This window comes from Panthera uncia, chromosome B4, assembly GCF_023721935.1.
Source record: "Panthera uncia isolate 11264 chromosome B4, Puncia_PCG_1.0, whole genome shotgun sequence".
Taxonomy (NCBI): domain Eukaryota; kingdom Metazoa; phylum Chordata; class Mammalia; order Carnivora; family Felidae; genus Panthera; species Panthera uncia.
In genome coordinates, this window is record NC_064809.1 from 22622533 (window position 1) to 22694621 (window position 72089).

Below are 72089 nucleotides of genomic sequence, written 5' to 3' on the forward strand. Positions count from 1 at the left end.
TACTTAGAAGAAACGGAGTCTTTTAGGCTTTACTACTGTATTTTAATTCTCCAAAGGGTGTGTCAAAGTGATAAAAAAAAAACAAAAAAAAACTTTAGATGCGTTACAAAAGAACTACAGCAGTTTAATGCTATAGTAAGATGGTGATCCAAATTCTAAGATAATGTTATAATTTCAGGCTTAACTCACCCATCTCACTTGTTTATACTACCCATACCCTAGAAGGCCCTCAGGTTAGTGCTGGACACCGTCTTACTACGTGGGTGGCACTTGCCTGTCATCTCTACAACTCTGAAGAAAAGCCAGGGAATTTGTTTTAAAGTATTTGTCCAGATGAAGCCACATGTGGCCTCCAGGGTGCTCTGGGCCTGACGCCTAAGCCTGCTGGCTATGCAGAGCCACAGAGCTCATCCAGAAGAAAATTTGATGTCTCCTCAAAGCCAGGAAAGATAAAAGAAACCTGCATTAGTCCAAACCAGCACAGTTCATGTGTGGGAATTGCACAAGATTAGGGTTTGTCCTCTGTATTGGCCTCACAAAAGCCAGGGAATAGAAAGGAGACAGCTGCTAAGTGCCTCTGTTTTGTTGGTTTCCTTGCTTATGAGAAGCTTTGGACAGTTACCTTTGTCTTGATTAACTCTATTGGTGAACAGGGGTCCTTGAGCATGTGATAGCAAACTCTGGTGCTTATGGGCACTTAGGTGATACAGCCACATCATTGGAACAGAATTCTATGAAAGATAAGACTTGACAGGCTTTCTGTACCTTACAAAGGTCTGATTCCTCTTAATAGTGATTGAACTTTATGATATACAGATGATAGGCAAGATTCTTGGGCAGACTGGAAAGCTGTTGACCTTGTTATTCCATGGCTAAAGTATTTGGTAAAATTGTCACTTGATCTGTCATAGAGAAGAAATCATCTGCTTATCTACCCCCTCGAAGGGAACTGTTTGGATAAACTGAGAATATTACAGTGGGTTGACTGCTCTTTGTTGCTTTTAGCAAGATATAATGGGAGAAAAGAGCTCTGGCAAGGGCCATGCAGTTTGCACAGAGAGATGGAAGTGAACAGAGTTGTGTTAAAGAGAGATTCTTCGAATGCAGCTTGCAATTTAAAATCCAAATGTGTAGCCTTCTAGTGTTTAAAAAAAAACCCAGTAAAGAAAGAGAAAAACACAAAACAAAGGGAGCAGTAGACCCATCACAGCCTCTACCACTGGGAAGATGAAAGATCTCAGATGTTTGCAGCGAATACAGATTAGAAAATTCAACCCTTATCCATGGGCCCTCTTCCATCCAGAATGTACATATAGGCATAGTAAAGGTCAGTAGAACCATAGCTTTCCTGATGGAATCCACAATGTTGTTGGTGTGTGGGCTGATAAAGAATGACAAGACAACAAAAAACTTATTCCTGGAGCACCTGGGTGGCTCAGTCCATTAAGCATCGACTCTTGATCTCGGCTCAGGTGATTTAATGCTTACTGAGTTCAAGCCCCAGGTCGGGCTCTGTGCTGATAGCATGGAGCCTGCTTGGGATTCACTGTGCACCCCCCCCTTCTCTAAAATGAATAAATAAACGTTAAACAAACAAACAAACAGGAACCTAAAGAGTGGGAAGGGCCTAGGGTGGTGTGCCCCTCGAAAGGGAAGGAGGCTCCAGGAGGCCCAAGCTCCCGCAGGGCCAAGACCAGCGTCACAGGAAGTGGGGTGTCTCCGCCCCCTTAATGTCTGAAGCCAGAAGCAAGGGTAGCTGGGGCGCCAGTGGGCGGAGAAAGCGACTGTGAGGAGAACGCGTCTCCACGGAGGAAGAAAAACAATTGTTTTATGGATACCTCAGCTGTGTTAAGTGTTTAACCGGTTGCTTTAGGAGATACATCCAGCCCCCAAACTTGACTGCTTCATGTAATTTGTCCATTTCATCGCGGTCTAGTTCTAGGGAAAAGCACTTGGATTTCGCTCCTTCATTTCCAACATGGAAGAAACTTACATCGATTCCCTGGACCCTGAAAAGCTATTACAATGTCCCTATGACAAAAACCACCAGATCAGGGCCTGCAGGTTTCCTTATCATCTTATCAAGTGCAGAAAGAAATAACCTGATGTCGCAAACAAATTGGCCACTTCTCCCTTCAATGCTTGTTGCTCAGGCTGAAATTGGCCACCATATCTCAAACTGTGATGATAAAAGTTGTATTGAACAGGAGGATGTTGTCAACCAAACCAGAAACCTTGGACAAGAGACTCTGGCTGAGAACACATGGCAGTGCCCTCCTTACCATGAGGAGTAGGATAACAATCTGTGGGAACAGACCAGCACCCCATTTTTCGTGGGCACAGCCAACTACTGTGGCAACAACAGCCCTGCAAGCAACATAGTTAGGGAGTGTAACAGTAACCTGGTTTCAGGCATGCATGTTCCCAAATCTCTGCCATATGTTCTGCCATGTAAAATCAACGGAAATGCACAATAACTGATATCTATCTCATCAAATGCCAGACCCTAGAAGGCTCTTGCTTCCTACTGCTACCAGTGGGTTCTTCATTTTTTTTCCCTCCTAATCTCATTGTAGAAAGATTAACTGTCTGTGACTTTAAAAAACAAAAACAAAAACAAAAACCTCTCTTGGCAAGAGTCTTCTGATCCCCACAAACTAACAGAAGAAAAGTGCATATCTGTCAAATTGTCATAATTCTCCTATAGATACATATATGATTGTTTTTATATTATAGATGCATATCTGCATAGAATATTATTTGGAAACTTACACAAGACACTGGTCACAATGGTTTCTTCTGGGGGATTCAGTGGGGGATTCAGTGACTGTGAGAAATAGGTATGTGGGAGACTTACTTTCCCCAACTTCCATTTGGGTAAATCATTGGTCCTTGTATATACATCACTTATTCACACACACACACACACACACACACACACACACAGCAAAGTGGAAAATAGTTCGTAATAAAATTACAAGTGCACATACCTTTTGACCTCCTTATTTCTCTCCTGGGAATGATTCCCTGCAAATATAGCCAAATGTGTGAAATGATATATGTTCAAAGTCATTCACTGCAGCGCTGCTTTTAATAGCAAATATTGAAAACAACTTAAGTGAAATATTAAATGTCTGTCAATAGAGCCCTGATAAAACAAATTATACAGACCCATACAATTTAATACCACACATCCACAAAAAAGAAATGAAAAACATTATGTATTGATAAAAAATGAGCTCTACAATATTACTAACTGAAGAGGGTAAGTATTTCATCCTCTCCTTTGAGGTAACAAAATGAAAGGAATATATATATATATATATATATATATATATATATTTATACATATATACACATATGTCTATATGTATGTACAGTTATGTCTTATGTATACATATACATACATATATTCACTTCTCTTTATAAAATATTTCTGAAAGGTACATAAAAATTGATAACATTGGCTGTTTCAGGAAAAGAGAATTTGGTGGCAGAGGTTCATGGGTGGGATAGATAGTTTTTACTCCAAAAGAATTCCATAGAGGGGCGCCTGGGTGTGTCAGTCAGTTGGGTGTCCGACTTTGGCTCAGGTCATGAGCTCATGGTTCGTGAGTTCAAACCCCACATCGGGCCCTGTGCTGACACCTCAGAGCCTGGATCCTGCTTCAGATTCTGTGTCTCTTTCTCTCTCTGCCCCTCACCCACTCACACTCTTTCTCTGTCTTTCAAAAATAAATAAACATTGGAAAAATAAAAAAAAAGAATTCCATAGATAGTAACATTTCCATATCAATAACAACATTTAGGTAAGTGTATATGCTTGCTTCATAGACTACATTTGAGTGCCTAAATTTAAGGCATTTAAAAAGTCTATGTGTGTGTGTGTGTTTGCATATGTGTGAATATATATCACATATATATATGAAATATATGTATCATATATATATCACCCATCCATCCTCATTTCTTTATATAGGCAGCATCCTGTGGAATAATAAGTCTGATTCTAAAGGCCATATCTGCATATGCAACTTAAAAAAATTAATATGCTCATGGCTTTTTTACACCAATCTTGTTAAAAGTATGCTCAGTTTCTAGGGATAATTAGCATTAACTTAGTCTGTTGCTAATTTCAGTTATTTCTCATCAAGTACATTATGAAGAAAAAATGCTGCCACCTTTGATGTCACTCACCAATGAATGAATCAATCAATCTTTTATCATGAAGACAAAATTCCTCTTTTTAAAATTCTTTTGCCACATTGTTCTAAGAGCACAGAGTCGGTGATACAGTCAAAGAGAATGTTCTTTTCTAATGGGAACCACTCTTTCTAGTTAATAGGACCTACTCCATTTCTTTTAAAAATTTTCTCCTTCTGTCCCTGTTCCCCTCCCTCCTTCTTTTTGTTCTCCCCTCCTTTCCTTCTTTCTTGCTGCACTAGTGTCCTAGAGAGACCATCTATTTAAAATCCTTAGAGGAATGAACACCCTGTGGTTGAAAACCTCAAATGACTATTATTAAGAAAGCTTACATCTAAAAAGACCAAAAAACTAGTGAGAGTTTTGCTTTACTTAACACTCTTTCCAGTATGGCAAATGGCAGATTGGGCTGATAAGTGTTGTTGCAAATCATTGGCTCTGGGTCTTCTAGTGCTTTTTTGTGTCCTGACAAACTTAGAGACCAAACTTCTGCTTAAGCTAAATTGAAAACGGTCATTTACTTTTTTTTTAATCGTCATGTATTTTTAGAATGACAGACCATTAGAACCAGAGGGAGGGTTGAACAAAATCTACTTCAGTTTCATTGCTTTACAGATGAGAAGACTAAGGTTGAGGGACACTAAGTGATTTCCCAAAGATTGCATAACTTACTGTCAGAGCCAAACTTGCTGATTTTTTTTTTCACCATAACACATCTCAGTCAGGAAGAAACAAACCTTCCAGAAAAATTATCTTGCCCTTTTTTTGTCCCTTCTATGCTTGTCTTCTGCTTGGAATCACCAGTGTTTATGAACAAATCATATTCTATGGGTTCCTAGGAATGTGGAAATGAGAGAAGTTAGATTGCCCTCTTGAGAGTTGATTATGATATTAACTAGCATTGGCCTTCTTACCTACTGAAAAATTTCCTTGAGCTGTTGGAAAGTATCCTTTGCTTTGGTGGTCAAACTATTAATGTGGGCTGTATTAATAGACATGTAAGTCACCTGCTAATGTTGTGACATTGGCCAATGACATTAACATATCTAGAGAGATAAAAGGATTTCAGCATAAGAGCTTGAACTGCAAATATTAAAGAGGAAGAGAGGAGCCAATGTAGGAGTTGACCAGTATCCTGCTCAGAGCAGAGGAGAGGGAAGCCTCTCAGCTGGGATGTTGAGAATTTCATTACCATTGTCAAGGCTCTCCCTTACTAAAAGGGTGCTCCTTTTTTGAATTTTCTTGGCTTCCTGGTTTTCTTCTAACCTCACAGGCCACTCATTCTGTCTTCTACTTGCTCCTTCCTGCTCTCCCATCTGACTTCTACATGGTAGAGTCATTGACATGTATTTGTCTTCTCACTCAATACTTTGTCCCAGGGTGATTTCATTCATGCTGATGAATCCCCAGATTTATAGTTCTGTCCCAGATCTCTTTTCTGACTCAAATTATCTATCTATCTATCTATCTATCTATCTACCTATCTATCTATCTCATCTATCTCCAACTAGATGTCACAGGATTGTCACAAATACATGTGTAAAATTCTGTCTATCATCACCATTGTCATCATTTATCTCCAACTAGAAATCACAAGATTGTCATAAATACAAGAGGTCTAAAATTGTATTCATGATCTCTTTACCTATCCTCCCCAATCCGGTTCACCTTTGCATTTCCCCAATTCAGAAAATGGCACCTCCACTGACTGGCTGCTAAAACCATAAATTTGGTGGTCGTCCTTGAAATCTCCCTCTTCCACCTCTTTCAACCCATCACAAAGTTATATTTTTATTTGTTATATATTTCTTTGAAGCCAACAGCTACGCTTTGTCTTCACTACCACAGCACTGATTTTATACCACAATTTTCTTTACCTGCAGGATTAGGATAATCTCCTAGTCTCCCTCATTCATTCCTTCCTTCATTCATTCATTCTACTTTAATCCATGTAGCAAGTGATCATTTAAAAATGGACTGGATCATGCCACTTCCCTGCTTAGAACACACTAATGCCCATCACTTCCCTCTTCATCTTCAGCTTGAATCTTTCTCCCTTCTCTGTACACTCCAGCTCCAATGGCTGCCTTCCTCCTAAGGGTTGAGGGTTTCCTGCCCCAGATTCTTTACACATTTTATTCTCTCTGCTTGGAATTCTTTTCTTCCCACAACCTTTCTCTTCCCCACCTCTCCCAACTTCTATTAATTCTTCAGACTATTTTTAAGTGTCATAGAGACAGAAAGTAGAATGGCAGTTGTCAGGGGGTGGGGGGAAGGGACTGAATGGGGAGTTCTTCTTTAATGGCTATAGAGTTTGTTTCATAAGATGACAATATTAATGGAGAAGGATGCTGGTGATGGTTGTACAACATAATGAAGGTACTTAATACAACTGAACTGTATGCTTCAAAATGGTTAAGATGATGAATTTTGTTATGTGTTTGATTACAGTAAAAAAAATGATTTTCAGATGACAACTCAGACTCATGTACCTTTTCATTCATGTGTATCAGTCTCTGAGGTCCTGAGAACAGTGAACCTGTGGGCCCTCAGACTTGGGGTCAGGCCCTGGGTCACATTAATTCACTAATAAATATAACCCATGAGGCTTTGTTAGAGATAGCCTTGCAAACCTTTTTCCTTAGTGATGCTTGGCAGCCTTATGATTTAAGCTTATCTTTTTGAGGGGGAATATCTGTGCTGAGTAATTCAGGAAGTATTGCCAAATTTTTGCCAGTTATTAAAGATAGCAGTTTCCAAATACAGTTATCATCTGCATGAGCCACTAAAGAGATTAGCCAGACTAGGCTAATTTCAGGACTTCTAAAATGTTCAGTTAGGTCCTTCCCAGCAACTGGATTTTATAAGCTTGGGAAGTGCTATTGACAGTATACTAATGGACCCAGAACCAATTGGACAGAAGTACTACAGAATTGAAGGATTCTTAATAATAAATCTTAGCAATAAATGTATTATCCTTCTACATGCCAGGGACTATGTTTTTATACACGTATTGTTTCATTCTGTTCTCATCACAACTCCGCAAAGCATGGCTATGGGTTATCGACCCCATCGTAGAGATTAGGAAAATGTATCTTTTTCTTTAAGTTTATTTATTTATTTTGAGAGAGAAGGGGAGATGGGAAGAGAGAGGAGGAGAGAGAGAATCCCATGCAGGCTCCACATTGTCAGTGCGAAGCCCAGCACAGGGCCCCATCTCATGAACTGTGAGATCATGACCTGAGCTGAGATCAAGAGTTGGGTGCTCAACTCTCTGAGCCACCCAGGTGCCCCAGGAAAACATAGCTTAAAAAGATTTTAGCACAGTTAGTAAGCGTTGAGCTGGGATGTGAACCTGAATCCACCCAACTCCAATGCTTAAGTTCATAAGCACTACATGAAATTGCCTTCCCCTGACTTGATCATGCAGCAAGCTGCTGTTGTATTAACTGCTTTGTTTAGTAATCCCTATCTTCTAAGTCTGATTTTTGTCATGATAATTAATAATACCAAAGGGTCATTAATATATATGCTTGGGCATCATTAATTTATTCAACAAAGACTTTTCTGAGCACCTTCTATCTACCAGTTATTATGTAGATTCTAAGGAATGCAGATGATGAGATACAGTCCCTTCTCCCCCAGAAGCTTGCCGTTTTGTGGGAAGCAGCAGATAACCACATATGCACAATACGATATGAGCAATGCTAGAATAGGAGGACAGAGTCTGAGGCATCAAAAAGGGATGTCACAGAAATGTAATGTGATCCAACTCTTGAAGAGCAGAGATCTTCCAGGCAGATAGGCAGGAGGAGAAACAAAAGGGTAGAGAAAAACACTGTGCAAAATTTTGGGAGGCTTCTATACTTCAATATTAAAGGAACGCCTGTCACAGTGGGGTGGGGGTAGCATTTCAAGGAGCCAATTGGAAGAAATCACAGGCAAGGGGCCAGACCATATCAGATGTTTATTCTATTCAGAGCTCTTTTGAATAGGAATAGAAACCAAGTCAAACTAGCTGCAGGCATGAAGTTTGACCTTTTAGGCTCCAGTGCCTTCTCCCAAATGCCTGTGGTCTTGTGTCTCTTAATTCACGTTCTCAAGAAAGAGAATCTGATCAGTCACTGACCAAACGCCTGAGTCAGGTGTCTGTCCCTCCCCTGCCTGGTAGGATGACCCAGGTGTGTGTGTGTGTGTGTGTGTGTGTGTGTGTGTGTGTGTGTGTTTGGATGTGGATATGGGAAGCTTGCACTGGAGGTTTTCAAGTTTGGGATCCCATGGTAGGGTGGTTTAGGATAATGTCTCAGGAACAACGGATAGGAAGTTTTCCCTAGGAAGCCTGTGAGTGAGAAAGGCAATAAAGTCAATCTACCACAACATTGTGGGCCTGGGGAAAAGTCTGTATTCTTTAGTAGAAATTTACAGAAATCGAGAGAAAAATCATCCATTAGAACCACAGGGATATCACTTAAGGCAACTCTCATTCATGGCCCCAAAACATAACCATGATAAGGCTGAAATAATTCGGGTTTTTTTGCATTGCTACTGACTTTGAATTATTTAAAATTTAGTATGTATAGGGATCATCTCACAAATAAAATTCTACATCTTATCCTTAAGTGTCACGGAGAAGGATGGCTGTACTGAGCAGAGCCACTAGACAAAAGGAGACTTGAGTCCCTAACTGACTGCATGAAAACAGAGGACATACCCTCCTCATTAACATAGGACAATAATGTAAATGAGAAATTTTTATCAGGCAAATAAGATTTGGAGGTAGTTGGTGCAATTAGTGTAACTGGCTTAGAAAATGCAAACAGAAATGGTGTGTATCTTTTCTAGGCTTGGCCTGTCCATGAGTCTCCCAACTCTGGATAGAACAGAGCCTACCCGGGGCGCCTGGGTGGCGCAGTCGGTTAAGCGTCCGACTCCAGCCAGGTCACGATCTCGCGGTCCGTGAGTTCGAGCCCCGCATCGGGCTCTGGGCTGATGGCCCGGAGCCTGGAGCCTGTTTCCGATTCTGTGTCTCCCTCTCTCTCTGCCCCTCCCCCGTTCATGCTCTGTCTCTCTCTGTCCCAAAAATAAATAAAAAATGTTGAAAAAAAAAAAAAAAAAAGAACAGAGCCTACCCACTCGCTAGGTCTGGGTTCTTGAGCAACTGTGTGCAAAAGAGTTTCTGCTCATTTATTCACAGCACAGTACTGTTATGTGAGCAAGAAATGAGTTTCTATTATGTTATTATTATACATTTGGGGGTTTATTGTTATAGCTATTAGCTTACCCTAAGAGGCAACCACCCATTCTGGATAATTGCTATCTTTAATTTTAGATCTGCTTGAAGGTGAAGAAATAAAGAAATGATGTTCATAAAAAGATATGAAAAAAGTCTAAAGTGAGTTTTCAAAAACATTTGTGTATAACCATTTTATTTGAAGTAAGCTTTTGTACCATGCTCTCAAATTCTGTTTGGGAAAAGTCTCAAAAGGCTGCCATATTTTTTTCTATTTTCCATAAGATTAAAATCAGTGTTAGTAGCAGATGTTGTTATTCTCTGATATTTTCTATTTCATATGTATTACTGAATTTCTCTAAAGTTTCATAAAAAAAATCTTTTCCTTTTAGACTTTCCTTAAAGCCATAGAGTTGAAGACGGCTCTACTCACATAAATTTATTGCTTAATAAATTAATCTTACAAATAGAAACATTATAATTCAAAAAAATAGATACATAGGACCAAAAAGAAAAAGCAACATCCCATTTCAGTGCAACACATATAATGAATTATGGAGTAAAGCACTTACAGTGAATAGCAAAGTTTTTAAAAGTTGGTATGCTTGGAAGAGTTATTCTCTTTGATTATCCTCAGTGATGCATTTTGTAAATTGTGTTCTTGATTTTATGCTGCCTTCTTCATTTTTCTTCCTTGAAATATAAGCCCTTCGGCATATATAGCATTATAGACATTGAAAATATTTGCAGTTGGGAATGGTTGGAAATGACATAGGCTATCTGAGAATATACACTGCTAAACGTGGGCGGTTCTGAAAAAATATGCCAAGAACACCGGAGAAGCAAGAAAGCATATGCCACTATTTCCACTTCAAAATACTTAAGTTTTTAATGTTGTGTTCTTTGTATCGTGCAGTGTAGAAAAAATCGGAAGTTCCTAGTGCTGGCTTTATTCTTTGGGGCCCAGAAATTAATATTTATGTGAAACAAGTACATAATAATAATGGATTATACTACAAGTTGGAACACGCAACATCAAACTTCATGCTTAGAAAACCTAACGCTGGTAAAAACAGAATTTTCCCTCATGTAAGTAGAATAATTCAATTATCCTTTAAACATTGCCTAAGCATTTCGGTAAAAACTATTTTTATTCTCTTTCAGAGTATTTTCCTCTTTGAAAAGCAAAGTTTCATGTTTATGTTTTCCAGCGGGCTTTTTCCTATGTGAAAATGACTCTATTTTAGAAATCCGTTATTACTTATTGGCAATGTAAATAATTCTGTGCTTTTCAATGACACCGATGTCATGTTCCAGCTGCTTCATTTTTTCTTCCAGCTTCTGCTTGCGAATCTTCTTCGGTATGGAATCGATGAACACAGAGAGGGACTGGAACTCCTTATGTACCTCTTCCCAGTTCTTCTTCAGCCCCTGAAAATGTGACGAACACCGTAAATACTAAAGTAGCTGCAAAAGTAATGTCGATGGTAAAAAAAAAAAAAAAGTATACTAGTGAAGAAAAATGCAAATTGGTAAAGAAAACAGAGGAAGATAACGTTACAGGATGATAAGTATTTATCAAGCACTTGGCTAAGTAACAAAACATATTATACAGAGGCCAAGTCCTGTCCTCGATTGTGTGTTCAATTCCCAGAGGGAGTATTTATTTGCTCTGTTTTTAATGTTACTGTACTTGTTTTTACCATCAACTATGAATGTGCAGAGTTACAAGTAGTATGAAACTAAACTCATAGCAAATGTTTTGGTAAAAACAATTTAAAAGTGATATCCACCCCCACCCCCACACCTCCTCACCAGGCAAAACATATTTTTGAATAGGAAATTGTTTATTGTAAAAATTTTAGGTTTTTTTTCTTTAACTTTTTTTTTAAGCCATTATCTTCATTCATGAAAAGGCTTGATTTGGGCTTGCATGGCATGTTTGCTTATATGGGATTAAATGGAATTGCATAAATGCCAAAACTCAATTTAACAAGAGATGATCTTTTATGTATTTTTTCCATGTATTATAAAGAACTCTTCATATAGTCAAAGGATCTATACTTCCCATTAATGTATACTAGAAATGACTGAGATGTCATTAAATGTAACACACATGCTAATTCAATAATGTAGTTAATGAGTTAATGCTTTATATTCTCAGTAATCTATGAATTCAAAATTAGGGATCTTTTAGGAGCAATAAAGGTAATTTCATCTCTGCATAGTCCCTTATGACAGTGCACCAGAGATCTCATTGACAAAATGGGCCAAAACCTCTAATCGGATTCGTGCTCTGAAATTTGAAAAATTAACACTTTCTATTATTTACTATTGATGCACAAATCATTTTATTTACACAAAAACAGTCAAACTGAACATAGAATTTAAGGTATTGTCTTGAAAATACAGTCCTTGAAATCCATGGCTATATATTTAGGTTTTGGAAAAGATTAGAAGTGCCTTATAATCACACCTGCATAATAAGCCCTCATAGTACAAATTTAATCTTGTAAAAACTTTTGGGGGATAATAAAATGTCAATGGCTTATTTCTATGCTTAGGTTAAAATGATGATGAGAACTAGAATAGGTTGGCTGGGGGAAAGGGCAACGGATTTTGAACCTCATTGAGTGAGTCTAGATAAAGGGTTTAAAGAAAAGATACAGGGAAGATATCCAGGTTAAATTTTAAAAAGAGGGGGATGGGTTAGTGTATAGTCCTTAATAGTGTATGAGATGTATTCCAAAAAGATGACCTCAGAATTCTTTTTTCATAGTCTTTTATTATGAAATGAAAAATATGTTTCCACAGTGCTCCACAGGGGTGTCTACTGCAGAGAGGAAATCCATGCATTTATACACTTTCAAATATCAAAGGTTTTTCTAGCTACTTGAGTGATATTTCCACATTACTTGTGGTCACAGCAGCTACACTTTTTCTCTGTAGCCTTTATCTTTTAAAGGATAGTTTGCTTTATCTTCCAGTGTGTACAAAAATGTTTGGATCAAAGTCAACAGCCAGAGATGGGAACTAGATGTAACTCATATTTCATATTATATTGAAATAGCCTCTTTGCTGTTTTTAAAACTTACTTTTGTTACTGCATCTAAAACATCTTTTATTCATTGCAGCAATAGTGATTTTTTTTACTAATTTTTCTTTCTTCCATTTTTTTTTATCATTAATTTGGGGAAAACTTCAACTAGGAAGAAGCAGTCATAAAATAAATAAGTGGCTCTGGTTCCATGTTTCTTTTGTGCCCACAACACCCCCATCCATTCTCCACCTTCTTGTCCTGCTCTGTGATGAGCGCCATGGTGTTGTGGGGTGGGAGTCAGGGTTCATTCTTGTGGGCAGGCTCCCCACAATACCTCCAGCTCTTTTGCCCTCCAGCCTCTGGAATCAGCACTGGTGGGAGGAGAGAGAGGTTGGGGCATTTCTTCTTCCTCTCCCTTGACTATCTGGACGCTAGTTCTGGCTCATCTGTCTGTAATTGCAATCCTGATAGGTGGCCCCTCTTCCAGGCTCCAGATCTCATCATGCTCTGGTAACACTTTCTTGCCTTTGCTGTTAAGCCTAGGGTGGTGATGGATTCCCACTGTCCTCAGTCCTGAGGTGCTTCGGTGTTTTTTGTTTGCTCCCTTAGCCCTGCTTCACTTCTGTAAATAGTTCCTTCATAAATTCAGAATCCTGAATCCTGAAGGTCCCTTGTATTTCCTGTTGGATCTCCGACTGACAGAGCTTCCTTTTGTTACTTCCTATGCATGTGTGTATGACGTAGTGGGGAAACACTGACCTATGAAGTGGTTGATGTAGGTTTTAGTCCCTTTTTAGCTACTCGATAATTTTGTGACCAAGGGCAAATGTAAACCAAACTCTAAGTTCACTGTCAGTAAAGATTGCAGTTGCCTTGCTCACAATAGTACCCCCTGGCCTGGATACAGTGCCTGGAACGTGGTAGGTGTTCAAATGAATGAATAGATAACAAAACTCAATATATTTGCATTTTATATCCTCATCTGTAAAATGAGAGGTGTGGAATCATTAGACTAGATGACCCCTTGCAGGTATAGTGAGACTATTATTTTATGAAGAATGAGCAGAATGTGGCTGACTCAAGAACATACAACTATATGAGTCTAGCTACCCTGTCACTGTAGAAAGTTACAAAATATGTTTTCTTGTGCTGAAGACTTTTAACATTTACTCTTTTAGCAACTTTCAAACGTGTTACACAATATTACTGACTATAGTCATCATGCTGTACATTACATCCTCATACTTATTTATTTTATAACTGGAAATTTGTATCTCTTGATTCCCGTCACCCATTTCACCCACCCCCAACCGCATTACCTTCTGGCAACCACCACTCTTATGAGTTTTGTTTTGTTTTGTTTTTTAGATTCCACATGTAAGTGAAATCATATAGTATGTCTTTTTCTGTGTGATTTATTTCACTTAGCATAACACACACACATATGGACAATTAGATTGCTTTTATATCTTGGCTATTGTAAATAATACTGCAGTGAATATAGGGGGGTATATATCTTTTCTACTTAGTGTTTTCAGTTTCTTTGGATAAATACCCAGAAGTGGAATCACTGAATCATTTGATAGTCTTATTTTTAAATTTTGAATAACCTCTGTAATGTTTTCTATAGTAACTGCACCAATTTACATTCCCTCCAACATGGCATGAGGTTTCCCTTTTCTCTACATCATCATCAACACTTTTCATTGTCTTTTTGGTAATAGTCATTCTGACAGATGTGAGGCAATATTTAATTGTGGTTTTTACTTTGCATTTCCCTGATGATTAGTGATGTCGGGCATCTTTTCATGTACCAGTTGGCCATTTGCATGTCTTCTTTGGGAACGTATCTATTCAGATCCTCTGCCCATTTTTTAATTGGATTGTTTGGGTTTTAGTTGTTGTTGTTACTGTTGTTGTTGAGTTCTATGAGTTCTTTATATATTCTGGATATTGACCTCTTACCAGATATACGATTTGCAAATATCTTCTCCCATTCAGGAGGTTGCCTTTTCATTTTGTTGATGATTTCCCTCCCTGTGCAGAAGCTTTCTAGTTTGATGTAGTCCCAGCTGCTCATTTCTGCTTTTGTTGCCCTTGCCTTTAGAGTCAGATCCAAAAAAATCATTGACAAGACTGATATCAAGGAAATTACTACCTATATTTTCTTCTAGGAGTTTTATGGCTTCAGGTCTTATGTTCAAATCTTTAATCTTTGTTGAGTTAATTTTTCCATATGGTGAAAGATAATGGTCTAGTTTCATTCTTTTGCATGTGGCTGTCCAGTTTTCCCAACACTCTTTTAAGAGAGATTGTCCTTTTTTCATTGTATATCCTTGCCCCCTTTGTCATAAATTAATTGACCATATATGCATGGACTTATTTCTGGGCTCTCTATTCTGTTCCATTGATCTATGTGTCTGTTTTCATGCCCATACCATACTGTTTTGACTATATCCTAATAATACGGTTTGAAATCAGGGAGTGTGATTCTTCCAACTTTGTTCTTTGAAATTTTGATAGGGATTGCATTGAATCTCTAGATTGCTTTGAGTAATATAGACATTTTAACAATATTAATTCTTTCAATCCATGAGCATGAAATACCTTTCAATTTATTTTGTCTTCTTCAATTTCTTTCATCAGTGTCTTACAAGTTCTCAGTGCAAAGATCTTTCATTTCCTTGGTTAAATTTATTCCTAGGTATTGTATTCTTTTTATTGTGATTGTAAATGGAATTATTTTCTTAATTTCTGTTTCTGAAAGTTTGTTGTTAGTATATAAAAACAAAACAGATCTTGATTTTGTGCTGTGCAACTTTACTAAATTCATTTATTAGTTCTAACAGATTTTTGGAGGAAAAATCATGTCGTCCATAATTAGTGGGTTTTACTTCTTTTCCAGTTTGGATGGCTTTTATTTCTTTTCCCTGCCTAATCGCTCTGTCTAGGACTTCCAATGCTCTGTTGAATGAAAGTGGTGAGAGTGAGCATCCTTGTCTTTTCACTGTTCAGCATGTGGTCTTGTCATACATGGCCTTTATTATGCTGAAGTACATTCCATCTATACCTACTTCATTGAGAATTTTTATAATTAAATTGATGGTGAATTTTGTCAAATACTTTTTATGCATCTATTGAAATAATCATATGGTTTTTATCCTTCATTTTATTAATATGGTCTATCATGTTGATTGATTTGCAGGTATTGAACCAACTTTTCATCCCTGAAATAAATCTCACTTGATCATGGTAAATGATACTTTTGATATATTATTGAAATTGATTTGCTAATATTTTGTTGAGGTTTCTTGCATCTATGTTCAACAGGGATATTGGTCTATGATTTGTGACTGTGTGTGGTGTTCTTGTCTGGTTTTGGTATCAGGGTAATCCTGGCCTTATAAAATGAATTTGGAAGCATTCCTTCATCTTTGATGTTTTGGAAGAGTTTGAGGAGGATAGATGTTAAATCTTTGAATGTTTGGTAGAATTCACCAGTGAAGCCATCTGGCCCTGGACTTTTATTTGTTGGGAGTTTTCTGATTACTGATTAAATCTACTTACTAGCACTTGGTCTATGCAGATTGTCTACTTCTTCATGATTCAGTCTTTGAAGACTGTATGTTTTTAGCAATTCATCCATTTCTTCTAGGTTGCCCAAAATGTTGGCATAGAACTGTTCATAGTAGTCTTTTATGATCATTTGTACTTCTGTGGCATCAGTTGTAACTTTTTCTCTTTCATTTCTGATTTTATTTATTTAAGTCCTCTTTTTTTCTTTTTTTTTTAAATTTTTTTTAACGTTTATTTATTTTTGAGACAGAGAGAGACAGAGCATGAACGGGGAGGGGCAGAGAGAGAGGGAGACACAGAATCAGAAGCAGGCTCCAGGCTCTGAGCCATCAGCCCAGAGCCCGACGCGGGGCTTGAACTCATAGACCGCTAGATTGTGACCTGAGCCGAAGTCGGATGCTTAACTGACTGAGCCACCCAGGCGCCCCAAGTCCTCTTTTTATCTTAGTGAATCTAACTAAAGGTTAATCTATCTTTTTAGAGAAACTGTTCTTAATTTAATTGACCTTTTCTAGTCTTTTTAGTTTCTATTTCATTTATTTCCACTCTGATCTTTATTATTTCCTTCCTTCTAGAACTTTGAGTTTATTTTGTTCTTCTTTTTCTAGTTCTTCTTTTTCTAGTTTGTTCTTTTCTAGCTTAGGTATAAAGTTAGATGGCTTATTTGAGATTTTTATTGTTATAAAGTTCCCTCTTAGACTGCCATCCCATATATTTTAGTTGTATTTCTATGTTCATTTGTCTGAAAGTATTTTTTATTTCTCCTTTGATTTCTTTATTGATCCATTAGTTGTTCATTAGCATATTATTCAATCTCCATAAGTGTGTTATTTTTCTAGTTTTCATCTTGTAATTGATTCTACTTTTATACCATTGTGGTTGGAAAAGATGCTTGATATGATTTCAATCTTCTTAAATTTACTGAAACTTGTTTTATGGCATAAGATATGGTCTATCCTGAAAAATGTTCCATGTGCACTTGAGAAGAATGTATATTCTGGTGCTTTTGGATGGAATGTTCTGTATATATCTGTTAAGTCCATCTGGTCTAATAAATGTTGTTTAAGGCTAAGGTTTTCTTATTGATTTTCTGTCCGGATGATCTATCTATTGGTGCCTTTTCCTATTTTCCAGCATTGGTTAGATATAAAAACCTGACTTTCACAAAAGCATGTACTTTCTAAAGATGATAGAATCTGAACTACGGAGAGATGGGGTTGGAGAAGGAGAAAGAGAAAGAGAGAAAAAGAAAGAGAGAGAGAGAATGGACCAAAAACCAGTAGTCTTTGTGAAAATGACATGCAAAGTCCCAGCTCCCTGTCTTCCAGTCTTCTTGCCTACCTTCTTCCTTTCTTCTTTCTAGCACACCTGTGTTAAACATCTGTGTTTATACTGGGTACTGAGTAAGGTACTCAACAAAGGCTGTCAACAAAGAGACACTGTCCTTGCCTTTAGACCGCTTCTGCTGTCTGGAATAGCCTCTTCTTGTGCAGTTGAAGGCCCAGATAAAGACATGTACCTACATATTTCAGTGGATAGATACTCTGTCGTGGAACCTAATAAAACTTATGATTTCTACACACACACACACACACACACACACACACACACACACAGCTACATATATACATATCACCTCTTATTATATTACAACATTACCTATAGTAGAATTTTATCTCATGCCCTTTTTATCATCCATGAGGCTTAGCATGATACTATATGCAAAGCAGGAATTTAGTAAATGTTTACTATTATGACATTGATAAAATGTTAAGAATTTATAACAGCATACAAATCCATTTTCAACAGAAGTTAATGTAGGAAAATTTTTTTTATGTTTTTAAAAGGTCATTAGAAATGTATTTGTAGAAATCTTTCAAAACTAACAAAACAAAGAATAAAGTACTATTTTTACCTCTAGAAGAGATAGCATGACTTTATTTATTTACTTATTTAGTTTAAATTTTTTTCCATGTTTATTTATTTTTGAGAGAGAGAGAGAGCGAGCATGAACAGGAGAGGAGCAGAGAGAGAGAGGGAGACACAGAATTCGAAGCAGGCTCCAGGCTCTGAGCTGTCATTACAGAGCCTGACGCGGGTCTCAAACTCACAAACCGCAAGATCATGACCTGAGCCGAAGTCAGACGCTTAACTGACTGACCTACCCAGGTGCCCCAAGATAGCATGACTTTAGAAGAGAACAATTAGGTGCTTAATAAATAATCTCCTAAGATATGGAGCAACCCTGCTCATATCTCTCAATATTTTAAATGCTTCAGTTAAAAGTCTTGCACTAAACACATAAGGTCATATATCTTTATGTCTACTGTATTCAAAATAAGGAAAATATATTAAAAACCTCACAGCTGGTTATTTTAAAATTTGGACATTTGGTTTACAGGAAAGAAAAAAAAATTTGGTCTAGGAACTGTTTCAATTATTCTAGAGCTCCATCTAGTGAAAAATATCTATTTTATGGATATTATTTTTGAAAAATTCAGGGACATGAGAATGAAAATAAAAATGCTTTTTTGCCTTACTTCTGCATGTTCATTGAAGGAGAAGGTGGGCTTCCTTACGGCACTAACTATCCCAGGAAAAACAATAGCTCACAAAATTGGAAACAAAACATTATTCAATAATTCTTATATTACAACTTTTGCTCTCCCCAAAGAACCCAGTGTGCCGCACCTAGCTGTCACCATAACCAAATGAAAGCATTCTGATTTTAGAGTCAAGGTGCAGGCTTTAAGAATCATTGACAATGGACCTTTCTTTCAGAGATGTTCTAAAGTGTTACATATGAATATAAATTACAGGATACTTACCTGAAGAACTGCCTCCCTTTCTTCATCAGACAGCCTTTTCATAGCTGCTTTCCTAAGGTTTTCCTGGATATATTTATCATATTCTTCTTGGGCTTTCTTTACTTCCTCATTTCGCTTACATATATACTCAGGTGTGACACCGTAATCCTTATAAGGATTTTTCAGAAAAAAAAATCAATATCCTGAATGCAACTTACATATGTATACATACCAACTAGTGATTGAGAGAAAAAGAAATGTTACAGATTTAAAGCCTTTGCTCAGAACATGGAAAATTGACAAAATTCAATTTTATTTTCTCTTTTCTCATTGGGAACTTGTTGATTCTCATCTTTTAAACCCGAGAAGCAGAGCTGCCAACTCTCAGTGGACATGGAGTGTAAGCAAACAATAAAATTTAGTTGGTTTTTAGCTGCTGAAATTGGGGATTGTCTGTCATCAAAGCATAACTTAACCCACCCTGGCTAAAAAAAAAAGGGGGTAGAAATCCTAACTATAAATGTGTTCTGGAAAGTTGCAAAACACTATACAAATAAATTCTAAGACCATAGCATTCTGGTAAATTAGTGCAGTGGTAAACAGTCCAATTCATTTCCAGAAACACTTAGGGCAACACCTCATTAAAGCTCGGTACAGATCCTGATGTTCATAATAATGATTCTGAGTCATCACAAAATTATTTTTGGCATATTCTGTTTAATAAAGGGAATAAGGTAAGACATTTTAGGAAAAAGAGCTATCTCACAAATGGGTAAAAGCTTCAGTGATCTGAAATGCTCCCGTGTGCTGGGTCACTGAGGGCTAATGCATAACACTAATGTTAATAATTAATAATAGCCATTCTCTATTGAACTTTTATTAGGTGCCAGATATTGTGTCAAGTGCTTGCCAGGTTTTATATCATTTAACCCTCACTACAATCCTGGGATAAATCTAATGACTTCTTAAAGATCACAGAGGGAGAACTGGAAACACTGTCTTACTACTATTGCTGTATACCTAGGTTTGTTTTCATAAATGGTTTCTCATTTGGACCTAAAACATGAGGTTCACTCACTTTTTAAAAACTGGCATTGCCCAGGGAGCCTGGGTGGCTCATTCGGTTAAGCGTCTGACTCTTGGTTTCCTCTCAGGTCATGATCTCCTGGTTTGTGAGTTCGGGCCCTGCATTGGGCTCTGTGCTGACAGTGCGGAGCCTGCATGGGATTCTCTCTCCCTCCTCCTCTCTTCCCCTCCCTGCCTCTCTCTCTCTCCCTCTCTCTCTCTCTCAAAATAAATAAATACACTTTAAAAAATGGCATTTACCTTCAAAAGACTTACTATCTCACTTATCATTCACAGATTTTTAAAACTGAACTCTGATCAGTGGGAAGTAAGTTGAGAAGTCCTTCATGAGCCCTGAAGGCTTGGCCAGCAACACCATCGGTGCAGAGCATTTGCATGGCTTGGTAAACAAGCACAGGTAGATTAACTTCACATTTTTCTGTCTCCATGTGGAATACTCTCAATTTTCCGTTCAGGGAAGAAGATGCATTGAAGTGGACAGCTGAGGCAGAAGGCAGTCAGAAGGAAGGGCACAAAGTGGTCACTGGTGGCATAACCAGCAAAGGAGAAGGGTTTTTATGTCATCGTGGAGAAATAATGGCTTGGAAATGGCTCTGAAGAGTCAGCCAGGAGACTGAAATTTCTGCTTTTCCACACCCCATGGGACAAGGAATATGGGCAGCCTCCAGGACACAGAAGGAGGAATTACTCAAAGAAGTCTGACATAACTTCATGAGCATGTGCTGCCAACCCCTCGATACCTGCTGAGGTCTTCCAGAAGCGTCTTAGCTTACGGAGTGGTAAGAGTTTCTCAGAGAATAGGTGGTGTGCTCTGATGACAGCCTCGAAGTTCCTGTTTCAGCTTTGAACAGGCATTGGATTTATCATGGTAGATCATTGGACTACCTCAGTGCAAGCCCTTCATACAATTTCTTTGCAATTTCGTTGCAATTTCTTTTCTATTTTTCCTCTTCCTTCCTTTCTTCCTTCTGTCCTTCCTTTCTTCTTTTTTTTTTTTTTTTTGCCATGACTCATTATTATATATTACTATTCTTTAGGATTGTGCACTCATATTTTCCTATGTGTGTTCTAAGCAATGTTGTACTCTGTAAGTATACAAAGTGAAATAGGTTTTGTATAAGGTATTTTTGTAAGCTTTTCAAATTTTAAAGGTCTTCTATATTTAAATGAACTCAGGCTCCTATAATTTTCACCAATGAAATTGTATGCCTCTACGATGAGCACCTTTTCAGATAGAGATGAAGGTCCCCAAAGGACTAGATTATTGTATAGTACTTTCAAGGTCTCCTTTACTCCAAGCACATTCAAGCTGAAATTGTACACTAATAGGAGAGATGGCTCTAAAATTATTTTCCTCTTCATTTTTCCTCATTCTGCTACCAAGATCCTGCAGCCTAATGACTAAATCTTAGGACTTTATTTTTTTTTTAAGTTTATTTACTTATTTTGAGAGAGTGAGAGAAAGAGTACAAGCAGGGGAGGGGAAGAAAGGGAAAGAAAGAATCCCAAGAGAGTTCATGAACTCAGGAGCCATGAGATCATGACCTGAGCCAAAATCGAGAGTCAGATGCTTAGCCAACTGAACCACCCAGGTGTCCCTTAGGACTTTCTGAAAAGCTATTTCTTAGTAATGATTCATAGTAATGACTATGCTTTTCATGAAATTTCTACCTCACTAAAAATTAACATCTTTCAGAGACTGTTAGAATTGGTAAATATATTAATAATTGAAATTAAGGGAACAACCTGAGTTTTCCTCTACTAGGCAACATGGTGTTATTCTTTCCAAATTCTTCATAATTTCATCACATATAATTTGGATCAAGCACAGACTTCAGAGGAATGATAATTGGCAATCTAGATAATTTTCCCAGTGAGAGCACTGTTAGTGATAATATAGATGATCATTATGAACATCATTCTTAAATTATTTGAATTTTAGGTCCAGTAATATAAGGTTACCTTTTTATTGATGTATTTTGGAAATAGTCCTGAAGTTTCAAGATCATGCTTATCTCCAGTTCTTTTGTCAACATAAATTGGTTTAGGCTTCTTAGTCACTCCCAGAATGACATTGGCTGCATTTGTGTTTATAAAATTTTTTTCGCTTCGTATTCCCATGACTGGATGATCAGTTCTCAGTGGCACAGGAGGCTTTCTGGGCTCATTCCAATCAAATTTTTTTTCTGTTAAATATAACATACCCTTGTTAATATTAAATTATAAACATTGCTATTCAATACTGTTTATAATATCTAGATATTTTACCATGAGGATATTAGAGTTTTATTAATAATATATTCAAATATTTTGGGTAAAAAATCAGTAATCGTAAATGCAAAATATTAAGTGCAACATAATCAATTAATATGCTGAAGAACAATATACTAACCTAAGGAAAGGAGATAAGCCCCCCAAGTCATATGCTAGCTAACCAATATATTTTTACTAGTTATTGTGAAAATATTTTCTAATAAAGATGTCAACAACAAATGTTCAGCTTTCTCACTGGAAAAAATTCAACTCTTTTCTGAGTACTACCAATATTGCTAATAATTGCTTATTCAAAGGAAAGTTATTGAAAAATCACCAATACATCAAACTTGATGAAAATCCAAGACTGTATGGATTTTTTTTTCACCAGAACTCTTGTTACTATAAGGTATGAAGCTCATGTAATAACTATGTACCCAACATGCAGCTTAACAAAAATTACCAACACAGTTGAACTTTCCTATTCGCTCCTCCCTGATTGCATCTCACTTCCTAAAATTACTACTATACAGAATTCATCTTATTTATTTCTCTCTACCACATTCTCTTCATTAGCAGCAGGTGAAATTGGCCATTTTTACACAGCCTCTTCAACTTGACCATTCCAACTCATCTATTTTGATACAGCCACATCAAAATGGTTTGTCAGAAAAGAATGTAAAATAATTACAATTTATTTCCAAGAACTGAAGGCAACAGACGTCTTGACAAAACCTTATTCAAATCTTAACTCCACACAATTACTAGGTACTTTGGCTTTATTCATTTCTGCACTGTTTGAACTTTTTTTTTATGAGTTTATGTGACTTGTATTAGCAGGAAAAAAGATATTATTAGAAAGTCTAAGGACTGGATTAACCTCTCATGATGGGCTGAATTGTGTCCCTCCCAATATTCATATGTTGAAGCCCTAACACCAGTACCAGAGGTAAAACCCTTTGGACACAGGGTTTTAAAGAGGTACCTAAGTTAAAATGAGGTCACTCTAGAGTGGGTCCTAACCCAATGTAATGGACGTCCTTAGAAGAGGAAGAAATTTGGACACAGACACACACAGAAGGAAGACCATTTGAAAAGAAATGGAAAAGACAGCCATCTGCAAGCCAAGAACAGAGGCCTCAGAAGAAACCAACTCAGACAACACCCTGATCTTGGACTCTGGCACTCAGAATTGTGACCAAATACATTTCTGTTCAAGCTCCTCAATCTGTGACTCTTTGTTATGGCAGCTCCAGCAAACTAATACTTCTGATATAGTTCTACACACCTAGAAATATTATAAAGGAGTTTTTGGAAAATTTGTTTATTCATGAATTCATGCAGCATATTTTTGTTGAACAAATACCATGTCCCCAGTTAATGATCTGGGAACTGTAGATACGATAGTAAACAAAAGAGACAAAGTTCTTATGGAGAGAACTCTCATGTTCTGTTCTCATGGAGTTTATAGTGGGGAAAGAAAAATTAAATTTAATATGTAGAATATAATATATATATTTGCTTGAACCATATGTGAAAGTTGTTTACTGTTTCTGATCTACCAAAATAGTATCTTCCTATGTAATACATTACTGAGATGTTGTGAGCATTGTTAGAGATTTCATTTGGAGTTCCTATAAATCCTGGAGCAGAGAATAAGGACTCGTTGTTACAACCCAAAGAGTTTCTTTCTTCCAGATACACTTAACCAAATCAGATTTGCATAATGTTTGCCTAAAAAATCAGAGGTATCTCTCCTCTAGATGTTCACACTGAAATTATTCATTGGCCAAATTTAATTATGAGTTGAAAGTGCATGCAAATGGCTCCTGTAGCTATAAGGGAATATGTAGTTTTATAAATGTATATAAGAGGTAAACTAAATTCTTAGAACGTGAGGAAACAGTTCAGAAAGTCTAATAATTCATTCTTAGGTGAGGAAGTAGAGCAAATGACAACCCTTGGTTGGTTATGATTGTCCAGTGGATGGAGCCTAACACTGGCCACCTTCTTTCCCTTAACCTACCTAAACATCATCTTTTCTCTCATCCCAGGAGGAGGGGTTGGCAATGGGGTGAGGCTTGGAAAATGGGATGAGGATGTCTTTTCACAAATTATTCGGCAGTTGGGATAATAAATCTGAAAACCAAATGGTTTGGCTTTTTAACATTATGTCAAAATGGCAATGTCAACACAGCCTTGTAGTCATGTCAATGTTCTATCAATTGAATTTAGAGAAATGTTCATGTATCTGTTTTCAGTGTGTCTAACAAATTGCTGGCATCAAAGCTATTGTGTTTGAAATGGCAGAATATTCAAAAAGACTAGCAGCAGCCTTGGCATCTATATATATATATATATATATATATATATATATATATATATATGACCTTTATTTAACTCATATTATTGAACTCTTGCAACACCCCAGCTTTCTTGATTATTCATAAGGCAGATATAATTTTGTGTTTGTGTTGTCCTGTTTTAATGGGAGAGATAGACTTCTTCCCTTTTTTCCTTATTTGATGTTTAGGATTTATATAGTTTGGCAGTGTATTGTATAATGTGCTTAACCCTACAGAGGATACATGAGAACCCAACTAATATCATTGACATAAACTAATTTCATTTTACAATTTTCCAGTGTTCACAAGTGGTGTGAGTCACAAAATACCAAGACTCCTCTTGAGAAAGACAGAAAATAGACTTTTGAAGACATGAACTTATGCGTGGATGTTTAGATGTGCTTTTTTCCCTCTTTCCTGATAATGTCCTCATCCTTTGTCATGGCACATGGGTTTTGCAAGAGGATTGTGGGATAGCAAATATTGCCATAGGGAGAAATAGTTCCACTTTTGTCAAAAGATCCACCCTAGCTGGACTTCAGATGTTGAATTATTTTCTTGATGCCAGGTGACAAAAAAAGGCTAACTTTTTAAAAGAGAGAGACTAATTTCTCTCTCCTCTCTATTGTCCTAAAACATCAGGAAAGATACACCCAGGATGGGAAGAAGCTTCTTCCATGCATACATCCATTTTCCAGATAGCCTTCTTCCTAAAATCTATATGCTCGACGACCATTATTAATTACACAATTTTCAATGCCTAGTACAAAATGACAACATGGGGCACCTTGATCAAACATCAAGAATTTCAAGACGGCAAAAGCAAAGCATTAAACCAAGCTCCTCAGCATGTGGCCCTCCCCATGCGAATGCCCGAGAAGCTGGCTCTGTCTACCACTCATTCACGAAGGGTCCTCCATTACACCTGACTTATTTGCTGTCCTAATGGTCTTAGAGATCTGGGAGAGTTAAAGCCCATGCCTGATAGTTGCTTCAGCTGGTATAACAGTTGTGATTCTCATCTCTTGCAGGGAAGACCAGACAGGGTTTAGATGCTAGGCCATCTTATTGGGGCTTAGGACTCTTCTTATAATTGTCATTTGTTACTGAAGTCATACGGCTAGGGACTAGGATGGTGAGGCATGTGGTGCTAGTGGTAGGGCTTCATTAAGTAGTCCAAGATGTCATTCAGATGTATGCACCAGGACAGGGAAAGGCTATTTGGGGTATAACTCAGCATTCTCCACCTTCTTTTTCCACTGAATTCTCTACTTCTACTTTCTCCTAGCCTCTCAGTTTCTGTTAAATATGAGGTAAACCAATCACCTATGAACATTTAATATTCATAGGCAGTAAGATAATTCTAGTTAAATTCTCTGTTAGCACTTTTTTTCAAGTTTATTTATTTATTTTGTGAGAGAGAAAGGGCAAGTGGGAGAGGGGCAGAAAGGGAGGGAGGGAGAGAGAATCCCAAGCAGGCTCCATTCTGTCAGCATGGAGCCAGATGTGGGGCTCCAGCTCACAAATCGTGAGATCATGACCTGAGCCAAAGTCAACTGCTTAACTGACTGAGCCACCTAGGCACCCCGCTGTTAGCACTTTTAATATTAAAAAGAGTGATGAAACCTACTGGGTGGTAGAGTTTTTTCCATTGAATGTTTCTTCAGGAAATTCTTTGGAGAAGGTAGTTCAACTTTCGGTGGCCCCATAGTCTTCATTGCAGCTTTACATTTTTGCGTGTTATCTTTAATAGAGGCCTTAAAAATGGATACGTACCTAAAAGTAAAAAAAAAAACAAAACTGTAGCATTTATATTTCTAGTAAAAATTGCTTACAGTTTAAGAAAGGATATACATTTTAATGTATATAAGTCTATATTCATTCAGAGATAGACATAAAGCATAATTATCTGAGCCCTGTCTATCAGGTACCCTAGATGGAAGTTTGGCCCTGAGAGGTGCCAGTGTAAAGATTATAGTATTTCCTTGTTATCATGTGAATGTGTGTAGCATCAATGGTGATGTCTCCTCTCCCATTCCTGATATTGGTGAACTGTGTCCTTTCTCTCCCCACTATAAACTCCATGAGAACAGAACATGATCATATCAGGGTGCCTGGGTGGCTCAAGTAGTTAAACATCTGACTCTAGGTTTCAGCTCAGGTCATGATTTCTCGGTTCATGAGATCAAGCCCTGTATCAGATTCTGTGCTGATGGTATGGAGCCTGCTTGGGATTCTCTCTCTCTCTCCCTTTCTCTCTCTCTTCCCCTCTCCTACTTGTGCTCTCTCTCTCTTTCTCACTCTCTCACAAATAAAAACATTTAAAAATAAAAATAAATAAAATTATCACATCTTCTTGAACTGACTACTTCATCATTATAAAGTAATGTTCTTTATCCCCTTTAAAACTCTGTACTCAAAAATCTACTCTATGTCATATTAATAAAACTATTTCAGCACTCCTTTGATTTGTGGCAGCACAGTGTTTTCTGTTCTTTGACTTTTTACTTATTTTGTGACTTTATTTTTAAAGGAGTTTTCTTATGGAAAGCATAGAAACTTTAACCTTTCTAAAAATCTCCTTTATTTGGTGTTCAGACCATTCATATCTGATGTAATTTTAAAAATACATTTGCGGGGGACTGAGTGGCTCAGTCAGTTAATCCTCTGACTCTTGATTTTGGCTTAGGTCATAGTCTCACAGTCGTGAGATTGAGCCTGGAGTCAGGCTCTATGCTGGACGTGGAGCCTGCTTAAGATTTTCTCTCTCCAAGGGTGCCCGGGTGGCTCAGTTGGTGAAGTGTCCAACTTCAGCTCAGGTCATGATTTCATGGTCCGTGAGTTTGAGCTCCATGTCAGGCTTTGAGCTGTCAGAACAGGGCCTGGAGCCTGCTTCGGATTCTGTGTCTCCCTCTGTCTCTGCCCCTCCCCTGCTCACATTCTGTCTCTCTCTCTCTCTCTCTCTCAAAAATAAAAATAAGCATTAAAAAAATGTTTTTAAAGATTTTCTCTTTCCTTTTCCCTCTGCCCCTCCCCCCTCAAAAAAAGAAAAAAAGAAAATATAAAAATAAACAAAAAATTTAAAAAGTAAAAATAAAAAATGAATAAAACTCCATCTGTGTTTAAATTTTCCATCTTGCTATTTGTTTTCTACATACCACTTTGTTCATTCTTCTTCTTTTTATTTTGCCTTATTTTTATTTTTTGACTTTGTTTTGTTTTATGTAAGTTCTGAAGTTTATAATATACATGTTTAACTTATAGTCTACCTTCAAGTAACATTATACCATTTCATATAGAGTGTAAAAACCTTAACAAAAGAATACTTGCATTTACCCATCATCCCACCTTTGTCCTAGTGTTGTAATATATTTTACTTCCATGTGCTATAAAACCCATAATTCATTGTGATTTTTCCCCTTAAAAAGCCAACTATATTTTAATGAAATTTAAAGAGAAAAAAATAATTTCTAATATTTACCCATGTATTTGCCATTTCCAGTGTTCTTTATTTCATTATGCAGATCCAAATTTCCAACTTGTATCCTTTCTTGTGCATTAAGGACTTTTTAACATCTGGATTCCATTGTTTCTGATGAGATATTTGCTATCTTCTTTGTATTTAATGTTTCTTTTATCTTTGGCTGTTTTTAAGACTTTCCCTTTATTACTGGTTTTAAGAAATTTGATTGTAATGTCCCTTGGTATGGTCTTCTTCCCCTCCTCCTTCTCCTTCTTTTTCTTCTTCCTGCTTGGTGTTCATTGTGGTTCTTGGATTTGGGTATTTAGAAATTTCATTAAATTTGTCAAAATTTTGGACATTACTCAAATATTTTTTCTGTTTACCCATCTCTCTTCTTATGTAATTCTAATTATACTTATGTTAGGCTGCTTGATGTTGTCTACAATTCACTGATTCACTGTTTTCCTTTTCAGTTTTTTTTTCCTGTTTCATTTTGTATTGTTCTATTACTGTGTCTTCAAAGTCAACAATATTTTCTTCAGTGTTTTAGCTACTGTTAATCCCACCTAGTAGACTATTTTCATTTTAGGCATGGTATCCTTTATGTCTAGAAGGGAACTGCTGAGTTTTGTTTAAATTCCTCTTACTTGAGCTTTGGCCTGGAAACTCTCTAGGGAGAATGTTGGGGCAATTGTAGGGCTTGTTTCTCCTTTCTTAGGGGTGACTGCTCTGTGCTGTCTATTGGCCAGTGTATGAAAAACTATTGTTTTACACTTTGTTTTCAGATGTTTTAGTTGTTTAAGGTGAGACGATAAATTTCATCCTTGATTGGAAGCAGAAGTTTAGCTATGCCACTTTTAACAACTTGTATTCTCTGTCTCTTTTTTTAAGGTCTATTTATTTTTGAGAGAGAGAGAGAGTACAAGCAGGGGAGGGACGGAGAGAGGAGCACAGAGGATCTGAAGAAGGCTCTGTGCTGACAGTAGTGAGATTGATGTGGGGATTGAACTCACGAACTGTGAGATCCTGACCTCAGCTGAAGTCTGATGCTCAACCAACTGAGCCACCCAGGCACCCACTTGTATTATTTTCTTATGTATGCTGATAAGTTTGCTTGGAAAAACATTAAATTGTTTCTTGCTTTTAGAGGCCTTTCCTCATCCTTGAATTCAATGGTTGGGGATTAATTATGGTCTAAAAAGAATGAGTTTATTAGATACCTTTATAAAATAATGTTCAATCTAAATTTGTGCCTTAAGTTTCCTACAGAAGTTGGAATTGGCAGATATCTCTTGATTAATATAATAACTTCCCCTGTGGTAAGAAAAGAGTGTATATGCTCTCACTTCTTTTTAATTTGCTATCTTGTGATTCAATACATTATTTTGTGAGCTGAAAGCTTACCCATTTGTTATACAAAACAATATATTTTATACTTTATGAATAATTTTTTATTTTTCCAAATTACAAAAATAAAAAATGATGAAACTATCATAATGCTATATACTAATTATATATCAATTTTAAAAATGAATAAAAATCTAGTTTTACTCTATCTCCTCAATCCATTTTCCAAATAAATTTAGTTTTCTATGTTTCTATTTATGTATGAAATATACCTTGTTTTTTAAAACTTAATATAATGTGATTTCTTTCCATATTAGTACATGCAAAGTTTCTTTTCTTTACAAGAGATGAAGAAAAATGTTATTATTGTGGAAGTCTGCAGAGAGAGACTGGACAGCTATATTAAAATCTGAATAACAATTTCTAACACTAGTCATAAAACTCTGAGACCACATATGGCAGCAATGAGAATTTTAACATAAAATTTCAATATTCTATAAACAAGGACTTTGGAATATTCCTGGCTTGCTTTGAATATAAGTTCATTTAAAAGGACTACTGCTTTCCCCAGTTGAATTATTGGATACAAATTGTCAGCAAAGTAGATAAGAACCTCAGGAGAAAATAATTATGTTATCTAAGATTTCATAATAGTCAAGACTACTTAGCAAAGTCAGATATATAACTAGACTTTAAACAAAGAGATGTTATAAAACCTCAGAAAATATAGATATAGTAGTATGGAAAATAAAGAAAATGAAAGATAGTCCAAGAAAAATGAAAAGCTGTGAAAATGAAATTCAGACTCCATGTCACAGTTGATGCCAGTGAAAACCAGAAAGCCTTAAAAAAAAACCAAACAGCCAACTAGTGAGTGCTTAGACATTAAATATTCCCACATTAAATAAGCATGCATCCAGAAACTCCATGCTGGTGAATCTGATGTAAATTTTAGAGAGCATCTAAAAACCTGTAGAGAAGCAATGATTAAATGAGCCATTTGGAGTTTCAATTCCCTGAAATGAATATCATTTTTTAAAAAAGATTACTTGACTCATAAATCAGGCAAATACCTTAGACATAATATACACCTTTATGTTAGCAGAGCCTCTTATCCTTACTGATAAGAGAGATATGAATTGATTAATGTATGCACATGGATGACTGACTGAACCCTCCTAACATTGAATGGCTGTCAGCCTAGAAAGAAGTGTCCTTTAGTCTACTAAGCAAAATATTTGCCCTATTCAATGACAGAGATATACAAGACATACTTATTAGATTTACAAATAACACAAAGCTGGGAGGGACGGTTGAGACAGTGTATGAAAGATTTAAAGTGCAAAATATCTCTGTAGATCAATGATGAGTTTAGATTTTTTAAAAATCAGTTACATTAATTATAGGATGAGAGAGACTGACCTTAGCTATAAGTCATGTGGGCATTTCAATGTGAGGCAATGGTGGGACATGAGTGTCAAAATGCTAATGAATTCATTAATGGAAGTATTGTGCTAAAGATAATGGTTCCATAAACTGTTTGGTACATATCTGGAATATTACCTTAAACAAAAGGGAAAGAGAGAATGGTTGGAGATTTTAAGTAACTGGAGCCATCAACAGAAGGGTGACAAATTTGGTGAACATCTTGGAAACCATCTCATGTGTCATGAGCAATTGAAATTTTGAAAACTGATTCATGGCTTCCCATTGACTTTAACATTGTTAGATCTTAAATCCCAGCTCATTAAGTTCAACTGCAAGAGGATGGCCTTCACCCCACTTTCATTGCACAGATCCATTTTCTAAGTTCTCATTAGTTATCCGCATCTCTCATTGGGATATGGTTTTATTGTTAATCAACATTTTAATGTTTGTATTTTAGTTTCCCAAGGAGACTGTAACCTCTGAGGCATGGGAGATCACAATGCAGTCAGTTGTTGAGAAATCCACCACTTTGTGAAAGCTGGACAGTAATCTTGCTAGTCTTGCAAAGAGCCACAGTGAGCTTTCTTAAAGCTGGGTTTATAACTCAGTAATGCAAATAGATTTCTTTCTTTCTCTTTTCTTTCTTTCTTTCTTTCTTTCTTTCTTCCTTCCTTCCTTCCTTCCTTTCTTTCTTTCTTTCTTTCTTTTTTTCTTTCTTTCTTTCTTTCTTTCTTTCCTTCCTGCCTCCCTGCCTCCCTGCCTCCCTGCCTTCCTGCCTTTCCTACCTTCCTTCGAGAGAGACAAAAAGAGCACAAGACGGGGAGGGGCAGAAAGAAAGGGAGAGAGGGAGAATCCCAAGCAGGCTCCTCATGGTCAGTGTGCAGAGCCCAGCGCAGGGCTGGAACCCACAAAACCGTGAGATAATGACCTGAGCCAAAATCAGGAGTCAGAGGCTTAACTAACTGAGCCACCCAGGTGCCCCCTATGTTTCCTTCTTAAGATTCTTACCACTGTTGGGAAAATGAATAAAGTTTTACACCATAAGATGGCCGCGAGGACTAAAACAAGCTCTGGTCTCTGGCTTAGAAACCCCTCTTCCAGGTTCTTCTTGCCCTGTTTGCCATGCGCGCAACCCCCCTCCCCCCCCAATACGGAGGCAGACAACTATAAATTACGCTTCCTGCTTGCATTCAGGGCTCAGATCTTTGGAGAAATGGTCTCCCCTGAGCCCACCGGTGTTAAATAAATCTCCGATCCACCAAGATCTCTGAATGCCGCTTGGTTTTTCCGCCAGCGTTCCAGCCTGGTTCCGTAACACCACTAACAGGGGGATTGGGTCAGGGCAAGTCAGTGTCAGTGTGGTGAGGAGGAATTTGTTAAATGTGTTATTATGCTCTGTTTTTACATATTAGTGGTTTGCCTGTATGGCATCTTTATCAAAGTAAAACCTCCCCAGGTTGTTGCAGACAGTGTAGGATGTTGTGGACAGTCTCACCCTAACAGAGAGTCCTCTGGCACCACAATTGATGCCTTCTATTCCCTTCACCCTAAGTTCCTTTTTCTTACTTATTCCTTCAGAGTCAACCAAGGAGTTTGTGCTATCACTTCCAACATTTCCCAAGAACATTCTCCAAAGGCAATGTTATACACATAAATAGGGGCTCAGTTATTGCTTATCAAATGAACAGACTAGACTGTTCCTATAAAATTTCTTGAAAAAATTACTTAGATGCAGTAAAGATGCCTCTTTTTAATTTATCAATGAACAGAACACCTATCTAATAAAATATCTTAACTTTCAAATTCAGTACTCTCTAGAAAATACAGCCTACCAGTGGGTTTCAGAGAAGAGGAACTTTATCTTGTACAACATACTGGATTTTTTGACCAAAAGTTCATTCAGCAATAGTTAATTTGAACATTCGTCATAAATTCTACAAGTCCATCACATCTTACTTTACATTCCTCTTTCCATTCTCTGCTAGATTCTGAGAAACTAATGGAAAATAATATAGGTACTGCTCTTATTGAAACCAGATTCTTGGGCTTACAATGGAAGGGTTTGCCCACTTGTTGATGTTATATACCCCAAGGAATTACTAGTATAAATAATTGACCATTAGATCTGAAAGGAACCTTAAAGATGATCCGGATCATTTAGTGTGTCTCACAGATAAGAAAATAAATGAAAATTTATTCATGATTCCCAAACCAGTTAGTTGCAGAGTCTTTTTTTTAAGCCCATCGCACTTTCAATGTGGTTTTGACGTGCATCAGGAAAAGAAGAAAGGTAAAGAACAGCAAATATTTCGAATTCTAGGAGGAATAAGATCTTCTGCACTAGTTACCTTCTTTTCTCCCCATAGATTTACACAAGTTCTAAGTTTATACACAGGAGACTAACTGAGATATTTACTTCAGGGTTACCTTTTTGAAATGTGGGGGAACTTAAGGGGTCCTAACACCCATGTAAAATTTTTAACTCAATTATATATTTTTGGGTCTCTACCCATCTATTCTTCTTTCTATCCAACTATCAGATCTGAAAAAGACTTTAGAAACGAATCTATTTTGTCTTACCAGTCAAAAAACTGAGCCTCAGAAACAAACAGGAATGTATATTTGACAACAATCTCAGAAATAACTACTATCCCTTTAGAGAGGGAGCAGTAGTGTAGTCAGAAATAAAACAACGAACCCCTGAAACCAAGTAGGAAGTATCCTAACACAGGACAATAAAACTGTGATTTTCTTTTTTCAGTAACAAGAAATTTCACGCTATTTTGTATGCCACATCATGTACGAACAATTAGATTACAAAACAATTACATACTATATTAACAGGTGGCTAACATAATAAAACGGCCCTCTCACAGCACTGGACCGTCTTCTCCCTGAATTGTGACATAGATGTTAAATACCCAGGTTTTGCAGCCACTTCCTTAAAAAGCTGGCATCCAAGTCTACTTCATTAAGACAAAAATATATGTAATTTCTTTTTAAAAGTCGTATGTTGCTTAATCTTGAAATGGCATAGTTATTCCTTATTCTTGTTTCAAGTGATAATCTTTTGTTTACCCACATACCTAGGAGGCTGGGGAGGCTCCTTCCGGTCACTGGGTATGAGGTTATAAATGCTCTCAGAAAAGCAAGTTGTATCCATGGCCACCAAAATGACTCCTTAAATATGGTCAACTTTTTTCTCACTGTACCAGTATGTCTGTCCCTTTCTTCACTGTTTCCCGTTTCCTTTCCTACTCTTGACTTCTCACGGAACTAAGGTTTCTCTCTTTCACCTAATTCCCCTTTGACCTGTCAGCAGTCCTCTCTTGGGAAGAAAATAAAATAGCCCTTCTAATTCTCTAGGGGTTGCTTAGCGTTGTTGACGGCGTGGTTGCTTGGGTAACAGTTGCTAGGCTACGTGGAAGTAAAAGGCAGCCCTGCAAACTAGGTTTTCTTCCCTCTGCAGTTCTTCTGCTTGAGAAGTTCAATATGGAAACCACTGTTTATATGTGCCTTTGGGAATAATGAGTTGAATGGCGTCCCCTTACTTAAACACACTGCTCGTTTCTGTCTGCATATTTGGAGAGGAAAACACGCTCCACTGCAGACCGTAGGGAAGCGTAGCTCCTGCGCAAGCGTCACACAATAAGGCTCTCGTGCGCAGGCGCCAATCTCGGCGGCGGGGGGGCGAGCCGCTGAGGCCAGGCTGACGTAAGGCCTTCGCCGAGAGCTGGACGGGGTGGGTGGGGAGAAGCCTGAGGAGCAGGGAGGACTCACATAGGTGGAGCGCGGACAGCTAGTCACGTGTTCGGCGTGAGGTAGCTCGGGGCGTGGGTGTGGCGCGCCGGCGCGCAGGCCCTCCCTGACAGACGCAGGCGCAGAGACCGCAGCGCGGGGCTGGGGGCGGATCAGGCCTAGCGAGGGCCTCGGGCCTGGGCCGTGGGCGAGCCGGGGAGAGGCCCCGAGGTGTGGGAGTCCGTCCCGAGGCGGCAGTGGCGGCTCCTGAACGCTCCTTCCCATTTTCTTTCCTTTCCCCCCAGTCTTCTCAGTGTGATTTTCTTGGTGAGTGATTTGAGGAGAAAGAAAGGGAAACTGTAGAAACCGGTCCGTTCCCATCGCATGCCTTTCCCCTTTTCGTTTCTTCCCCTTTCCGCTACTCCGTTGTGATATCAACTGTGTCTGGGCGCATTTTCCCCGCTGCTTCTGCCTGGGCTGCCCGGAGCTCGCTCGGCTGCCCTGCTCACCACCTGCGGGAGTGCGCGCCCACGTCCCGCCTTACGCCCATCCACCTGTCGCGCTGAGGTCCTCCCCAGCCTCCCTCTTTCTCCTGCGTCTCGCTGCTTCTCTGCTCCGCCCGTTTACCTCTTAGTTGGGTCCCTCCTCTTAGGTATTACTCCACCGACGTGTGGACTGGCTGTTTTTAAAAACAGCAGCCTAAACCAGAAGGGGAAGCTTTTTTAAACGGGCCCTTGAATTTTTGCTTATTTTGTTTGTTTGATTGATTGGTTGCTGTCCCTTTTTTGATACTGTCTTCTCAGAAAAGGTTTTATTCCGTTTTGAACCGCCTGGTCTTCCATAAGCCTATTCACGTAAGATTGCTGAAAGAAATTCATATAGAAGCCTTTGCCACCCCGAGTCTCTAAAAGGCATTTTGGCAAGATTTGGGAAATAAGTTATTTGGTTTGAACCAAACTTACAGAGGCCACTGCCCACAGGGAATAAAGACGGTCAGAGATAAAAGACAACACCAGTGTGGGTCGGCTCACTGCCAGGGTGCTCCTGGGAGAGAGAAAAACAGCACGATTGCTTCATTAACCTTTTAATTCCTACTTAAAAGGCTATGCAGAGTATGTAGGTGCTGATCATTTGGGACTTTTAGTGAATTTCATTAGATAAGAATACATTTAGTTTTTTCTTATCCAGTTAATCAGGTTTTTATCTTTATCCCGTGTGTTTAACATTTTATTTCAGATGGGTGACACGTTGGAAATGATGCTCCTGTTCACATCAGATTTTCTACTTTTTAAAACTTTTTTTTCTGTGTGTATATACCACTTTGTCCTTTTCCTTTCCCCTTTATGTTTTTTTGGGGGGTGGGGGTTCTTTTTGCTTAGCATGTATAAAGAGAAAAAATCTTTTTCTAAAGAATACATACTAAACTTTGAACTAAGGACTCCTAACGATAACACCATTAGCCAATGGATGGTCATTGGCCTAAAGCTTATAAATATTCTAATGAAGAAACACTTTGGGATGTTTTATATTATTCAGTTCCTAAAAGAGCCAGTAAGTGTAAAGCCTGTTACCTCCAGTTAGTACCAACCGACCTTAGCTACAGTCCTGACTCTTTGGTGTTACCAAATACAGTAATTTCACAGAAGACAATGTATTTATTGTGGTTTTAAAAATACCAAACAATTTGATCTCACTATAGTATATTTAGTTTACAGTCTTGATGAAATTGTTAAATCATTTAGAAAGGAACTTTTTTCCCTTAGATCCTTGGTCTATAATTCTGCTTGCCTTTTGAAAACATATTTACAAAGAATATATTTCTGTTTTTTATAATTCCCTCAAAATAGCAATACTGTTAAAGAAAATATCTGTGTCCAGTATGCCCGCCAAGAATTAGTACTGATATATTGTCAGAGGTCATGAACCTTTTCCATAATGGGCTACGTAATATTTTAGGCCTTTGCATGCTGAATGGTTTTGGTCAAAACTGCTCAACTCCACTGTTGTAGCTCAAAAACAGCCAAAGACAATACTAAACAGGTGAACAAATAAATAAGCAAAGTTGTATTCCCATAAAACTTAATTTACAAAAAACTTAATTTACAAAAAAACTTAATTTACAAAAAAAAAAACAAATAAATAAGTAAAGTTGTGTTCCCATAAAACTTAATTTACAAAAAACTTAATTATCCAGGTTTTGCACAGATTTGGCCTGTGGGTTATGGTTTGCACAGACCCCTGCTATAAATGCTTGTACATACAAATTTGAGTTTTTTTGCTAAAGATTAATCTAACTTACTTAGATGAATAAAATGGGCATAGGTGGGAATATAAATAAGACAAGGAGGAGGAAAATAAACCCTGTGTAAGAGATATTCTTTGTAATACTTCTAAGTTACAGAGTTTAAAAGGATACTTAGGAAGTCTTGAATTAAATACTCAAGACCATTAAGAGGATATCCAACAGCAAAAGAGTAGCCACAGGAAAGACTTAATCAGCTTTGATACTAAATAGGGGCAAGGATGAGGGTTGAACTTGTAAATTCCACTTTTGATTATAAGAGCCCTGTGATTACAACAGGGCACCGGAGTGTATGTTCCTTCCACCCTTTCCACCTTGCTATTTCTAGGTAAGTTAGGAGCTGACTGACACAAAGACTTGATATGAGAAGATTTTTGCTCAGTGTTCCAGAGCGGAATTTTACCACCTGTGATTAGTTTATGTCTCAGTATATTTGCATTTTTTAAATTATGTATTGGGAAACGATTTATTGCTGTAAAAATGCAGTCATTTTTAAGAATTTTAAAAAATCAGGATGTCTTACTTCTTAAGACAATGGACTGGATTAGTCATTCTTCTGAGAAATTTAGATTGCATTAATATAGGGTGACAAGCATACTCAAGACATGAATATTTTCAGAAGTTTATTGAACTATAGCCAGTTCTCATCATAAAATAATTTTTAAAGTGCTGTGTCTTATGTTTTATTTTGGAATAGTATGTTTTAAATGAGTGAGAAATGCTAAATCATCCTGACTAAATAGGATTTTGATGATTTCCCAGAGGAATTGGAAACTAGGTAATTTTATAATGGAATTGAAAAATTCTTCTCAACCATTCTGGAAGTAAAAATTGATAATGGGTATGATTTTAATTGATGAGCAGTCATCTAGTGTGACCTTAGGAAAACTTCACTGTACATAGGTTGCTGAAAATTAATATGGTTTTTGGTTTAAAAAATGTAAGCTTATTAGCATTTATGGGAAATAATTTGAAAGTGATTTAAAAAGTGATTTCTTTACTTTTTTTCCCTTGAATTCTTTATTCAGTTTTGATCAGCTTGCCACAGTAAAATTGTTAAATTTTGCGTCTTGAGATCAAAGAGTACATGAATCATTATGTCCATGTGGACATTGTGTTTTTGTATTTTAAAGTTCTTGCTGTGACACTGACACATTACTGCCTTTTCATTTGTCTGTTTGAATGGCAGGTGTCTATTATGTCTAGAAAGTAGCCAGTGGAATTAGTGGATCAAAAAGCCCCACTCTAAGTGATTAGTAGGAAAACCTACTTAAAAAGTATTACTGTATAATGTGCTGGTCTTCCATCCTCTGAGGAGTTAGAGAGTAGGACTAAAATATTTTCATGAGGAACGTGGCTCTGCAAAAAATACTTCAGGATATTGGGATAGTAAAACCTGAGTACTTTATAGCCAAGTGACTTGGTCTAAATACTGCTTTTGTTTTCTGACTCTTGTAGTTGACTTCCATTTAATTGGAAATTGTTTTGTCTGTTGCCTTTGCAGTGTCACAACATGGCTTTGAGTCAAAAAGGAGGATGATATGCAGTTGATCCTCACTTTTTGCAGGTTCGACATTTGTGAATTCTGCTCGCTAGAATTTATTTATAACCCCAAGGTAATTACCTGTAGAACCTGTGCATTCGTTCACGGACACACGCACTGTGGCGAAAGATAGGAGTCTCCTGATGCACGTGCTCCAAGCTGAGGTCAAGCAAGGTGATGCTGTCTGCCTTCTGGTTTCAGCTCAAATACGGCCAACAAGTGTCCTCCTCCCATTCTATTTAGTGCCACATTTTTCACATTTCTGTGCCTCTAGTTAGTGATTTTTGATGTTTACAATGGCCCCCAGAGGGCTGAAGTGTGCTTAGTGTTCCTAAGGCAATAAGGCTATGATGCACCTAACAGATAAAATGTGCGTTAGATAAGTTTCATCCAGGCATAAGTTAGAGTACTATTGGCTGTTCAGTGGTATTGAATCAAGCATATATATGTACAAATTACATATTAAAAATATAAAAAATATATAAAATGTCTTTAAACAGAGACATAAAACAAGGTTATATATTGATCAGTTGGCAAAAAGGTGACTAGAGGCTCACAGGAACCTAACCCTGTATTTCCCCTAGGAACAATGAGAATATTCAATATTCACTAATTTAGTACTCACGGTGACTTTATAGAATATAACTACCATGAATAAGAAGAATTGACTATATTACTCTTAAGTAAACCTAGTTTCCAGATGGAAGTTACATAGTGTGGGTATTATTCATCTTGCCTTTTGGCTGGCTTACAATGGATGTTGAAGCCCTAAAATTAATTTGAGGCTAAAATGTTATAAAACAAAATTCAGTATGTTACTTAAAATAGAATTCATCTTCTTTATTTTTCTTTAACAGTAATACTATTTGTTTACATATTCTAGCCCTTAACAACTCCCTTCTGCTACTGTATCAGTAAATAATACTGATACAGAATTAAATTGAACTGTCATAATTTTCTATTTTTAATTCATATAAAGTAAAGGAAAACTCAGGTTACAAGAGATAAGGTGAATGAATGATGCATAATGTTTGTGTTACAGTCTTCTACTTTTAATAGTTGATGGTGAGCATTGTAGTAACCAACACAAAGTGGAGAAGATCAGTTAAAAGATTTAATGTTCATAAAAACAAACCAGCTACTCAGGTAATATTAGAATGATTGCTAATACGGACATCAGAAAATTACACATTGGGAAGTAAAAAAAAGAACACACACTGTGATGTCATAAGCCAAAGCCTCCTGAATAGGAGGTTAATCAGGTTATTTTATAAAGTGCCTTCAAAACACCTAGTGTTCTCTCCTCCAGGAAAAATAACTAGTGTTAAAGTACTTTACTAGAATACAGTTCAATAAAAGAGATTGCTGAAATGGCTCAAGTGTACAGTTCTCTGGTCCTTGGTTTACTACAGGAAGAGAATTAGACTGCACAGCAAAACAGTTCTTGATTCATGGATAAGTACCATTATTTTCTCTGAAGGTTTATAAACTAACCAGACCGTAAAAAAATATGCTTAGCCTTGAGTCTAGGTATTCTGATTCAAATTAAATGATTTTGGTCCACTGTTTCTGCATGGCAGTAATTAATATTACCATATATGAGAATATTCTTATGTGCCAGCCACTGTGATATGTGCTTTGAATTTATTATAAGCTCAGTTAAGTAGCCAAGAGGTACCTGTATGTGGCAGACACTTTATTTGCACTTTTTACAGTAGGTTATCATTACGTACAAATCATGTAGTGATTCAGGTGGATAAAACAACCGACAAGAGAAATTCAAACACTCATTTTATAGCTTTAGGCCACAGATTTAAATTTTTCTGTCATCACTAAACATCCAGTTAAGAAATGAAAATTTTAGGTGTCATTGTGAAAGATTGTACATTTGTTATTATTTGGTAATATTACTCTTTCATATTGCTTGGTGGAAAAAATTCCTTCAGTACGGTTTAATAAAATTTCTTTTGTAAGACACAGATATTGGAAAAAAGTATCTTAATCTTTTAATAATAGATTTGGGGAAACGGGAAAGGGGTCAATTGATTATTTGTCTATACTTTAAAATTTTTAGGTAGATATCTTAATAATAGACCAGTCTATGTGTGGAATTTTATAATATTGTATGCAGTGATGATTAACTTGAAAATTTTTCTATTATAGACTCCGTTTTTTTTGCTAAGATTGACTTTGCCTCAGCATCAACAAACTCTTCATCTAAGATTGGTTCCTGTGTGTCATATATTTACAAGTCAGTGGAAATTACAAGTCAGCACATACAAGCTGAAAAGCCAAATAAGGAAATGTAATGCTTCTCTTGACAGTTCTAATTTAACTTGTAAGTTAAATTCGGTGTTAGTTTAAAGTGGTTTAAATGTTTAATTACAGAACACAGTATTACAGATAATCAGAGTAGTAAATGATTGAAAGTTTTCAGAACATATTTAAACATACCACCTAATATTTAATATGGCTTAGTTGTGGAACGTGTGAAAAGCCCCACTACATGTCTGTAGAACTCCTGTAGTGAATTTACATGAACATTGCAGCAGTTCCTAAATTGCATTTTGCACACGACTAAGAATTTGACTTGTATGGCTTATATTCATGTTTTAATGGTGAGTATATTTCCAAAGACAGGGATCTGACTAGCGTGGGGAATTGCAGAGCTGCTCTGCATGCCAGAATAATTATTTTCTCTCATGACTGGAAGCATTCCTGAGGCTTTTTTTTTTTTTTTTTTGCTATCACTGTAGAGTCTGGAATTTGAGTTAAGTCTCTCCACTAATCATGTTTAGAGGACAGAAACAAAAGTGACAGTTTCATGCAGATAAGGTTATAGATACGTAGCCTTTGACTTTGCTGTTAATTATCAATTTTTTCTTAACTATTTGCATAATATTATACCTTTCATTTTAGCTTTTTAAAAGTCTTCAATATGAAAAGTATGTAAGGATGATCTTTTACAATATGCATATAAAAGACACATAAGACAAAAAAATGTCATACCTTTGCCCTATCATTTGGGAAGTTATTTAAGTGTTTTGTAAGCAAATATTTTAGCCTGCTTTCCTGTTGTGAATTTTATAAGAAACTTATAAGTCTGTCTACATGCTCATACAACTAAAGAGAAATATGAAGAATATTACTCAGCTTTTGTGAATTGCAAGTAAATAGCATTCCAAATAATCCTTGTTTATATGGGTTATAAACCAAGAAACAATTTTCATTAGAGGAAAAGAACTACTACTCTGATTGTGTGTGTGTGTGTGTGTGTGTGTGTGTGTGTGTGTGTGTTTTAAAGCCTCTATGATAAGGCATTTTCTGAATAAAGTGTTGCTTATAGTTACAAATTTCTAAAGCTTTGATGATTCAGTCTTGAGATCGAAAAGATTATTAAGAGGATATCTGTAATATTTGAGAATTTGGGTTTAAGTACTTTTTAAATGTCCCATACATTTGAAAGATTTCTAAACAGTTTATGTACAGTGGACATGGTTATTTTCAGTCCTGTTGGGACTTTAAGTCCGTTGAAATTGGTAACCAAATGTCTTTTTTGTTTTTATGTTTTGAAAAGGGCTAAAGCCAGTTTTTAGGTTGACTTGGGCAGAAAAGTGAAAAGAGAATGCTCCACTTTAACCGATGTCCGCATCTGAAACAAATAGCCCAGAAATGTTTTCCTAGTGTACATGTTAGAACGGATAAACATGTGCAGCTGTTTCTTTCAAGAACCTTTGCACTTGCAGAATTCAGGAAGTCATGGCACTCAACCCGCTCTCTTGTTGGAGACAAAAATATTATCCTGATGGGACCTCCTGGTGCTGGGAAAACAACAGTAGGCAGAATAATAGGTCAGAAACTAGGTTGTTGTGTCATAGATGTGGATGATGATATCCTTGAAAAAACCTGGAATATGAGTGTGTCTGAAAAATTACAGGATGTTGGTAATGAGCAATTTTTAGAAGAGGAAGGAAAAGCTGTGTTAAACTTCTCTGCATCTGGAAGTGTGATTTCCCTTACTGGGTCCAATCCAATGCATGATGCTAGCATGTGGCATCTGAAGAAAAATGGGATAATTGTATACCTGGACGTACCTCTAATAGATCTAGTCAGTCGTTTAAAATTCATGAAAGTAGATAGGATTGTAGGTCAGAATGCTGGCACATCTATGAAAGACTTACTTAAATTTAGAAGACAGTATTATAAGAAATGGTACGATACCCGTGTTTTTTGTGAAAGTGGGGCTTCCCCAGAGGAGGTAGCTGACAAAGTGCTTAATGCAGTTAAAAGATACCAAGATGTGGACTCAGAAACATTCATTTCAACAAGACACAATTGGCCTAAAGACTGCGAGCAGAAGGTCTCAACAAAATTCTTTAGTGAAGCAGTGATTGAGGGGTTAGCTTCTGATGGTGGACTCTTCGTTCCTGAGAAGGAGTTTCCAAAATTAAACTGTAGGGAGTGGAAAAGCCTAGTAGGAGCAACCTACATAGAAAGAGCACAAATACTATTGGAAAAGTGTATACATCCTGCTGACATACCTGCTGCCAGATTGGGAGAAATGATTGAAACTGCTTATGGGGAAAACTTTGCCTGCTCAAAAATCGCCCCTGTCAGGCACCTTTCAGGCAACCAGTTCATCCTGGAGCTGTTTCATGGACCAACAGGATCATTTAAAGATTTGTCTTTACAGCTTCTGCCTCATCTGTTTGCACACTGTATTCCACCAAGCTGCAATTATATGATACTTGTAGCTACGTCAGGAGACACGGGCAGCGCGGTCTTAAATGGTTTTAGTCGTATTAATAAGAATCACAAGCAAAGAATAGCCGTGGCCACATTTTTCCCTGAAAATGGAGTAAGTGATTTTCAAAAAGCACAAATAATTGGCAGCCAGAAAGAAAATGGGTGGGCAGTGGGTGTCAAGTCAGATTTTGATTTTTGCCAGACAGCTATAAAAAGAATTTTTAAAGATTCTGACTTTACTGGCTTTCTTATTATGGAACATGGAACTATCTTAAGTTCAGCTAATTCCATCAACTGGGGCCGACTGCTTCCCCAAGTAGTTTATCATGCTTCTGCATATCTTGATCTTGTTAGCCAAGGATTTATTTCTTTTGGAAGCCCGGTGGATGTCTGTATTCCCACAGGAAACTTTGGTAACATTTTAGCAGCAGTGTACGCCAAAATGATGGGAATCCCTATTCGAAAATTTATTTGTGCCTCTAATCAGAACCATGTTCTGACTGATTTTATAAAAACAGGACATTATGATCTGAGGGAAAGAAAAATAACTCCTACCTTTTCACCATCAATAGATATTCTTAAAGCTTCGAACCTGGAACGACATTTACACATGATGGCTAATAAAGATGGAGGGTTAATGACAAAATTATTTAATCAACTAGAAGAGCAGCAGCACTTCCAGATCGACAAGATGCTAGTCGAGAAACTTCAGCAGGATTTTGTAGCCGACTGGTGCTCTGAGAGAGAGTGCCTTGCCGCTATTCATTCCACCTACAGTACTTCAGGGTATATTCTGGATCCACACACTGCGGTCGCAAAAGTGGTTGCGGACAGAATGCGAGACAAAACTTGCCCAGTGATTGTCGCGTCTACAGCTCATTACTCAAAGTTTGCACCTGCTATCATGCAGGCTTTAAAGATTAAAGAAATCAACCATACTTCGTCAAGCCAGCTTTATTTACTGAGTTCATACAACGCATTACCTCCACCTCATGAAGCTTTATTAGAAAGAATGAAGCAGCAAGAGAAGATGGAGTACCAGGTCTGTGCAGCTGATGTGGACGTCCTAAAGAATCATGTGGAAAAACTAATACAAAATCAATTCATATAAAAATGTTTTGAGTAAAATGTTTTTTTCTGGTGATAAGCATGCAATAATAAATCACAAACATTGATTTGGAGTACGAGAGTATTTTCATTTTTTTTGTAAATACATCTATACGTAGGCCTGTTATCTTTTGGAGTTTCAATAACCTAGTCTCGGTGACTGAACATCGTACCTGCACATGCTGCTTGGAACCTTATCTAGAAGTGACAAAAGGGTAGCATAGTGCATGGACCTTTGTGCCGGTGTGCAGTGCTTTGCACTCGTGAGGGATATGTCAATTTCCACTCCCTCATCCCACTTTTAAGTGGACCAAAATGTCTGCTATTCACCCTGGCAATTAAAATATTTAAACAGTCGTTTTGTAATACAACTGTAACCATTACTAGGTTTGTATTGACTAGAAAGAGAATTTATCATTCAAATGGCAAACTTGTATGGAAGAAGTAGTAAGCCCATCTCTTAAGATAGGGCCAGTGTTCTTAGCTCTCCTCAAACTTCACATTTTCGACTGCAGTTAATGGATCCTACATGATCCAAATTAGATAAGTGCTTAGTCCTTCACATCCCTTCGGATAGCTATAGTTAGGGTGATGCAGTTTGAAAATCAAGACACATGATTAAAATCTGGGATGTAATTATCAACGGAACTACTTAGTAGTGGATATAGAAGTAAAATTACTTATCTCTTTCATGAGAAAAGTTTTCCCAAAATTCAGAGTATTTGAATCGTCTTAATAGAAGTATGCTTATAGTTCTAGGTGGCAGTTTTTCCGTATTATTTGGAATCCATTCCTATATAATTTGCCTATTATTTCTCTTTGTAATGAACATTGTCTCTTTTGGCAACTGAAATCACACACAATCATACACACACATTTAGCTTTCTTTTCTTGGTAGTAACTATAATTTTAACCATGATTTATATTTGTGAATTTCCTGGATATTTTATTTCTGAATTAAAGATTGCCACTAAAAGGATCTATAGTGTAATGGACTACTCTCAGCCACAAGATGGCATTCCTAACATAATTTGTCTTCGCTGATAACGTTCTGCTTCATTTCCTAAGAGACCTACCTCTGTGAAGAAGCATCTTAAAAGTTGTAAAAAAAAAAAAAAAATAGCTGAATGAGCAGAAACAATTTGTTTAAAAAAATATAAAAATTCAAACCAGTTTTATGTTAACATTAGATCTCTGGTTTGTTTCTACAAAGTTCTAAAACCAAAAATTGAAAATCAGAAGCAGTGACAAAATAATGGGAGGACTCAAAGTTCACTTATTCATGTGTTCTTATTTTGTTTACTTATTTTTTTGCGTATCTTATTTTTTTTAAGAATATCTGTTTTAAGTAGATGGCATATTTAGAAAATGCAGCTAAATGTTTGCTGTGTGTATAAGAATGCACCATTTCTAAAAGGAGGACAAAAGTTTTTTGTTTTTTTTTTAAGACATGATTTATGTCCTTGAGAACCGTAGTTAGGGAGACAAAAAAATCATGCACGACACAAAGGAGTTACTGCAAGATAGTTGATGAGTAAGTAAAATATTAGTGATACAGCTAAGTGTTGTAAGGATTAAAAGAGGCAAGGGTTGCCATGGAATAGTCAGAAAACGTTTCACCCAGGACGTAGGATCTGAGGTGAGTCTTGAAGGATGGGAAGATTTTCTAGGTGAAAAGGAAGGGGAAATACATTCTAGGCAGAGGGAAGGGAAACGAATTAAGGTGAAATGCCCAAGAGAACGCTGGCATTTATTTATCTGTAGTCCGTTTGTTCTCACTGCCCCAACCTGTTACTCATGGCTTCGCTTCTCAAAGCCAGGTCTGTCCTTTCCCTCTCAGCTGATAACCTTGCCTCATTCAAGAGGAGCAAGCTACCATACATGATGGACTTGCGTTTACAGGGACTGTATGAATCTGTGCCTGTTTCTATCCTTCCTTACTGCCCTTTGGCTGAATTAGTCGTGCTCCCCCTCAGTTCAGAGGCGAACCTCTTCAAGTGTGCCTTGCCTAATTAGTCATCCCTGCTGTTCCTCCACCCTCTCCCCTTTGATGGAAATGTTCTGTGTCATTCAGATGCTCTCCATATCTTAGAAAGCACAAGAGCAAAACAAAATCTCTGTAAACACTCATATTTCTTCCTATCTACTCTTTTATTTCTTTATACTCAAGATGAATGCTCTTCAAAAAGAGCCGTCTACATGTACAGTCACCATTTTCTTGCCTCTCATTTTCTCCACTTTGTCAAGTTATGCACGGTTTAAGAATGAATAATAAAACAAATACCCATGGTACTCACCACCTTGCTTTGAAAGTAGAACATTACTCACATCTCTGATAGCCACACTGTCTTCTCTTTGATCACGTGCACTTCTCTCCCCCAGAGGTAACTATATCCTAAATTTTCTATTCACCATTCCCTGGTTTGTTTTTATAGCTTTTCACTGTTTAGTTTTTCCTCTCTTTGAATTTTATGTAAATACACTCACACTGCATGTATTTTTACATGACTTTCTCTTGCTCAAAAACTTTAAAATTCATCCATGCAGGTGAATGGAGCCACAGTTATTAATTTTTATTACTGTATAATAGTCCATTGTATGAATACCACTGTCTATCCATTACCAGTTAGTGGACATCTAGATTGTTTAAGTTTTATCTGTTCTTATATGCAGTAGGTACACTTTTGTCAAATTTGTGTTGAAGGTTAGTGAATATGAACTTTCAAACGTTTGTGCTTCTTTCTAATAACGTGTAAAAATCGATATCATATCTTGGCATTATTAGAAATGCTTTATGAAATGAAAATTTATTATCAAAGTTCTGGCTCTGATTATAATTTCTAGCTTTAACTATCTTTGAAATTATTTTATAATGCCATAACTATAGTGAAAATAAGATTTATGAGGAAAAAATTAATATTACATATTAATAGAAAATCATAAAATATGTTTCCATCAAAATAGAGTTTAGAAGGCAATAAATTATTTTGTTTGAGGTTTTTGTCAGATTGGAATAGCAAATCACTTTTAAAAAGAATCACTTATGCAAATACTGTTTCACTCCTTTAAATAATTTATAAACCTTATGTAATTCACACTACTTAATGTTAGTTTTTTTTTTAAAGGCCGTTTTCATGTGAATCTCAAACCCATGAAAACATAAATAGTATAGCTTTTGCCCCTGTCCAGGAACATGAATAAAATCTACATATGAAATATTTATTTGCGTGGACCCTGAGTGTGTGCTCCAACCATTAAAATCAGTAGTTTCATCTCTTGAAACTTTAAAACAAATAGACTCTTTCAAAATCAAAGTTAGCATAAGCTCCTCTGAGTCAAAACAGCAGAGCCAAGAAAGTTTCCAGTGTCATACAAAAGTGACCTGTCAAAGACAGGAAACCGAATCAGCATGTCTAACAATACTCTGATCCATTGGCATTTTTTTCACCAGAGCTCTACATCAAAAAGTTGAATTTGCTTCCAATAGAAGTCTGCATTAGTCAATCTAGCTATTTTTCTTTTAAAACTCTTTTATTTCTGAGTTCTTATGACTTTCTTCTTCCAAGTGGTGATAACAATCGTCTTGAGGAGTCACTGCACTGAAGTTACATGTGCAGATGTGTCACTAATTAGGTTATCATAATAGACTTTATTGAGAGTTTAGTGGCCTATAATATGCAGAGTTAAAATGGCAGGTTAAATTTCATTTATTAATAATAGGAGAGCTTATAATTTAACTTACTTAAATCCATAATGAATTGTTTTAAATAAATTTTCATATTTGGTGAATGAGTTCTAAAATTAGTCAATGTAATATCATCTCATAGCAAGTGTAATGGTATCCTTACAAGGCTTTTTGAACAAATGCTTTGTTGTTGTTTTTTTAAAATGGAAACTTTGAGATCCATTCTCCGGAGTTCATGAGAAATGCTAAAACAAGAGAAACCTCCAGAAGCCATTTGAACAGTTTGAAGTTAATGAAGTTAATACTTTTTGACGAAAAGGCATCTTCTGGGCACTCTATGACACAAATATTAACACATGTTGATTTTTAATTGTTTAATTGTATTTCAGATTAAACTAGGCTTATTTGTACTCATAGTAATATTAAAATTTAATTATGTGCTCAACAATGGGTTTCTTTCAAAGCCATGTAAAAAATACTGTTTTGGGTACACTTGGCAACATGTGCCCCAGGGTGGTAATCCACGTGATAGTACATCTTTTTCTTTAAAATTAGAGGACTTCTGTGTTTCAAAGTGTTTTGTGTACAGCATTCATTGTCTCTTGTTCTTATTGAATAACTAGTATTTTGGAAAACAACTTCTTGGGTAAGATTTAAAGTTTTAATTTTAGCGCTTTGAAGAAAGAACTTGAATATTCTCACCTGTTACCTAAGATATCTTCTCTTTGGCCAAATAAAATGGCGACTCATCTGGTAGGACCTGAAGTTGACATAAGGTTTTGTTTTGATTTGGGTTCCAAAAACATAATTCGTCAAGGATACCTGTTTTCCCTTCATGGGTCTCAGAATTGGATCGACATTTCTTTTACCTATTTTTAATGACTGCCAGTCTCTGGTAAAATAATATTGATTATAAACATTGATAAACTGCATAATATTTTAAAATTGGGTCTATAAATTAGGAATTGTAGAAAGAGAGGGCTAAATAAGCTGCCCTTGGGCTCAGAGGTGGAGGTGTGTTGCAGGGTGAGATTAGCTGGCAAGAGGAAGTTTCTCATCTCCATAGGTTAGGGGGGTGTCAGTACTTATAGATGAACTCTTGGGGGAGAGGGAAATTCATCTTTAAATTTCTACTGTAGTAAACACAATGTAGTGATTACTAAATGTTTACCAAAAGATACTGTGTCTTACTTAAATTTGGTCTTTTCTGGACAATTGATCTCCTTTTACCTCAGTTTCTCTATGTGTTATAGATGGATAATACTTATAATTTGCCCCACTCTTTGAAGAACAATGTCACTGAGATTAGTAAATAACTAAGCGCACCCTCTTTGGAGTTAAACTGCTATATAAATAATTTCTATATAAATGTTCTATAGTGACTTGGGAATTAATTCCTCAACTGGGAGTATATGCCCTTGATCAGGAATGCTCTAATGAATTACTGAAAATGGTAGTCTAATATATTCGGAAGGTAGGTGGTTTATTCCCAGGGCAGTAGATTTCAAACTATAATGCACATCAGAATGAACTTGGGTATGAAAGACACTTGCTGGGGTGAGCACTTGGTGTTATACACAAGGGATGAATCACTGGAGTCTATTCCTGAAATCATTATTGCACTATATGCTAATTTGGGTGTAAATTAAAAGTAAATAAGTAAATAAAAAAATTAAAAAATATGTAATAAAAAAAAGAATAAACTTGGGTCCTTGTTAAAAATACTGATTCCTTAGGTTCAGGCTTAGGTTCTGGCCCATCAAGTCAGGAGTAAGACCTAGAAACTCGTATTATATGTTTATTATTTATTTATTTATTTATTTATTTATTTATTTATTAAAAAAAATTTTTTTAACGTTTATTTATTTTTGAGAGACAGAGACAGAGCGTGAAAGGGGGAGGGGCAGAGAGAGAGGGAGACACAGAATCCGAGGCAGGCTCCGGGCTCTGAGCTGCCAGCACAGAGCCCGACGTGGGGCTCGAACCCACAAACTGTGAGATCAAACTGTGAGCTGAAGTCAGACGCTTAACTGACTGAGCCACCCAGGTGCCCCTAGAAACTCATATTTCAAAAAACTATTTATAATTATGGGAACATGCAGATAACAAACTTACCACATTAACCTTTTTTAAGTGTACATCTCTGTTTTTAAGTATACAGGACTGTTAGGTATATTCACTTGTTGTGCAACCAATCTCCAGAACTCTTTTCGTCTTGCAAAACTGAAACTCTATACACATTGAACACCTCCCCATTTCCCTCTCCTGCCAGGCCCTGGCAACCACCATTCTACTTCCTCTTCCTATGATTTGACTACTCTAGTTATCTCATATAAATGGAATCATACAGTATTTGTCCTTTTGTGACTGCTTACCTCACTTAGGACAATGTCCTCAAGTTTCCATCCACGTTGTACCACATTTTGTCTGTCTGTTCATCCACTGGCGGTCACTTACATTGCTTGTACATTTTGGCTATTGTAGATACGGCTGCTATAAACATGGGTACAAATATCTCTCCAAAACACCACTTTCAAGTTTCTTGAATGTATTTCCAGAAATGGAGTTGCTAGATCATGTAATTCTATTTATATAATTTGGGGGGGGGGACTGCCATATTGTTTTTCATAGCAGCTACACCATTTCCTATTCCCACCAATGGGGGCTTGTATTAGTTTTAAATTGTGCTTTTAAAAACAGAGTTATACATATACTTAATTTTAAAAGTCAAACAGTTTTGAAAAGCTGAGGAGATGGCAGACTATTGTCCCCCAAAAAACATCTCCAGTATCCTGAGATTTGAGCTTTTTTTTTTTTTTAATGTTTGTTAATTTATTTTGAGAGAGAGGGAGAGTGAGCAGAGGAGGGGCAGAAAGAGAGGAAGAGAGAGAATCCAAGCAGACCACTCTGTCAGGGCAGAGCCCAACGCAGAGCTGGATCCCACAAACTGAGAGATCATGACCTGAGCCACAATCGATGTCGGACCCCCAACTGACTAAGCCACCCAGACGCCGTCCCAATCCTGTTTTATGTTAGGAAGAAAAGGAAGGAGGAGGGAGTTGAAGTCAAAAGGTGACTGATATCTGTAGACTTTGAAGAAGGTTGAGTAACTTCTTTGTCCTTAGTCAGTTGATCTTTGCATACAGGAATCTGTTCATGTCATTCCTGTAAATCTTAAACATAGCATAGTCATTTCTGTATGTATTTCTCTCCTCAGGTGAAGTAGATTTGGGGTAAAAAGCACTTTTTGCAAATCCTAGCTGTAACATGCCTACTTGCAGGGCTAAGCAGAAGTTTCTAAAATATAGATCGCAGCAGCAAGGGAAATAGATGCAACATGGAGTCAGACATGCTAAATTCCTTCCTGGTACACATATTGGCACATTATTCCTGCTTTAAGGAAACCTGTTTCAACTATGTTTAACCTTTTCTTCTCAAATTTATTTGTCAATTGAAAGGAAAATTATAAATATTTTTCAGGACATACTTCAAAAAGTGTTCGAATAGGGAACTAAAGGCTGAGGACTTTGAAGAAGTTTCATGGATCTTAAAGTAGTGCCTCTACATCATTTTTTTTTTTTAAGTAAGGAAACAATTTAATCCAACCTATTTGAAAATAAAAGGAAAACTAGACAATAATGAGTACAACATAAAATTTGTAGGGATGCAGTTACAGTGGAAGTCAGACATGTAAGGCTTGCAATGCATTTAATATGTATGTACATGTACATGTATGCATATATGTGTGTATATGTATATATACGCTAGAAAAAGAACTTATAACTCCCCACAAAAGATTTAAGAATTAAGGAAAATACCAACCAACACTCATGACTGAATTACCTGCCTTCATTAATCATAACCATAGATTGGCTATGGATATAAGAGTTAGACAAAAATTAACTAAAGCATTCTGTGAAAATCGGTTATATATAATTACAGAAAAGAATATTATATATTTTATTATTGTTTATAATTTTGCTATACATCATGTACTCAGTAAAGGTATAACAAACACCCACTTTTTTTTCAGAGAGCCTTTTACTACTACTGCACTGATTATATGGCAAACATATAATATCACTTTTCTAAAATCTGAAGAAGTTTTAATTCCAAAACACATTTACCCTATGGGTTTTGGATAAGGGATTATGAACCTGCTCATTTTAGCACAGTTCTCTAATAGAGCAGAAAATATATGCAAGAAAATAGCATTTCTGCTGGGTCAAGTGGTTTAAATAAATGATTTAATATCCTGATTTGACAAAATTTAAGATTATTCGTATTTGTTTTGAGTTTCAAGGCTCAAGTCAAGTAGCAGTTTTCAAAAAACAGTTTTACTTGCCCTCGATAGTACTTTCTTCCTCTCCAGTTTCCAAGCAGGTTATCTCTCCAATCTGGTTGAGATTTTAATATAATTGGTTGACATAATATTTAAACAACTGCCAAATCAATATGGGTCATTACCAGAAAATACATCATTTCTTGTAAATTCCACATCTGTGTAGTTTCTTGTCTAATAAAGCAATGTAACTTAATCCTAAAAGATCCTAATGCTTGTTTTTTCACAGTATTTTGTATATTTTCCAGATGAAGAGTCCTCAGGTCAAGAGGTACCCCTTTTCCTTTTCAATGTGGTAGTCTAGTATGAAGAAATACAGATCGTCTTGCTCCTGAGAAAAGTTGAATATAACAATATTTTACTGGCAGTGGAAAGAAGGAAAATATTAGTTTAAATCAGGTCAAGAGCATACAATTTCTACTGGGAAAAAGTAGTACCAAAATGAAATAAAATTTTAGGGAAAAAATAACCAAAGTTAAAACATCCTTTGACATATGTAGGCCATTCTTGTCGAAGAGGAAAAAAATACGTGTAGGAACTTTATAATTTTCAAAATGGTTACACACATATTATTTTATTTGATCTACCCCAAACCTCAGATAGGTTGATGTGGTCAGCAGAATGAGAGGTTCAGAAATTATGATTTGTCCACATACACACAGTCAATCAGATTTAGAGACCTTATATTCTACTAATCACACTTTTAGGAGAATAATGTATAAACTAGAATGCAAATTTATTGATTGATAATGGTAGATATGTTTTTCTAGGGACCATAGATTTGGTTTTCTCCATCCAGGACCCTCCATCCCTTATATGAAAGTAGGAAATAGGCAGTCAGTAGTTTACTTGGTAAACATGAGGTCAAACCAAAGAAAGTATAGTTTTAAGGGATATTTTCCCTCACAATCTTCTGTGTCTATCCCATGAAAAGAAAGTCTCTTTAGTGAACATAGTATTCTTACCTGCTTGACTCAAGGTCATTCTTCTCTGGACAGTCCTGCTGTGTGGACCCACTGCTAAATTCTGATCTTTGGGTGTCAGTTCACTATACTTCAAGATCGCACATTTGGGTGAACGTGTTCCTTTTACGGACTTGTTACAAAACAAAAAAGTCATAGTCTCAGCACTTGGGAAACTTATGGAGAACTTCGATAAGTCATTTAACTTATTACAAGATCATGTGATAAATATTACGAGCAGGACCAGAGAGAAAAATGGTGTGTCCTGAGAAAGCTAACTAGGTCTTTATTTTCCCTTGAAACTGATGTTCCTTAAGTTTCTGACCCACTTTTCTTTTGGAAAGAAACCACAGTTTTGCACAGACCACCACACCACAAGCACAGTACAGGGAAGGATATTTGTTGGCAGAGGATGCCCTCTCCTATATTGTTCCAAACAGCTTTGCTCTGACTCCAAACCTGCACACCCTAACCAGCAAAATAAAAACATGGGAACTAACCAAATGCTCCCTCTTTGAAAGGCAGTTTAGAAATCATTTATTGCTATTCAAGCATATTCTTGGGTCTTCTCAGGCTTCTGATTTCCTAGAAGCCTATCAAAATAATCCTTTTAATCACATATAGTATTGATAAACACAAATTTTCTCTCTCAGCAGTCTTCCTGATTCAGGTTAAGTCTTCTTGAAGATTGGTGTACTGAACAATTGCCTGGCTAACGCTTCCCTAACCCACGTCAAGCCATGATCATGTTTCAGGAACCAAGAAGAGAGACAGACTTGAGAGTGAGGGACTAAAGAAGGTATTCTGGAGGAGATGACCACATATGAGTCAAAGATTAAAAGTCAAGGGGTGCCTGGGTGGCTCAGTCAGTTAAGTGTCTGACTCTTGATCTCAGCTCAGGTTGGGATCTCATGGTTTGTGGGTTCGAGCCCTGTGTTGGGCTCTGCATTGGCAGTGTGGAGCCTGCTTGGTATTCTCTCTTTCTCCTTCTCTCTTTGCCCCTCCCCTGCTTGCATTCTGTCACTCAAAATAAATAAATAAAAACAAAAAAATTTTAATTAAAAATAAAAGTTAAGTGACATTTACATAGGTAAATTGGTGGGTAGTGGGAAACAATATGTTCTGAAGTACAGTATGTATTGTTCAGTTTGCCTGGAACAAACTGTGTAAATGTGAGGTTATAAAGATGAAGCTAGAAAAGCAGGCAGGATCCATGAGTTTATAATTTTTGAAGCTATGATGTGTCGCTGAGGGATCTTAAGCAGAATACCATAATCAACTCTTTGTTTTAGAACTATCAGGCTAGTATGATCATGCTGGAAAGATCATGCTAGCTGGCGATGGGGAGTGGGAGGGGTGGAGGGAAGGGCCTCCAGGGCCTCCAATTAGGAGTCCAGAGTATGGACTGAGGAGGTGGAAAGTGAGAAGTTTCAAGAAAAATTGGGAAGTCACTTTATAGGATTTGGTGACAGATTCAATGAGAAGGGCATAGAGAGGGATTCTGGTTTATAAACTGGATGGATGGTTTTACCATTCACAAAGATCAAGAATATAGAAGGACGTGCAGATTTGATGATGCGGGAGTAGGGAGCAGATGTGGACTGTTTCACGTGCCCAACTCACTGAACATTTAATTTGCACTTTTATTTCCCACTGCATCTTCAAATAGTCTCCAAACCCTCTTCAAAGAAGAGAAGGAAAATACCTCAGTCATTAATGAAAGCATACAGGAATTTTCAAAAGTTTTACCTCCAAATAAATGCAATTTCTATGTTTCCCCTAACTTCCAAACCTTTCTTGCTCTTCTTTCCTCCTTATATTGTTTTACTAGAAATGACTTCATAAACCCTGCCCATCTATTTATCAACATTTTCAGGATTTACTTCATTTCATTGTTCCCCCAGCATCCACCATGCCTGCTCTTTTTAGCTTTATTAGTTATATGCTGTTTCTAATTCCTAGAGTTAACTTGCTAACCTCCCAGATATCTTTCTTATAAATACTTATCATTTTTACAATTTGAATATAACTCTCTTTAGAAGTCTAAATTTTTTGGTACCTGCCACAGTATCAGTATGTTAATACATTTTTAGTTAATTGACCTCTTGATAGACTTCATTCTGATAACTGGCAATAAAATGTAACCCACACTCAATTTGGGGGCAGTTTTCTTATGTAATGGAACATTTTAACTTGCAGTCATTTCCAAGGTACAAAATATTATAGGATACTTCAGATTCTCTGTGGGTGCCATTTTGTCCAATATCTGTCTTTGTTTTGTTTGTTTATTTATTTGATCTAGGGTAAGGTATCATAAAAAATGATAGTTTCCCTTAGAAAATGAGCTGTTTTTTAAAAATTTTTTTTGGTTATCTGGAAAAATGACAGAAGTTTGATAGCTGTCTGAAAGATTCTCATGAAATTTATGCTTTCAATAGACATGGAGCGGGGTGGTGTCCCCATTTCCCTATCTGAGTTATGGTGCTACCTGTATATAAATTTTGTGATATTCACTGATAATAATACATGAGTTAGGCAATTAACTCTTAGAGAACTTAGGTGTATGATTTAAAAGATACTCTTTTTACAGCAACAGTGAGCACCTTTCTCATATGCAAAGGCCTCTGTTTCTTAATCTATACAATTGATACACATCTGTTATGGGGCTCTAATAGAATAATGTGTGTGAGGAGATTTTTACGAGAATGTGTGACATTATTCTTATGGGTGCTGTTACTATTACTGTCTTAAATTTTGAAAGAGCTTATCTTAGAAAATCAGAGATTTCTTTAGTAGTCATTTTAAAATCACTTTTGGAATGATTTTAACATATTCAAGAAGAATCTTTCTAATACTGTTATTAGGTTGATATCTGAAATGAATGCCGATTATTGATACTGGAATAGAATGGATGAATATGATTTCAAATGCACACTTTTGTTTCAAATTGTGTTTTATTAAATAGCTTTTGAATCGTATCTATTTTTCAAATGTCAACTATATAGAATGACCTAGACCTACACTGCATGCTTAGTATTTGGATTGAGAAAGGTTCCATAGTTGTCAAAGGTAGCATGGCTTATTTAAATAAGAATGTGTATACTGAGAATCATTGACATCCCTTTGGCAATTTGTTTGCATAGCAGGTGTCTCTAAATTAATTCAAAGTTTTCAATGCCAGGAATTTTGATAGTCATTTTAGCAGAACATTGCTTTAAATTATTTACCCTGGTGCTGTGAATTTTCAAATATACCTTTGTGAAATGAATTTAATGCTATGTAACAATTCTAAATGCCAGAATCAAAAGCTTGAAAAATGTTTTTTATAATAGGATCTTGGTGAGTGATGCCTACTTAGAAAGCAAATTCATCAAGCTTTGCTCGAATACCCAAATTTTCTCTTTTTTAATAGGGACTGTTTTGCTCTGGCATGTTCACTCAAAATGGCCACCATGTTATGTTCCTGACATTTTCTTATCCTCTAGCTATAAGCAATATTTAAGTCTGTGTTGAGATTTTTTTTAATGTTTTTATTTATTTATTTTGAGAGAGATAGAGCATGAGCGAGGAAGGGGCAGAGAGAGAGAGAAGGAGAGAGAGAATCCCAAGCAGGCTCTGCACTATCAGCACAGAACCTGACACAGGGCTCAATCTCAGGAACCATGAGCTCACAACTTGAGCTGAAATCAAGAGTCTGTAGCTTAGCCAACTGAGCCACCCGGGCACCCCTAAGTTGATGTGGAGATTTGTAACTGAGTGGTATTGTTCCAGTTACCTATGCATGACGAGGGAGTGCCACAACCACCCTTTGCTACCTATCCTGTGGATTAGGAGCTCAGGTAACACTCAGTGGAAATGGCTCATCCATGTTTCATGTGGTATGAGCTGGGACAATGTCACTAGACCTCCAGGATCCCAAAAAACTTTACTTCCAATTCTGGGCGTTGGGGCTGGCTATTAGATGTGGTGCCTCCATTCTCCTCGGTCTTCTATCCCTCTGGGCCTCCCTCCTCATGTGATTCCTCTTCCCAGTAAGATAGCCTTTACATGGCTGCTGCATTCCAAAGGCAGAAGCAGAAGCTAGCAGGGTACCTAAGATATAGGCTCCAAAACCCCAAAGCACCACTTCCTCTACATTCTGTTGGTCAAAGCAAGCCACATGGCTAGTTTGATTCAGGAGAAGTGTGTGCCTCCTCTCAACGGGAAGAATAGCAAAGTGGCATGGGAAGGGGGTGTGGACCTGGGGAAGCACGGTTCATCGAGGACCCTTTTAAACCATGTACCACAGTTATATTAAATGTTCCTCTTAAAATTAAAGTTCCTCTTTTTTTAAAGTTTATTTATATTTGAGAGAGAGAGAGAGAGAGAGAGAGAGAGAGAGAGAGAGCACGTGAGTGGAGGAGGGGCAGAGACAGAGGGAGACACAGAACCAAAAGCAGGCTCCAGGCTCTGAGCTGTCAGCACAGAGCCCAATGTCGCGGGGCTCAAACTCACAAAGCGTGAGATCATGACCTGAGCCAAAGTCAGATGCTTAACCGACTGAGCCACCCAGGTGCCCCTGAAGTTCCTCTTTTTTAAGAGGAACTCATGTAAATCAGGAAGACATAGCTTCTTGGTCATGATTTGAGAATTTGAACACTAAGATAAAATAATGTTGAAAATAATAATAATATTCGAAACCAATGGCAGTTTAACCTTTTGTTCTTTCTTCCTTAGACAAAGTTGTGATACTGTCTCCCTTACTTTGGTGAGAACTTGTGTACGTAAGTTCGGAAAATATGCCATGCATGCCTTTTAAATAGCTTGATTTCCAAATTTGACAAGATGGTAGATACCTGCCCATGTCAATAAGGATATGAACAGAATTTTAAATGACTGCATAGAACTGTATAAAGATGTACAATTATATATTTAATCCCTTTTTTGAAGTATTTATCAATTATTTATTAATGTATTTATTTACTTACTTATATAGTTTTTGCTGTTTTAAGCAATACCAGAATGAGCATTTTAGGTGTTTTTTGATCACTTATTTATACCAAATTACTAGGGGTGTAATTTTGAGATGAGGGTTATAAACACTAACAATTCTGAGGCTGTCCTTCAGAAAAGAAGCTATTCTGCTGTCTTATGATTTCCATGGTTTTAATGAGAAACTGCAGTAATTTGGATCATTGTTTCTCCTGATGTGATCTATCCTTTTCCTTTAGGTGTTTTCAGGGCTTTTCTGTGTTTTTTATTTCTAGCAGATTAGATTATGGTAGGTCTAGCCAAAGCTTTCTTTGAATTTATTCTGTTCAGAGTTTGCTAAACTTCTTGAATCTATAAACCTATGCCTTTCACCAGATAAGGGAAGCATTTGGATATTATTTTGTCAAATATTTTTTTCTGTCCCAACATCCCTCTTCTCGGTCTAGGACTCCATTGTCATGTATGTTACACGTTTTCATGATGTCACATAGGTTCCTGAAGCTCTTTCTCTGTTCTTTTCTGCAGTGTTTTTTCCCCCTCTATTCTTCACATTTGATCATTTTTATTGATCTGCCATCAAGTTCACTGACATTTTCCTCTGCACCTCCATTATTTTCATGAGTTCCTTCAGTGATTTTCTTATATCAGTTACAATATTCCAAGCCTTCCGTTTGGTTCTTTTCATTGTTTTCATTTCTCTGCTGATGTTTCCCATTTTTTGGAGGGAAATCTACAAGATAGCTTCTGTACTGTTCAAAAATTCCCAGGGGTGCCTGGATGGGTCAGTTGGTTAAGTACCCGACCCTTGGTCTTAGCTCAGGTCTTGATCTCACAGTTCCTGAGTTTGAACCCAGAGTTGGGCTCCTGCATGGAATCCTCTCTCCCTCTCTATCTGCCCCTTCCCAGCTCATGCATTCTCTCTCTCTCTCTCTCTCTCTCCCTCTCCCTCTCAAAATAAACTTTAAAAAATAAATAAATAAAAGTTCCAAGATTGTGAAAGATAAAAAGACTATAGAACTGTCCCAGGTTAAAGGACACTAAACAGATGTAACAGCTAAATGCAACCTGTGATCTTGGGTTGGATCCTGGACCAGACATCATTTTTTCTTTTGATAAAAAGAACATTTGTGGGTTAGTTGACAAAATTTGAATGTGGGTTAGATAAAAGTATTATATCAATGTTAATTTTCTGAGTTTAATAATTGTGTCTTGGTATCATAAGGAAAAGTCCTTGTTAATAGGAAATTCATACTGATGTTTTTTAGAAGTAAGGAGTGATCATCGCTGCATTTTTCTCTGCAATACTTTGGAAAAAAGAAATAAAGAAAATGTGTTAAAATGGTTAAGATTTGAAGAATCTGAATGCAAAGCATATAGGAATTCCTGTACTCTTTGAAAGTTTTCTGTTAGTCTAAAATCAGTTCAGTGTATAAAGTATAAAAAACTTCAAGGTCATGAAAATTAAAGAATGATCTAAAAACTGTTCAAGATTGAAGAGTACAAGGAGATAAAAATGCAATGCAGGATCTGGACTTAATTGTAGATCTATAAATGGGATTCTTAGAACAATCAGCAAAATTTGAGAGAAATGTTTGGATTATATGGTGGTAGCATATCAGTATTAAGTTCCTGATTTTGAGGGTTGTGCTATTGTTATGTATGAGCGTGTCATTGTGTTTCAGAAATACATACCGAAATATTAAGGGATAATAGGCCATTGGTATAAAACTTGGAAATTTGAGAGGAGAAAAATAATCACTTATAATCCCACCACCTTAATGTAATGATCATTACCACCTTTACTTTTCTGTGTATTTTAAAATAATTTAAAGTATATGTTACATGTAGCAATATTTTTTTACTCCATTTTGTATCATTTTGACCTTATATGTTCCTTTTTGATATTAAAAAAAAGAAACAGCACTACTTCCAGTCACTTTTAGTCAATTATAAACCTTTTTGCTCCAGAATATCTCGAAACCACTGAAATTAAATAACAATAAGTGTAGTGGAATTAGTTTGAAATATCATCAGTTATGCTTTCATATCAATAGAATTGTGTGAAAGCCTATTTATGTTCTAATTAAAATAAATTTTTAATTTGTTCAATTTCTAATTAAAATCGGTTATCATTCATACATTTTCCCATCCTTGTTCCTCCGTATGTAACATCTTTTTGCCTCTATACAATATTTTTTTACAATGGCTGCATTGGTTTTTAGGGCCTTCAATCCTTTACTTCCATGGTGTCTAACCTGCTGTTAATAACATCTAATATACTTTTAATTTCAGATGTTATATTTTGGGGTTCCATTTGATCCTTTTTCATACTTCCCATTTTTTTCCTAAAAGTCCCCATCTCTCTTTGCATTATGATTATATTTTTCAGTCAATTTTAAGACATATTTATCAGAGTTATTTTAAAGTCTTTGTTAATTTCAACATCTGGGTCATCTGTGGGACTGTTTGTATTGGTTGATATTTCTCTTAATTATGGGTCACATTTTCCTGTTTCTTCTCATGTCTACTAAGTGTTTATTACATACCAGATATATTGGATAAATTACTGTAGAGATCCTGAATTCTATTATCTTCCTTTGAAGAATGTCAAGTTTTTTTTGTAGCAGGCAGGTAAATTGCTTGCCAGTCATCTTGAACTTGTAGAAGTTTGGTTCTAGGCTTTATTAGTGTGGGTCTATTTTAGTTTTTTCTCCGAGTTCCAAGGTAAATCCTTTCGAACTGGGATTTGAATTTCACATTGACAGTGTGGCTCTTCTGGCTTTTCATTGAAACGTTCTGAGTGTTTTTCAAGCTCCTTTAACATTTCTGATCTTTAATCCCCTTTGTCTTCTCTGTAGCAGACAGCTGCGAAAATCTCTGCTCTTTGCAGTGTCCAGCCACTGCTTTTCCTCAGGCATCCTTGGAGTCATGCTTTGCACATGCTCTATTCCGGGGTCAACCAAGTATTTAAAGGTAGGGTATGCTTAGATTTGAGGGCTTATCTCTGTCATAGGTTCCCCTTTTACCTGGAATCTGCTTCCCCCATTTCTAACCACTCTAGTAGCTCCTAATTCCATCTCTGACTTCTTAGGCTAATAAAATGGCTACTTCTTGATTGAGTTGTGTCCATTCATGCCTTACAGTCTGAAGAATGCTCTCAGGGAAAAGTTGAATAAATATGGATTATAGACAGTACAGTTCTCTTATTTCAAGAATTTAATCCCCTCGAGTTTATGCCTATTTGCTCTTCATTGCCTTTAAATGGCTGTTGTATTTGTATGTTACCTAAATTTATAATTCATATTCCTAGGTGAGGTGGTCTGATATTAGTCACTTAGCCATATCAGAAGCTGGTGGAAATAGTAGCGTGAGACTAGGACCTATTGGTTTCCTCCAGTGTATTTTTACTACATGACTCATCTTGCCCTGGAGCTTTCCTTTCTTTATTTTTTTTTAAGTTTATTTAGTTTTTAGTAATCTCCACACCCAGCGTGGGGCTCGAACCCACAACCCCAAGACTAAGAGTCTCGTGCTCCTCTGACTGAGATAGCCAGCGCCTCGGGAGCATTTCTTTTGAGAGCTAGATTTCTATTCCTTCTCATTTTGTGGGAAAATAAGATGAGAATAAGAACATAATGATGTTGGGGTGCCTGGGTGGCTCAGTCAGTTAAGCGGCCGACTTCGGCTCAGGTCATGATCTCGCAGTCCGTGAGTTCGAGCCCCGCGTCAGGCTCTGTGCTGACAGCTCAGAGCCTGGAGCCTGCTTCAGATTCTGTGTCTCCCTCTCTCTGACCCTCCCCCGTTCATGCTATGTCTCTCTCTCTCTCAAAAATAAATAAACGTTAAAAAAAAAAAAAAAGAACATAATGATGTCGAAAATATAAGTTGTAATAGTGAGGAAAATGAGTTTCATTTCAGCTTTAAATATTTCTAAAATATAGTATATTAGCATAAAAAGTATAAACATATCACAAATAGAACTCTTATCAATGAACATGATTTTATAAATCAAACATTATTTCCAGAAATTGTTTAAATCAGTCTTTGGTTTGCTTTAGCATTGATTAAAGCCTTGGTCATTTTCTCAGTACTTTTTTTTTTGTGTGAGCATCTAAAGGATTGGAGGAAAAAACTAAGAGGATGTGGGGGCAATGCTCAACAAATTTTATGTAAGAGATTTTTGTTAATTATTATAACTCAATCTGGCTATTTTCTCTTCCACAGGGAAATGGAATATCTCCTGGTGGAACAATCAAAATGATCCTAAAGGCCATGTCTTTACAAAGCCAAAATGATCCGCAATAAGCTTAAGCATATTGTCTCAAGTCCAGAATCAATCTCTCTGAAAAAAAAGAGGAATTCGTGATCAGTAGTGTCTATGAGCTTTTGATGAGAGCATTCTACCAATCATTAGAACTATCACTTTTATTTTTATGTGGGTGGTAAGCTCTAATTCCATAATTTAAATGTTTTCTTATATCTTGCAAACTTTGTAATATGTTACAGGGGAAAAACTTTTCCCCTATGCTTAATAGAGACAGTTCTGAGGCTAAGCCACCTGCAGGCAGGTCCTGGACTCATCACCACCTTTAAGACTCTGGGAAAGGAGGGGCACCTGGGTGGCTTGGTCAGTTAAGCATCTGACTTTGGCTTAGGTCATGATCTCATGGTTTGTGGGTTTGAGCCCTGCGTTGGGCACTGGAGGCTGCTTTGGATTCTGTGTCTCTCTCTCTCTGCCCTTCCCCTGCTCATGCTCTGTCTCTCTCTCTCAAAAAAAAGGAAACATTAAGAACTTTTAAATTAAAAAAAAAGACAATGGGAAAGTTACTAGTTCTGCCTTCTATAACCTATGGATAAAAATACCTGCCTTCTTGGCCTGTGAGGATGAAATGAGAGTTCATGTAAAGCACTACAATCCTTTACTTCCATAGGATGAACCTAAAGTAATTTTTTCTATAAAATACAGAAATCTCGCTATAACTTTCCTTAAACAGATGGACTTTTTACCAGACTCTGCTCTGTTGTATTCTAGCCAAAAGTGCCCCCAGGCCTTTGTTAAGTGGTTACAGTATTTAAAGGTAAGTTCTATATGTTGGTTTCAATCTCCTAGAAATACACAATGTCTAAGTGGAGCTATTTTATTTTGATGGAAAAAAATGAGAATTTGTCATTTGTAAGCTAATTTAAGGTTTGGGCCAAACCAGTAGACTCTCACTTTGCTTTTCACCAAATGAAATTAGTTTTTGGCAACAAGGTTTAAGGTAATTGACTCTGAAGCTGCTGGCACTTTAAGTATTGTCTGCCCAAATTTTTATAGTTCGGAGAGCAGAAAAACCCAATTTTTCCTTTTATGAATTTAATCCAATGTAAACACAAACTTTCAAGGTTTGTTCAGAGATGCTAATTACTTTCTTCTTCAATTTTTCCACGATGAAGCTATTCTTGGCTGTCAGCAAGAAGGATTAAACCTCAGGAGCATGTGAGGCCACTGGAAAATGTTCCATTGTCTTTCAGTCTTTCTGGGTCACTCAGTATTTGATTATCCAGACTAATTGTAGGAAGGGAAAGCATGAATAATTAAATTGTACAGACAAGCTCTTGTACCTTATTTTGGCTGAAGACTTCATCCTTATTCTCAAACTATTTTCCAGAAGAGCTAACAAGTAAAGTAAAATGGTTTGTTTCCTGTCTTTGCTCCATTTCCTCTGTCCTTGCAAAGAAGTATTGACAAATGACAAAATGTCTCCCTCCTAAGTACTCCACTTCCTCTACCATAAAAGAGTGGTATCAACAACAAGGAAACGAGCAGAGATGGAGGTAATAATTCCCTGAAAAGGTAGACTTGCCTATTCTAGAACTTTCTGGTTATAAAAAGATGGACAGAACTTGAGGCTGAATTTGGCTTCTGGCTTTTCCTTTTCTTGATCATCTTCCAGTGATCTTAAAAAGCTATTTTCCTCTTTCTTTCCTTCACAGGCTTTTCTGGCACCTCCGAAGTAACAATGGAAATAAACATTTAACAGATGGTCCCAGCAGGTTCTCGGACACACACACGCGCACACACACACACACACACACACACACACACAGTACAACAGAAAGGCATACAGAATGGAGTCGATTAGATCTTATTTTAATTTATGTTATTTCCCACCGAATAATTTCTGGTCACAATTTGTTTGTTTGCTTCTTCCTTTTATTTCTGTGGCCTCTTTCATACAGTTTCTGGAGTTTTCTGGAATATTCTTCAAGGTCAGACCTGGCAAGCCTCCATTATCCCAACCTCTACACCACATCTTACTGTTAGCGTAAATGGCTTTGTCACACCTCCTCTGCAGAAGTTCTCGGGGAAAAATGAGGAAGGTTTCTCACATGCGCATCTGGTTCTCTCATGAAACCAGCGATCGCAGGGTGGAGATAAGCTGAGAAATATGAGCAAGAAGAGGAAGAAAGGAAAGAGTTGAGGGAATACACTAAGGGCTGTTCTTTAATAAGTGGGAAAACGAGCAAAACTTAGGGTAAACAAGTCAGCCTCAGGTTGTAGGGAAGCCCCAGAGGTACATTAAATGACCAAAATTGAGAGCCTAACTTGTCCACATGGCCTGGAGATGACATATGGGTTCAAGGCCAGGATGTTCACAAACATAAATAGGGCACATAGTCTTATTATAAAAAGCAAGGCCAACTTCTGAATCTGAGCATTCCAAGGCAAGAAAGGACAAGCAATGGGTCACCAGGATAAGGCCTGCATGAGGAAGAACAATCAGGCAGAAGGAAAACCACACCCAGGCCCCAGTCAGGGAATTCACAGCAAGCAGCAGATGCTGATGAGAAGCAGAATCCCATACAGGCCCTGCCCAGATCAGCAGCATGAGTCCCATACAGGCCCTGGCCCAGATCAGCAGCATAACCAAATGAGATCCAGGAGCAAAGTCTGAGAAGGCTGTTCTCAGCCCTGCTTTTATAACTCATCAAAGGGTGTGAGCAGGTCAGAGTTGTGTGACATGCTGGGGACCTATGAGAGGCAAGGGATTCTCACAAAGCCATTCTCAGGCACTGGACTGCCTATGGTCTTGGTGGCCCCTGTGATTTGGGTAAGGGTAAAACTTCAAGCTCTTATCTTAAAAACAAATACATATTGACATGGAAATATCCAGTGTTATATAAGAAAGGGAGGAAATGGAAATGAGTATAGGAAGGGAGGAGGAGAGAGAACTCCAGCGCCTTCCAAGAGGTCATATATTGAGAAAGGAAATTAAGAAGCCTGGCTTCCCTTGGGACACCTGGGTGACTCAGCTGATGAAGCCTCCAACTCTTGATTCAGGCTCAGGTCATGATCTAAGGGTCATGAGATCGAGCCCCACATCTGGCTGAGCATGGAGGCTGCTTAAGACTCATTCTCTCTCCCTCTACCCTCTGTCCCTTACCCCCTCATCTCCTCTCCCCAGATCATGCATGCACACCCTCTCTCTCTCAAATTAAAAAATAAAAAATAAAAAAATAAAAAGAAGCCAGGCTTCCCAAGGTGATGGATACGTTAGGTGAAATTATCGTGATGATCATTTTGTGATACGTACCGTATGGCAAGTCGTTATGTTACACACCTGAAACTTTAACAGTGTTAAGTATCAACTACAGCTCAGTAAAGTTGGGGGAAAAAAAAAGAGAGAGAGAAGGCCAGCTTCGGAGTCACAATAACTATATCGAAGTCCTGTCTCTACCGTTTGCTAGCTGAGTAACAAGGTCAAGTTGTTGAACGTCTTTACGTCCTACCTATAAAGTGAGGTAAGAGAAAATCCTTCCTCGGAAGGTTGTTGGGAGGATTCACTGTAAATTGCTTAGAAGAATACCTTCCACAGGGGCGCCTGGGTGGCTCAGTCTGCTAAGCATCCAACTCTTGATTTGGACTGAAATCATGATCAGCTGAAACCATGATCTCACGGTTTGTGAGATTGAGTCCCGAGTTGGACTCTGCACTGACAGCACAGAGCCTGCTTGGGATTCCCTCTCTCTCCTCTCTCTGTCCCTCCGCATTCATGCTCCCTCACCCTCTATCAAAAATAAATAAACCTTTTTTTTTTTATTTTTTAAAGAAGAGTACCTCACACTAAGTAGGTCTCAATACATTTTTGTTGCTATTTCGCTCGTAGGTATATTCTCAGCAGATAGTTATAGATCATCAACAATTGATCACTCATCTAGGCTCCTTGCCAGGTACTGGAGAAACTGTGGTAAACAAAATACACATAATCCTCATGATCTTAAGAAGTAATGAGTGAACAGGATTTGGAAATCTAGGTTAAGGGTCTACAAATCAAACATTATGGAAGGGAGAAAATGTTGACTTGAGCGGCATGAGATGTCAAGAGATCGTTTTTCCACCAGTTAAACCGTGGAAATAGAAAAGAGCAAGGGTGCCTTGGAGCAAGCAGTAAGAGAATCTGTGCCATCATGAGAACCATGTTATAGCAACGACAAGAAGCAGGTAGCGATCGGAATGTGCCCAGCGGACAGTAAAACCCAAGGTTACATACTTGGGGTTTGTAGAGCACTTTTTGCAATGATGCAAAGGTGTCAAAAAGAACAAAGGAATTTCTCCTATGAAACCAAACCTCCCTCTGAGAGCTGGACAAAGTATTACTAATCTGTTAGATCGGAGAGCTATCGTGACGGTGAGGATTTGCTGAGCCAAGATCCAAAAGCGAAGGGGCCCCCAGAGAGCTCAGACTATGGTGCCATATTTCCCCTCTCAGGCTCTGCTCATTGTGGAAGACGGAGCTGAGAGGCTGGAAAAGCTGAGCAAAGCGTTTATTGGATTCGTGGGGCGGGGAAAGAAAAAAAGGGAAAAAAACAAATCCGTGGGGGTAAAGTTTAGGGCCCCAAAGGGGACAATCTCTGGTAAATACCCCAAAATTTCCCTGGGACTTTCAATGTAGGTTTAGCTATTAAATTTCAGAGTGAGTCTATTGACTTCCTTAAAAAAAATCCTGTCAGAATTTGAATTCCATTAATAGATTACTCTGGGGAAGAATTAATGTCTTTATAATAACAAGTTGCCCTTGCTTAGAACATGGAATGTGTTTCTGTTTATTCCGATCATCTTTTATGTCGTGGAGTTCTACAAACTTGTCCTTAGAGATCTTATATATTATTGGTTAAATTAATCTCTAGATATCTATATTTTTGTTGTCATTGTGAATGGTAACTTGGATATAATTAGCTATATAGTTGGATAGGATTGACATAAAGACATAGCATAGTTTATTGTAATTTGATCCTGTATCCAGCAACCTTGCTAAATTTTCTTATTATGTCCATTTCTCTAGGTAGGTGATCAGCTGTAGATGATGACTTTTTTATCCTTTGTCTCTATTTCTCTTTCTTTCCTTGTAATGTTGGCTACGACCTCCAGTACTAAGTGAGACAGGATCAGTGATAGAAGGTACTTTGCGATCTTCAAGGGAAGCATCTATTTTTCTCCATTAAATATAAAATTTGCCCTAAAATTTTTAGTAAGTAATGTTTTACCCACTTGTGTAGAATGCCTCATTCCCCGAGGAGGCCAGGTTGAAGAGATAGAACCAGTATCAATAATTACACTAATTATCCTCCTCTTTCCTTTCTCATCTTTACTAAAGTGCATTGAATTACTCAAAATTTTCTTATTTAATATTTTCCTTGAGTATTTGAGAACGAATACTTCGGTTCTTGTGCTTTAGAACAATATAACCAATAGCCTTGAGCAACATAGAAACTACCAAGGTAATCATTGTGAATAATTCCAATCACAAATTCTTTTTTTCTTTCTATGTAGGCTGAGTGTAAAAGTCTCAAAGTTGAATCTTAGGTAGCAAACAGCTGAGCAGTCTTTTTCAAGTTCTAGGCGGTAATTAGTGAACAGCACTGTTTTGTGATCCAGCCTCAGACTTTACATTCTTGCAGTTCCCATGAAAGGGCTGGTTGACTAGAGTGTATAATCAAAATCACTAAACTCCATTTTTCTCTGACTCATTTTTCCCCTTACAAATTGTCTGTCTTTTTTGGAAGAAATTACATCTACACCTATCATCCGTATCTATAGCCTCACCCACATCTATGACTTGATTTTTTTTTAGAGCATTTTAAAAATCTTTATTTATTTGGGGGCAGAAAGAGAAGAAGAGAGAATCCCAAGTAGGCTCCACACTGTCAGTGCAGAGCCCGACGTGGGGCTCAATCTCCCGAACTATGAGATCATGACCTGAGCTGAAAGAGATCATGACCTGAGCCAAAATCAGGAGTTGGATGCTTAACCAACGGAGCCACCCAGGCGCCAGCCCCATCTATAACTTTAAAATTTATTCATGAAATTTATAGTTAAGATTTTAAAGATCACGTGAGATTAAAAATCTTTAATTCACAACTTTGTAAAGTACAAGCGATAATCATCTGGTTTTGAAGTTAGATCAGTTGGCAGTTCTATTAGTTTATTGCTGCACTGACGGCACGTGAACTACAGGGAACTGAGGGCCATGTTTGTGTCCGGGAGCTCAGGGCGGAGGGTTAGCTGCGCTATATGGGTTTGGAGCTCGCCTACTTTTGCCTCTCTTTTTCAACAGGTAAGACAAGAACATAGACGTTTATTGCAGAATAAAGCTAATATGTGGAGTCGAGTCAAAGGATCCAACTGTATATACGTATCTCACTTGAGTTTCGAAAAGGATGAAGGACATTTTATGATAAAAGGGGGCTGCTTTATTAAAAGTAAGATAAGGGGAACAACTCACATTTCATACTTTTTACTGATGATTTACATTCCTATATGTGCCTTAGAGGTACAGACTTTGGAAACTAGACATTTTCTTTATACACTGAATTTACAAGCTTATTTACACTAAGTTTCTACACTACAACATTATACAAAGGCTACGAAAACGGAAGTATGAAACTGAATGTAACGGCGAGTCTTGCCTGAAGGATGAACGATTGAAAGGTGTCAAATCTCTTTTCTGCCCTGAAACACGCCCCCTCTTGCTTCTGGTTTATTAACAGAGAACAGACATTTCAACAATTTGAGATAAATGCAAATAGTCCAGAGTGATAAGTACATATGTTCATCTTCCCATAAAGCTCCGTTGGGAAGCTTTCTTGGAAACTCAGAAGAGATCACCAAGCTGTTGAAGTGAAAGGGGCTGAAGGGCCTGAACACAAACCCAGCTCACCCTCCTGCGTAACTCTCTGTTATGACACCTAGTGGCCGGTAGCCGTAACTGTACCACATACATTTGTAAAACAATGTTCGGTTTGATTGTTTTATATGGAAAAAGTTTATAGGGGGCTGCAAAATCATAATTTAATCACCCGAGACCAGAGCAGAAAGCCCGTTGTCTTGTATCATTGGTTTGAAAGCTACATTCCTTAGAATTCTTGGATAGGGTGTGCAAAAGGGGATGGACGAAGAAATCAAATCCTTGGTAAGGTCCATTACTACATACTATCCACTGTAGAGCCTAATGAAAGAAGTGAGCAATGGTTCCCTTATCTGAACCATCTGATAAGAGAAAGGAAACAAAAATTCCACTGAAATCAAGCCTCTTCGTCTGGAAAGTCAAGAGGCAAGTGTGCTGAAGTCTTGTCTCGTAGATGGGGGTAGGGGGCCTGATTTCAGCCTTTCACATCTTGCCTTCTTCGTATCTCCTTGCTCAAGAACTAAATGCTCTTATCTGTTATAGAAAGATGATGTACAGTGATAACTGAACATTTCTATATCCTCAGGAATACTCACTTTGTAAACACATTTATACTCATTATGGGCTGGATAAAGTTCTGGAGAAAATAAAATGGGGGGAATCAAACTTTCAGTTAGGCACCAATTTACTATCCTCTTCCACTCTGCCCAGGGAAAATGATGCTCTGACCTAGGCGGCTTCAGATTCAGGACAATCAGAGTAATATTCACAGTATCATTTGGCTTTTTTTTTTTTTACCGTGCCATATTTAACCGATTTTTCTCTTGTCTCACACTTAGTCTAAAATATTTTGACGACAGCAAATAGCTCTGTAATGGGCATCTTTGCCCATCCACCTTTCTATCCTATACTGATAGTTTGTTTTAAATATTGTAACGTGGGGCCCCTGGGTGGCTCAGTTGGTTGAGCGTCCCACTCTTGATTGCAGCTCAGGTCATGATCTCATGGTTCTTAGGTTCAAGCCCTCATTGGACTCCATGCTGGCAGTGTGGGGCATGCTTGGGATTTTCTCTCGCTCCCTCTCTCTCTGTCCCTCCCCTGCTCATGCTCTCTCAAAATAAATAAATACACTTAAAATATAATAAATATTGTAATGAAATATTTAAGACATACGAAAGAGCACAAATCATAATTTACAAATACTTGTGTACCCACCACTCAGCTTGAGAATTCTTTACTGATACAATTGGGACCCCTCTTGCATACTTCTCAACCCTGTCCCCATTCCTGTCTCAGTGGCGACCTCCTCCCATCCGTGTGTATCATTCCTCTGCATTCTTTTATACTCTAAGGCACATATAGATTAACCACTTAATATTATTTTCTCAGTATAGTTTTATACCATGTACAGGTATCTGTGCACTATAAGGAAAAGTTGACATCGCAAATATCATGGCGGCTTTCAACCCCTCCATGAGGTAGGAGCCTCATCTGTTTTGTTCCCTGCCTCAGCCTCATTGCCTAGACCAGGGCTTGGCTCATATCTCTTGGCAAAATAAATGTCAATGAATACTTGCCGCATGAAGCCACACATTTCAGTGTAAATAGAAGGAAATGCTAGCTAGTGTTGACAGAAGAAGAGACAACGAATTAAGACGAATTGGGCCTGTTTCACCATTTTGCCTAGGGCAGACTTGTGTAAGTTCTGTGGGGCTGGAAGCGATAAAAAGCTGTTACCAATACCTGGTTGTCCCAAGTGAGTGGGCGTCTAATGTAGGCAACCCTTTTATCTGCTGGGGCCTCTCTGCTTCCTGAAGGCGGGGTGCCCCGGGAGCTTGGGAAACAAACCTGCCTGTACAAGGAGAAGCCGAGGCACCCGAATGCTGTGGAGTGCAATCCAAAGCGATACCAAGAAGAGAACCTAGGATGATTCAGAGTCTAAAACTGCATTGTGCAAATAGACTGGGTGCCCGGCTCCCGGGTGATTTGGCTGCCCTGGAAAAGGGTCTGGGTAAGGAATGCCGGTCCCCATTCCCCACACATGCTCCAACAAGGAGCCCAAGTACACCTCAGCCAGAAATTGGTCAAGTCTGCTCTAATTTCTCAAATAGATCATCAGCAGAAACAAGTAAGGTCTAGTGAGGAAAACTAACACCTCAAAGCACTCAGTGAAGAAACGTTACGCCCTCCCCGTGCATTCGCCACACGTGCACACTCACCACACCAAAAAAGGGGCGTTTTCCCGAAAGCAATTTTTCCAGCTTTTGTGGTCTTAAGTCATAAAGCTTGAACAGTGGTTGGGTCTGAACTGACTGGCAGGGAGTTCATTCCCTTGGCAGAGTAAACAGCATCCCAGCGGTGCCTAGGACATAAGGGAATGAGGATGTCAAACCCTCCTGAGACAAGAGAGTCTCTCGGGACCCCGTGGGCTGGCCGCACGGATGCAAAACTCTTTGAGCTCAGGAATGTCCGTGTTACCTGGGGAGCCACCTCCAGCCACCTGCTCTGTCTCTATGCTCCGTGGCCACCAAGTGGCATGGGAAGCCCGCAGGTGCCGGAAATGTGCCGGAGCCCCTGAGCTCTGAAATCCACCCTTGTTTGTAGCTGTGTGGCTGCCTGCTGCCACACGTGTCCAGGTGAAGGAAATAAGCCAGCACCGAGGGCGACTTCCGGGCTCCTCACTGTGCACCCTACCTGCAACCCTCACCTTCCTTTGCTTCCTCCATACTCGGGCTCTGCAATGAGAA

The 72089-nt window shown here is 37.5% G+C and overlaps 2 protein-coding genes and 1 pseudogene across 8 annotated transcripts; 2 read left to right on the forward strand and 1 right to left on the reverse strand.

Moving 5' to 3' along the window:
* Positions 1–1953: 1953 nt before the first annotated feature.
* On the forward strand, positions 1954–2854 carry LOC125918647 (gametocyte-specific factor 1-like; annotated as a pseudogene).
* Positions 2855–9859: 7005 nt separating this feature from the next.
* Positions 9860–33954, reverse strand: ENKUR (enkurin, TRPC channel interacting protein). Of its 3 annotated transcripts, none has more exons than XM_049624718.1 (5): positions 33865–33954; positions 26171–26316; positions 21905–22128; positions 18878–19024; positions 9860–10864 (listed from the first exon to the last, which is right to left on the reverse strand). In XM_049624718.1, the coding sequence occupies exons 1-5, from the start codon at positions 33939–33941 to the stop codon at positions 10691–10693; spliced, it is 768 nt and encodes a 255-aa protein (XP_049480675.1). In that variant the 5' UTR covers positions 33942–33954; the 3' UTR covers positions 9860–10690. The 3 variants fall into 3 exon arrangements, with proteins under 3 accessions (XP_049480675.1, XP_049480676.1, XP_049480677.1); XM_049624719.1 differs by lacking the exon at positions 33865–33954 and adding an exon at positions 28022–29035; XM_049624720.1 differs by lacking the exon at positions 18878–19024.
* Positions 33955–34475: 521 nt separating this feature from the next.
* THNSL1 (threonine synthase like 1) lies at positions 34476–44288 on the forward strand. Of its 5 annotated transcripts, none has more exons than XM_049624717.1 (4): positions 34476–34492; positions 38323–38385; positions 40525–40699; positions 41939–44288. In XM_049624717.1, exon 4 carries the CDS (start codon positions 41987–41989, stop codon positions 44216–44218), a length of 2232 nt encoding a protein of 743 aa, XP_049480674.1. In that variant the 5' UTR covers positions 34476–34492; positions 38323–38385; positions 40525–40699; positions 41939–41986; the 3' UTR covers positions 44219–44288. The 5 variants fall into 5 exon arrangements, with proteins under 5 accessions (XP_049480674.1, XP_049480671.1, XP_049480673.1 ...); XM_049624715.1 differs by lacking the exon at positions 34476–34492 and adding an exon at positions 34762–34843; XM_049624714.1 differs by having other exon boundaries at positions 34478–34492; positions 38323–40699.
* Positions 44289–72089: the final 27801 nt, after the last annotated feature.

Bases quoted from the DNA above. Each gene is read 5' to 3' on its own strand.
- ENKUR (XM_049624718.1), bottom strand. From the start codon at position 33,941: ATGGATACAACTTGCTTTTCTGAGAGCATTTATAACCTCATACCCAGT. The intron at 19,025-21,904 runs GTAACCTTATAT...AATCCTTATAAG, and splicing joins CAAAATACATCAATAAAAAG to GATTACGGTGTCACACCTGA. The intron at 10,865-18,877 runs GTAAGTATCCTG...TCACATTTTCAG, and splicing joins AAAGGGAGGCAGTTCTTCAG to GGGCTGAAGAAGAACTGGGA.
- THNSL1 (XM_049624717.1), top strand. From the start codon at position 41,987: ATGCTCCACTTTAACCGATGTCCGCATCTGAAACAAATAGCCCAGAAA.